Source organism: Callorhinchus milii, unplaced genomic scaffold (genome assembly GCF_018977255.1).
Source record: "Callorhinchus milii isolate IMCB2004 unplaced genomic scaffold, IMCB_Cmil_1.0 Scaffold3, whole genome shotgun sequence".
NCBI classification, from domain to species: domain Eukaryota; kingdom Metazoa; phylum Chordata; class Chondrichthyes; order Chimaeriformes; family Callorhinchidae; genus Callorhinchus; species Callorhinchus milii.
In genome coordinates this window covers 46585224-46657312 of record NW_024704744.1, presented here as the reverse complement: position 1 = coordinate 46657312, position 72089 = coordinate 46585224, and the positions used below count along the sequence as shown (strand labels likewise).

The 72089-nt window shown below is 39.9% G+C and overlaps 1 protein-coding gene across 1 annotated transcript; it reads left to right on the top strand.

The window, feature by feature from the left end:
- Window positions 1-35235: 35235 nt before the first annotated feature.
- tfap2d (transcription factor AP-2 delta (activating enhancer binding protein 2 delta)) lies at window positions 35236-66015 on the top strand. Its single transcript, XM_007892971.1, has 8 exons — window positions 35236-35274; window positions 35639-36136; window positions 39127-39187; window positions 50514-50679; window positions 60313-60431; window positions 61119-61260; window positions 65083-65196; window positions 65796-66015. Exons 1-8 carry the CDS (start codon window positions 35236-35238, stop codon window positions 66013-66015), a joined length of 1359 nt encoding a protein of 452 aa, XP_007891162.1.
- Window positions 66016-72089: the final 6074 nt, after the last annotated feature.

The window sequence follows — 72089 nt, the reverse complement described above, 5'->3', positions numbered from 1 at the left end:
GTTACCAAGGAGAAGCATACAGGTCTGAAGTAGAAGGAGACCAAGGAGAGCGAGCAGGACTAGTGTGGAAAAAATATTTCGATAAAAGTTTATTTTCTGGCTCCTAAAGGGTTTCTGGATAAATGCACTTCAAGGGGTGTTGTTATACCTTACCACCCAGGAAGTTCCCAGATTTAATCCTCAATATCCCGTGTTCACTGATCTCAACCAGGGCGCACTATAATTACCCAATGTTGAGGAATAGAAAAATCAGTTAGAATACCTACACCTAAACATTATCCTGCTGGAAAAAATATATACTCTTCATGGTTGTCAGCTTTGGCTGTAGGGTATCATTTCCCCATTTGCAATTAAAATGGTACCACTCAAAATCTAGCTTCACAGATGAAGACAGACCATATGAGTGAAGTGTCACAGGATTGGCGATGTCCATATATGTGTAATCCTGAATGTGTCACCAACTTCAAGAGGTGAAGAGAAAATAGGCAACAAAAATTGCAACCTCCAAGAGGGGGGATTGAATATAAGTAATCGCAGTATTCAGATTGAGGCACCAGAATCAATATAGATCAGGAAAGAACATGCCACTGAAAACTGCTGTGACCATTAAATTGCTTGGCATTGCATTACAGCAGTACATAATCTTAATAATTCAAAAAGGATACACATGAAAGATTCATGTGGAGGAAGTAATTTACCATTTTGCAACTGGTACCAGGCAGGGTATCCTCCACAGGAATATATTAATATTATTATGCCCCTGAGGAGAAAAGAACGTAAAATTAGACTGAACATTCGAGAACCAGCTACAGTTCCAACCAGGAGGCTGAGCAGCCACCACGCCAAGGCTCACTTTACATTTGAACTAACGCAGAAAGTTTAACTTGATGGAGGAAATCAAGGCACTGGAGACATAAACAGAGTGACCATATTTTAGCTTAACAGTGGGATACATATTGCAGCTGAACAATATATTTCCATTTGTGCAAATAAATCTGAAAGGAGCTATCTCAACAACAATCTGAGGTGTGATAAATTAGCAATATTTCAACAACAACAACAAAAAGATTACATTTTTATAGTGCCTTTCACGTCAGGAGGACGTCCCAAGGTGCTGTACAGTGTACAGCATTTCAGACCTGAGCTGGGGTCAGGGGGGAGAAGGGAGGGAAGGGGAAGGAGGGTGGCCAATGGCATGGTCGAAGAGGAGGGTCTTGAGGTGGGATTTGAAGGAGGCTAAGGAGGGAGCGAGGTGGAGTGACTGGGGGATGGAATTCCAGAGGTTGGGGGCTGAGTGGCTGAAAGCTCACCCACCAATGGTGGGGCGGGTGGGTCGGGGGAAGTGGAGCACGCCGGAGCCGGCTGAGCGGAGGGAACGGGCGGGTTGGTAGGGGGTTAGGAGGTCACAGAGGTAGGGTGGGGTGAAGCCATGGAGGGCTTTGTATGTGAGGACCAGGATCTTGAACTGGATCCTTTGCAGGATAGGGAGCCAATGGAGTCAGGTGAGAGTGGGGGAGATGGGGTCACGGAGTTTGGTGCGGGAGAGGACACCGGCTGCAGTGTTCTAGATTATCTGCAGCCTGTGGAGGGAGGGGTTGGGAAGGCCAACAAGCAGGGTATTTGCATAGTTGAGCCTAGAGGTGATGAACAACAACAACAACAAGATTCCATTTATAGAGCGCCTTTCACGTCGGGAGGACGTCCCAAGGCGCTGTACAGTTGGGTCAGGACCCGAGCAAGGGGGAAATGGTCAGAGTGAGGGGAGGGAAGGGAGGGAGTGAGGAGGGGGTAGAGAGTTGAGAGGGGAGCTGAAGGCACGGTCAAAGAGAAAGGTCTTGAGACCGGCCTTGAAGGAGGAAAGGGAGGAGGCAAGGCGAAGGCACTGGGGAATAGAGTTCCAGAGCCTTGGGGCTGAGAGGCTGAAGGCCTGGCCACCAATGGTAGGGCGGTTGAACAAGAGTTTCAGCGGCCTGAGGGCTGAGATAGTGGTGGGGTCGGGCGATGTTACGGTGGTGAGGGAAGGCAGAGCGGGTCATGGCTTGGATGTGGGGAAGAAAAGACAGTTGAGGGTCGATCAAGACACCAGGTTCCTGACTGGCTTGTTGAGTTGAAGTGTGCAACCATGGAGGTTGATGCTGCCAGATCCTGAGGTGCTGAGGCGCTGGCGCGAGCCAATCAGGAGGGCCTCAGTCTTGTTCGCATTCAACTGCAGGAAATTTCCCCTCATCCAGGACTTGGTGTCTGACAGGCAGTCTGTCAGGACAGCAGTGGTCCTGGAGTTGAAGGTGGAAGCAGAAAGATAGAGTTGTGTGTCATCCGCATACATGTGAAAGTTGACCCCATGTCTGCGGATGATGTCACCAAGGGGGAGCATGTAGATATTAAAGAGGAGAGGGCCAAGGACAGAGCCCTGGGGGACGCCAGACGTGACAGTGCGGGGGCTGGAGGAGAAACCGTCGGAGGCAATAAAGTGGAGACGGTGAGAGAGATAGAAATTGAACCAGGCAAGGGCAGGTCCGCGAAGATTAAGTAATGCGGAGAGGCGGTGTATGAGGATGGAGTGGTCGACAGTGTCGAAGGCGGCAGAGAGGTTGAGGAGGACAAGAACGCAGCGGGAGCCCTGATCACAGATGTTCAGAATGTCATTAGTGACTTTGACCAGGGCTGTTTCCATGCTGTGGGCAGCGTGGAAGCCAGATTGGAAGGGTTCAAAGAGGAAATGGTGAGAAAGACAGGAGCGGAGCTGGGACGCGACGACTCATTCCAGGACCTTTGAGAGGACTGGGAGGTTAGAGATAGGGCGGTAGCTGGAGAGATGGGATGGGTCCAGGGAAGATTTTTTCAAGATGGGGTTGGTAATAGTTGTTTTTAGGGGGGGATGGGAACTGAACCAGTGGACAAGGAGAGGTGGACGAGGGGACAGGAGAGGGGCCAGAAAGTGGAGCTGGGAGATAAGGAGAGAGGTGGGGATGGGATCGAGGGAGCAGGTGGTGGGTTTGAGTTTGCGGACAGTTGTGGTGAGGGAGGAGGGAGAGATAGGATCGAAATATAGGGGGGGATGGGTGGGGGGTGGGTCATGAGGGAGAGGTGATGTGGTGGTGGCTGTGTACGGGGCAGAGGTGGTTGAACGTATCTCCTCGATTTTGGATTCAGAATGCATTTGACATGATAAGTATCACACTGAACACCTTGTGATTCCCTAACTTCACTCTAAAGTTTGCACAAGAAAAAATGATCTGTGTAAATGTATTGAAAGGACTGGCTTTGATTCCCAGGCAGGGCAAAACTTATTCTGTTTACCTAGCAGTAAGTAGGACGATTGTTGTTGGTCAATTGGCAGATCGCTTTTCTGGAGGTAATAATCCCTTCAAAAAAAACAGTCACCTCAATCTGCAACTGTTTGATACACTGCTGTGCACAATTGGCTGACATATTTCTCCCACAAAATACATAGTCAATCCACCTCACAGTATATTCTCTGAAGCGCTTTGAGACATAATAAGGCTCTATATCAAATGCAAGGATTATTATTATTATTACAGTTAATATTCTTCACAGAAAACTCTGTAAAGACTTTGAGACACTTTGACATAATGGGTACTATATCAACAACAACAACAAAATTACATTTATAGAGTGAATTTCATGTCGGGAGGATGTCCCAAAGCACTGAACAGTCAGGTGTCAGGGCCCGAGCATGGGTGAGGGGTGGTGTAGGGGTGAGGGAAGGCAGAGAGGTGGGAGGGCGACCAAAGGCACGATCGAAGAGAAGGGTCTTGACACCGGCCTTGAAGGAGGCAAGGGAGGAAGCGAGGTGAAGAGACGGTGGGATGGAGTTCCAGAGTGTGGGGCAGTGAGGCTGAAAGCCCGGCCACTGATGGTAGGGTGGGTCAGGTGGGAGACATGCAGCAGGCCGGAGCCCGCTGAACGGAGGGAGCGGGCAGGTTAGTATGGAATTTGTATGGATGGCCTTGAAAGTGAGGACAAGGGTCTTGAACTCGATCCTCTGGGGATTGGGAGCCAGTGGAGTCGGGCAAGGGTGGGAGTGATGGGGTCACGGAGCCTGCTGCGCGAGAGTACACAAGCTGCAGAGTTTGGGATAATCTGCATCTTGTGAAGGGAAGAATTGGGAAGGCCAATGAGGAGAGATTTTCCATAATCGTGCCTTGATGTGACGAATGCGTGGGTGAGGGTTTCGGCAGCCTGAGGGGGTGAGGCAGTGGCGGAGTCTGGCAATGTTGCGGAAGTGGTGGTAGGCAGTGCCGGTCATGGCGCGGATGTGGGGAGAAATGCAAGGATTATTATTACATTATCATTTACCAACCATAGTATACAATGTTGCAATCATTTGTGTTTATTGACATTTTGCCTTCAAAGTATATAGTCTATTCACTTTACAGTATAATCTGATAAGCGTTTTGAGACATCTCAAAGACGTGATAAGGCGCTATATCAAAACGCAAGGATTATTATACCTGAATATAATTGAGAAGTTCATTGAGGTAATAAAATAGTAATAATAATAATAATAATAATCCTTGCATTTGATATAGCGCTTTTCACGTCAGGAGGATGTCCCAAAGCGCTTCACAGAACACACTGTAAAGTGAATTGACTGTATATTTGTGGGCGAACGCGGCAGCCAATTGCACACAGCAATGTCCCACAACCAGTCATAGATTGGAAATGACCAATTTATTATTGGTTTTGGTTTTGGAGGGATTATTATTAGGTGTGTAGAGTAATGAAATTTGCCCAAGGTTTTACCCTGCCAGAATTGAACCCAGGTCTCTCACTTGCAAAGCGAGCACTCTAACCACTGAGCTACAGTACTCCACAAATAGCTTTAAATAAGGGTAATTTTCCTCCCAAGCTCCAAGATAAACGGTTTTAATACTTGTTCTCCTTCCTACTGTGTTAAAGTCAAAAAGGCAAAAATTTATTGCATTCTTTCTTAATATAAGTCAATCATTCACAGGATCTCAAGATTATAAATCTTTGCTTCCAGCCCCTCTTGCCCCTCCCCATAAACTTTCCATTTCTCCTGCAATCTATTTCCTTTGAAAACCCAAGTTTGATGTCACCAATCAGCCACTTTTTAATAATAATAATAATCCTTGCATTTGATGTAGCAGCTTATCACATCTTCGAGATGTCTCAAAACGCTTCACAGAATATACTGTACAGTGAATTGACTGTATATTTTGGGGCGAAACACGTCAGCCACTTGTGCACTTCAGTGTCCCACAAACAATCATGGATTGAAATGACCAATTTTTTTTTTTTTGAAGGAATTATTACCCCCAGAAAAGCAATCTACTGTTCAACTGGCAACTGAGTTCCTACTTATTGCTAGGTAAACACTGGAGTAAGGAAATTTGCCCAACATTTTGCACTGCCGAGAATCGAACCCAGGTCTCTACCTTGCGAGGCGAGTGCTCTAACCACTGAGCTACAGGACTCCAATGTAATGACATAAAGTACATTTCCCGCAATGAAATCCGCTCATCCCATACCAACTCACAAGAGCTTGAGTTTGAACTTGGAATTGTCTTCCTGAAAATCAACACTTCAAGATGGGAGAGGACACATTTGGATGGGAAAACTTGAATTCTGCACAAATTTCAAATATAATTTAAGTTTTAAATTAAATTTGAATTAAATTAAAACTGCTGCTGGCTAAAGTGAGAGGCAGAGCTCCCCCTACCTCCACACTCTCCTGACACCATTTTCAAAGGCAATTTCCATTATACCAGTTATGCAACAGTTGACTTCCAAATCATTGATTTGGTGGCTTTTGACAGCCAGTTAGCAGGATATAGGTTTTTTAACTACTCAAAGTAGTTGATAGGTCACTAAAAAGCAGTCAAAAGCAAGATAGAGATCCAATACTGCAGCTCTGGCTTCAAAGATTTCACTATTGAGAATAGAATTAATTAAGGCGTTCGCCTCTGGCTCATGTAAGTCCATGAAATGAGCTACATGTTGTATGTACTGCTAAATTGGCCCTAATATGATGGTAATGGTAAAAAGCATTTGGATAGGGATTGCAATGCTACTTTATAATGTGCACCCTGCATCAAAGTTGCTGAGGTATTGGTAATGATACAAGGCCTATGGTATAATATAAATAGAAGTTGAGGTAACATGACTCATTTTGGAGTTTTATTTCTGGCAACATCTGGAGGAGTTGTTTTCAGGAGCAGTGTGATTTGGACTCATGCAAATCAATAATTTGGCCTGTACTTTTTACAACTAGCTTTTTAATGATTTGTTTTAAAAAAACGTCTCCCCGTTTATTGTTCTGTATGTAGATGTATTTGGGATTTTTTTCTGCCCTTATTCAAAGTGATGTAGACCGGGAAGTATAAATCGGACTTGGAGCTCCACATTGCTCTACTGCCAAGAGCGAAGTGGCATTGCTCCAGCAGTATAAAACAGCATTAGATATTGGAGACATATGGGCAGAATTTTCGTCCCATTCTAATTAAATTATGCTTAATGAAATGTGACTTCTTTCCTGAGTGTTACATTTTTCAAATTTCCATCAGTTTAAAGACTTATTTAAAAGGATATTCCAGTACTCTCCTAATTGTTCCATTTTTGTTTAGGTTTATTTCTCTAGATTTTTTAGGATAACATGAGAAATTACATTTTGAAGATTTCTCCTTAGGAACTTATATTTATTTATTTATTATAAGATAGAGCCTAATAATTTAGAATTATAAGAAACTTATATAGAATGTTTAAATTAAAACTCTGTAAATTTCATTCAAAAAATCTACCCAAAAGATAGAACTACATAAGAATTTCTTAATCTGGTAGATTTTATTTATTTAATTTGTACAAAACTGTTTCAATTTAACAAATATAATGGTGAAACTTGCAGTATTTCACAATGCATTCAATGTAATTTATTAAATGTTGCATATTTCACTCATATATTGATTTAATAATACAGTATTGTTAATTTTCATATACAGTTGCTTTCACCTTTAATAATAATAATGCTTTATGTTATTGGATGAAAGTTAGTTAGGCAAATATTTGATACTTTATGCTTCATTCTCAAAACAACAGTCACTATACTTCATATCAAAATCCTTTAAGCGCTTTGAGACATCTTGACGATATGAAAAGCACTATATCAAAATCAAGGATTATTATTATCATAGTACTGCAATAGAATTGAGGGTTATAAAGATAATTCTAGCAACTCAATGCCATGTAAAGCAAAATGAGTCACTGGGATCATAGAAATATTATGCCAAGAAAGACAATTGGTGAAGAATGAATAATATGGGATATATATTTAGAGGGATGTTTTGATGTTTGCTTACTTTACCTTTGACAGTTAGAAAAATAATTGTGGAACATTTCCACATTAGTGGATCAGATAGAGTCCATAAAATGCATTACATATGATCTGTGGAAGAACCCAACTTGATGAGTCAAATGAACTTTTCTTGTTCCATCCAGGCTCTCTTGTATTCCAATTTAAGATGGTTCTTTCTACATAATTAAAATCATCAAGGAGCTAATTCCCTTCTTATTGAATATTGTATAGCCTCTAGAGCAACAGATAAAAGAAGAAAATTAATTATTCTGAAAATTCAGACAAGCACATAAAAGATAAAACTCCTGACTGTAGCCTTTTTTAAATTATTTAATAAAAATGATATTTATTTATATTATTCAAACATTGTCAAAATTTTATTGTTGGTGTGTTCCAAAAAGAAAGCATACTGAAGAGGAAAAATCTTTGAACATGATGGATCCTAAAAATCTACTAAAATAACATCGGAAGTGAAACCTATAGCTAGCTGTATGATGTTCTTTGCTGTTTGATTCTAGTTCTATATTTGACAGTTTTGTTGGAAACACAGCTGACAACCTTATCATATCTTCTTAAACCAGCCTGACACCTATACATGCAACAGTGCTAGTCAACAATAATGCTGAGTTATTACTGTTGGTGCTGTACGGTTCTTCATTCAGGCAAAATTGAGTTCTTGAGCATCCATTCTTTTGAAAGAGAATGAAGAGAGATGTATGAAAATGAAGATTATAATAATAATAATAATAGGGAACAAGCATAGAAGTTAAATGAGATTAGGTGATCATGCAGAGAAAAGCAAGATATATCTTAATTAGAATTTTGATGGGCTAAATAGACTGTTTCTCTGTCTGTTGCATCATATGATTCAATTCTTATAAACCCATGTGATGCTCTGCTCACCAGCAACCCAACCTGGAGATATTTTTGAATGTTAGCCAACAAACTTGTGGAACCATGGCTTTTTACTCCCATTAATAAAATAAAATAATTACTAATGTACCCCCCAAAAAACTGGTTAAACTACACATTGAAAGTTCTCCTCCATGTAAAGTTTGTACTACAGAGCTTGAGTTGATGGAATGCAATTTTTACATTAAATTGATATAAACTCACAGTACAGCTAAGGAAATGAAAATAAATACCACGAGGCGATGTACTATCAATGATATAGTGAATGATATTGAGAGGGACAGACTTGATGTATCTGTTCTGGGCTTTTTCATTAGAATTGCAGTAGTTCTGTTCGCAGATGATAGTAGGGTGCACTCATTATTCTATTCTCTCTTCAATGATAGCAAAGTCCCAATACGAGTTAAGCTTGTGGCATATAAAACTTGCATCCAATCAATTCTCCTTCATGGGTCAAAGCTCAAGGGCAGGCAATGGAAAGCATACCTTTGGCCTATTTGCAAAGTTCACAACCACGCAGGGGTGGAGTTATAGTAAAGTGGAGAACTGGCTGCAGGGAGGGAGAAACTCCAGCCGACACTGACTTGATGAGCAGAATCTTGAATCGAGCATGTTTCTTTGCCAAAGCCCCTCACTTGAGCACCCGCTCTGCAACATTACACCTCTTGAACATCAAGGTGGCTGCCATATCACAAGCTGTCCTGTATGTGTACTTCCACCACACAGAAGGCAAATACAACAACAACAACAAGGTTTCATGCACAGAGCGCCTTTCACGTCGGTAGGACGTCCCAAGGCACTGGACAGTTGGGTCGGGACCCGAGCAGGGGGGGAAATGGTCAGGGTGAGGGAAGGGAAGGGAGGGAGCGCGGAGGGGTAGAGAGTCGAGAGGGGAGCTGAAAGCGCTGTCGAAGAGAAAGGTCTTGAGACCAGCCTTGAAGGAGGAAAGGGAGGAAGCAAGGCGAAGGCACTGGGGAATGGAGTTCCAGAGCCTAAGGGCTGAGAGGCTGAAGGCCCGGCCACCGATGGTAGGATGGTTGGGGCGGGGTGTGTGGAGCAGACCGGAGCCAGAGGAACGGAGGGTACGGGCAGGTAAGTAGGGGGATAGTAGGTCAGAGAGGTAGGAGGAAGCAAGGCCGTGAATGGCCTTGTAGGTGAGGATGAGGATCTTGAATTCGATCCTCTGGAGAATGGGGAGACAGTGGAGGCGAGCGAGGGTGGGAGTGATGTGGTTGCGAAGCCCTGTGCGGGACAGTACATGAGCTGCAGAGTTCTGAATGACCTTCAGCTTATGGAGGGAGGTGCCGGGAAGGCTGACGAGGAGAGAGTTGAGTTCCCATAGTCCAGCCTTGAGGTGGTAAAGGCGTGGACCAGTGTTTCAGCAGCGTGAGGGGTGAGGTAGTGCCGTAGTCTGGCGATATTCCGGAGGTGGTGGAAGGCAATGCCAGTTGTGGCATGGATATGAGGAAGAAAGACAAATAGACAATGAAGAAACACTGAGGCTTGCTGGAAGGTGTTACCTGGAGTCTGAGTTCAGGAACATCCATGACTTGATATTCATCTTTGTATGCAGAGAGGTAAGCAGCTGCTCTCTACTTACAGTCATTAAATGCATCAGCCTGACTTAGTTGATAGCACCTCTAACTTCTGAGTCAGAAGGTTCTGGATCCAAGCCTTCAGGTTAGGATCTTGAGCTCATAGTCTAGGTAGACACTTCCGGTCAGTACTGGAGAAGCACTGCATTGTCAGAGATGCATCCTTCACATGAGGCACTAAATCAAGGTGCATTCTACTTGATCATGTGAACAGTAAAGACTCTATGGCATTAAATTAAAAGTGGTATCCTGTTCCCACTGGTATCCTGGCTGACAATCTCTAAGTTAAAAAAANGGCCATTCACTTTTGACTCTCTGTGGGACATTGCTTTGCACAAATTGACGGTGGTTTACAGTAAAATTCTGTGAAGCATTTTGAGATGCAATAAGGCACTATATCAAATGAAAGGATTATTATTATTATGAGTAGGATGTTTGTGCAGACTGTGGGCAGGACAATAGTGGCAAGACTCTCATACATTTAATAATAATAATCCTTGCATTTGATATAGCGTTTTATCATGTCTTCAAGACGTCTCAAAGCGTTTCACAGAATATACTGTAAAGTGAATTGACTGTATTTTTATGGGCGAAATGAGGCAGCCAATTGCGCACAGCAGTGTCCCACAAACAGTCGTGGATTGCAATGACCAATTTATTATTGTTTTTTTTTCTTGAGGGATTATTATCAGGGATGTGGAGTAAGGAAACTTGCCCAAGGTTTCATCTTGCCGGGAATGAAACCCAGGTCTCTCACTTGTAAAGCGTGTGCTCTGACCACTGAGCTACAGGACTCCACATACCATGAAGTGAATTGCTGGTATATTTTGTGGGCGAAACACAGCAGCCAACTGTGCACAGCAGTGTCTCACAATGGATTGAGTGACCAATTTTGTTTTAAAAGGAATTATCACCCCTGGAAAAGCCATCAACTCACAACCGCGCTCCTATTTACTGCTAGGTAAACAGAGGCGTGTGGAGTAAGGAAACTTGCCCAACATTTCATCCTGCCTGGGAATCAAGCCCAGGACTCTCACTTGCTCTAACCACTGAGCTACAGGACTCCATTTAGTGATAAATTGTTCTGTTCAGCAATAGACTTGCCAGGAATTTGTGGTACCGACTATCAAGTGGGAGGGGGTCAGACCATCACTAGATAGATATTGAATAACTAATTAGTAATTAATGTACTTGGAGGTAAGCTGACTTGGCAACAGAATATCAGAATCGATTCTATCCTCTGATTGCTGGGGTCCTCCGAGCTGAACAAACAATATTTTCAGTGGCAAGCTGTGCAGTTTTAGCTGGTGAAACACCACAGTACCCCCAATGTACAGTCTGGGGAACCCAATCCTTGGCTCTAGCCAATGTGTGCCTAATACATACTGTAATTAGGTAAGCAAGGTCTGCTCTTCCATTGAGAAAGTGCTCACTCTGTTCCAGTCAAAGGGAAATCTTGGAATATGCAGCATGCACACGTGTAGACCTCTGACTGATATGTATATTCTTAATTGTGACCATGGATTCCACATTTGTCAGGCACCCCGCTTACAAAACCACAGAAATAGAAAACACTAAGCTCAGTATCACATTCTCAATGAAGAATATCTAATTTACAATATGAAACAGATGCTGTTTTGAAGATCATAGATAACAGGCAACCTGCGTAACAAGTATCACCTGGAGAGAAATGGTCGGAGTTATGTTTTTTTAATGCATGATTACAGTTTTGTTATTAGCTTTGTTTAGTGTACTATAATAGGGGGAAACATGGAAGTAAATACACTTTAATGTTCTGCCAATACACTTTCTCAAATGTCACCTCAAATTGCTTATCAATACCAGTACATTACAGGATAAGTGTGCTGAGTGCCATTCACGTTGGGCTTATTCACCCTTGTTCACCCTTATACCCTTGTTCTATTCAAAGCTCTTGGGTCAATCACCCTCATACCCCTATCTTTCCTGCCCTTCCTAATGCTAATCCTAATGCTAAACCCCAACTCGTGTCCAAATCCCTGACTGTCCAGCATCTTGGGACATCCTTCCGGCATGAAAGGGGCTTTTCAAATGTAATTTGTTGTTGTTGTTCAACCTGAGAATTTTGAACAAACTATTTCTAATAGAGTATTAGGAACAAACAACCGTCTTTTTAACAATTAAAAAAGAAATAACACCCAGTTTCGGAATTATGCACAAAACACCGAAATCCTAGATTTTTTTAGGCTTTGACACCAGCGGGAAGTCCTGCTCTCTGCGGCTTCGCTGCCAGCAATATAGACACAGGGTAACCAGCAACTCGTTATTTTATTATCGGGAGATTCAAGAGGGCCTGGGATTAGGTTGAGGCTGATTAGCTGCTGTGTGTGTATACAAACTTCAAATTTCTAGGTATAAACCTATGCCACCCTATACAAAAAGGGCATTAGCCCAATCAAGGATGTATTTTGAGCTACAACATTCACCAATATATATTTCAGGTTTACACCCTTGAATGAATGGCGCCCTTTCTTTTGAGCATTATTTGAGAAACATGGTGTCATCAGTTTTGGTGTCCTCGACTAAACATCCCCTGCTACTGTAGGCAGCCTTGAGCTCACTTACTACATATTTATAAGAAGTAGGGAAATGTGGCTCAATTGAAGTTTGTGCTTTTTCCATTGCTGTTAATTTTATATTCATTGGAATACAAAGAGAAAGTGGAAACATTATTTCATTAAGATAGTGTTTCAGTTATACTATAAGACACATTTTAAACTGTAACTGCAATTGTATAAATTTATCATTTTTATTTTACTCTTTGGGTTTGTTTACACAAAACAGTCACCATACTTGAGAGCAATGATTTGTCAAGTGATCTGAGATATTCAGAAGTTGTAGGGTTTATATCAAATACATGGATCGTTTTATTTTAAAACTTTACTTAGAAAACATGTCTAAAAACTACTGAATCTTTGCCTTAACTGTGTGGAAGTAATTAATCCTGAGTAGCTAGAATGACAGGTGACAAAACATGTGTTTTCTCAATAAGTGTCCTTGCATCTGACCAATAATGCACATTACCACAACATACATTTAAGTCTTTATTGCCACCTGCATTATTGCTCGAAATAGAATTCTTGGGGAACAGTTTATTTTCAGTCTCTTTTGAGTCATTCCCACTTAAATTCAGAGTTGGATAAATGACTAACAGAAACATGCAGATAAAATGTATGCGACCCTTTGAAGATTGTACACTACCCAATAAATAAAAATGACCCCAAGTATTTCCCATTTCTTTCCGTGTATTTCTTATGTGTAATGTGTTCAGTCCTAGCGTTTGGGACCATTGAATTAATAATCAGCCCAGCATCATTGCAGATCTCATTTATTTTTATTTTGCAATGTCTGAAAAATGTTCAGCAAAAAGTTAGAACAAAGCGGAAACGTAGAGGTCTCAGTTGAAAACATATATAACAATGCAGATTCTTTTCCTATTATACATTGTAAATTTACAACACAAAATCCGCACTGACCACTCCTGCCCATCGGATGCACATTATTTAATCAACAACAACAACAACAAATTGCATTTAAATGATGCTTAGAAATGACCCCTGTTCCCACAATTAAACGATGTCATCAGTCAGGCAATTTCCATGTGTTATTTCGGGTTTGATGCTGCAAAACACCACTTGGTGTTGACTGCAGAGTTGGTGTTCACAGTGTCCCAGACTGGTCAGCACACTGCGTCCTCACTGTCAACAGTTCACAGCTCTCAGATAAATGCAGGACCTCTGTGGAGCAGATCCTCTCCTGGAAAGTTACTGACGTCCAGGAGATTTTTTTTTTTTTTTAAATTGTGTTTTTTTTTGGTTTTTTTGCAAGAAAAATAAAGCATATGCAGTTTCCGTTACAGTCCGTCTGTGGCAGAGCGATGGGACAGCTTGAGCTCTGTAATTAACACGGCAGCGCTTGGTTGTGGCTGTGTGTTGGATCACATCTGCCACGTGGATTTGGCTGCGCAGTGAGTGAATGAACGAACGGCTGTCAGCGATCCAGCATCAGCCAACAGCAGCCCTGCCCTGCCCTGCCCTGCCCCTGCCCCTGCCCCAGCACTGCCCAGCCCTGCCCTGCCCCTGCCCTGCCCTGCCCCTGCCCCAGCACTGCCCAGCCCTGCCCCAGCCCTGCCCCAGCCAGCCCTGCCCCAGCCAGCCCTGCCCCAGCCAGCCCTGCCCCAGCCAGCACTGCCCCAGCCAGCACTGCCCCAGCTCGCCCTCCCCAAGCCCTGCCCCAGCCAGCCCTGCCCCAGCCAGCACTGCCCCAGCCCTGCCCCAGCCAGCCCTGCCCCAGCCAGCCCTGCCCCAGCCAGCACTGCCCCAGCCCTGCCCCAGCCCTGCCCCAGCCAGCACTGCCCCAGCCCTGCCCCAGCCAGCACTGCCCCAGCCAGCACTGCCCCAGCCCTGCCCCAGCCAGCCCTGCCCCAGCCAGCACTGCCCCAGCCCTGCCCCAGCCAGCACTGCCCCAGCCCTGCCCCAGCCAGCATTGCCCCAGCACCCACACTGCCAGGCATCGATTTGGTAATTACTGCGGACGCCCGGCAGTTAAACGAAGGGAACCACACTACCTACCGCTGGATCGTTTTCAGCCCACGGGATCCTGCAGCAATTGTTTAATAGAGCGTGCCAACCGAGTCCTCGTTTACTCCGAAGAACTGTGAATTATTATTAGAAGCGTTAGGAGTGCAGCAGTAAGAAGAAGTGCGAATGCAAATCGATGAAAACTGTTGCAGTTGCTGAAGTGTGTGTTCTTGGCCGCTGCTGTGTGGTGTCTCGATTTTGGTTAGCAATCTTCAGTGCTATACTGCAATGTGCAATATCTTCATCACGTGCAGAGGATTGAGAACAATATTCACCCATTTGTGTTTCAATCGTGGCTTATTTTTTCAAAAAAAAATCTTGAAATTAGTTTGGAAGTTCTTTACTTCTAACTTACACATTGAAAGTAATGTGCACGTATTCTCTCATTCGATTGAAAGGTAGAGCATGCATAGACATCTTCAACTTAGTAGAAGATTATATACAACTGGGTTCGTATAGATTGTAGCGAATAGATATAGTTATGAAAATTATTGTTACAAATATTCAGTCACAATGGGAGGAGTGCGTAGTTTAATTATATTTAGCTGCTTGTCTCTTTGCTGCTGGTTCTAAAATAATTTAAAATGTAGCTTGCAACTATGGACTGTAATTACATCAAAAACTACAATATTTAGATAAACACGTAAGAATTTGGCATCTATGTAGCACAGAATTTTTAATTAATTAAATTACATCATAATAGTTCACGATTCAAAATAACATTTTTAAATGGGCAAATAATATATATCTGCCTTAATCTATTTTAGCCTTAGCTGAATGTCAGAAAGCATATAAAGATTTGTCAAATTGGCAAAAAGTATATATTTCAGCCTTCCACACTGTAGTGTAATCCTGTCTGCAACTAATTACACACAATATGCCATTAGGAAAGTGAGATTAAAAGGTCATATACAGTTAATATGTATTTGACAGACTCTAGTTTGCATCATTAAATGCTTGTCACTGAGTGAATGGACCAGGAAGTAGAATGAAGTTCTAATAAATGTGTTTCTTTTTATGTGGCTTTTCGTTGCTAGTCCTCAAGAAAACTGTTCCGTATTGGCATTGTGTTACTGTAAAAGAGTTAAAAGTAGAGATCACATATCTTAAACAGGTTCCAAATGTAAACGATAGGATCGTAAAATCACTAAAGTGGTTTAAGGCTTTAACGATTCTTCACAATAAAGCAACACTGTCATACGTGTCTATTTTTTATTTGTTTCATTTTAGAAATTAAATGGAATTAAATACCGCAAATGAAAGCATTGACGATGTCTTTTTTTTGCACTAAAGGCAAAAGTGATGATGTTCACCCTCATAATACTGAGTCATTACACTTTACAGTAAATCCTGTGAGTCGTTTTGAAACATCCTCCTGGAGTGAAATGCTCTATACCAAATGCAAGGATTATTTTATGCTGTTGCAATGACACAATTGAATAATATTTCCATGAAAATAGACTTAAATATTACAACAATGCAAAATTAACCTTAATTTTAATTGGTTCCCTGACCAGGCTTTTACATTAAAAAAAGTACTTCAACAAGTTAGGCATAATAATATTTCTCATGAATTAAGTTCAGCTTTTCAATTGTAGCAAGTTCCCATCATCAACAAGTGCTGAACTTTCAACCATACAAACATGTTCTGAGAAAGGCAAAAGTGAGGGCAACAGAAGGATTAGTCTTCAGGTTATTATGTGGATACTCAGGCTCTAGTGGCATTCAGTGCAGCTTTAATGATGAAAATAAGTGAGGTTCTGTGTTGCTTATAATCCATCACTGCATTCCCTGTTCACATATAGGAAAATGTGGTCCTGTGAAGATGAGATAGAATGCAAGCAAAATGCAAATAATAAACAATAAAGATTGTCGTAAGTTTATATTGATATAGAATTAAGCAGAATGATTAGCAGTCTTAGGTAATTAACTGTAGCTGGTGCAAAATAATTTCAATGTTTCAAATGTAAAATGACCTTTGCAGTCCACTGGGGAATCCTTGAGATTAATGATAACGCAAAGGCATGTTTCTTAACACAGCATTGTCAAAACGTAACTATCAGTGATTAGAGCACTCGCCTCGTAAGCAATAGACCTGGGTCCGATTCCTGACAGAGCAAAATGTTGGGCAAGTTTCCTTATTCCATATGCCTCTGTTTACCTAGTAGTAAGTAGGTACCCAGTTGTAAGTTGATTGGCGGATCACCTTTCCAGGGGTAATAATTCCTTCAAAAAATAAATAATAATAAATTGGTCACTTCAATCCAAGATTGTTTGTGGTTCACTGTTGTGCACAATTGGCTGTCACATTTTGCCCACAAAATGTAGTCAATTCACTTTAAAGTCTATTCTGTGAAGCGATTTGAAATGTATTGAAGACACAATAAGGTGCTATATCAAATGCGAAAATTATTATATTATTATTCCATCATTATTTTCAGCAAAAAATTAATGAACAATTCAGTACAAAATGGTATGACATGCTGTTTAAACCAGGATTTAGGAAACTTTCATGTGGTAATGGTGATAAAGATACTAATGAGGTATAGAACGCACATTCACAGGAGTGTAGATTTTTGTTATTGCACTGACTTTGATGATCCCAGGCTATATCTCACATTTATACAGTAAATAGAGGATACACACCAAATAAATCATGAATAGTGCAGCACTGTATAATCCATCATGGGTGGAGGCCAAGTGATTTTAAACAGTTAGATTGAAGAAATATTGCTCCAACTATATAGAGCATTGGTCAGATCTGACCTGTGTTCAGTTTTTGGCACCAATGTTATGAAGGATATATTAGTCTTGGAGGACGTCTATCAGCAATTCACCAAAAAGATATCTATGAAGAGGACGAGCTATGATGAAAAGCTGGGTAGATTTGGGTTATATTATTCAAAGATGAGGAAGTTAAGATATTGAGGTGTTTAAAATAATAAAGGGATGATTCAAAACATAATTTCAAAATTAGTGCTACAATGTTTGCAAGTGAGATCCGAAAATATTTATTTACACAGAGATTGGAGTGTAATGGCCCAAGAAGACTATAGAGGCAGAATTAATTGGGATATTTAAAGGGAAATATATACTTGTGAAGTAGCTATTAAAGAATATGGGGAAAAGGTAAGGAATTAAGATTAAACAATGCAAAATTACATTTGTATAGAGCCTTTCACGTTGGGAGGATGTCCCAAAGCACTAGGAAATTTGCCAGGATCCAATTAATTGGTGGAATAGATTTGGTGGGCTGAAAAGAGTCCTCCTGTTCATTTGATCCGATTGCAAGTTTGTTGTCTTTAATTTATCATTGTCTGAAAGTATAGTTTATTTATAGCACACATAATGATTTCTTCCATTGTAAAACAAACAAAAATCCCAGAGATTTAAACATCAATAGCAACAGGAGAAATATTGTAATATTAATGTCATGCATCTTTCATCAAATTAGAAATGTCAAATCTACTCTTAGCTCACAAATAGTAGTTACCAAAAACATGATTGAAAACAACAACAGAGTGACGGATGCTCAAAGTACTATATGAGAAGAAAGTATCTAAAAGTTTCTTTTGTTTCCAAAGGTTACAACCGGAACAAGAACGCTTATATAACACCATTTATCGAAATAGATTCTCAAAGCAAAACAGGTAAGAGTGGGTGGAAACTGAGGAAGAATTGCAGAAGTTTAAAGAAGGTTGAAGGAACAGTCAAAGATAAAGGTGTTATATCTTTTTGAAAGAGTCAAATAAGGTGCACTTTAATAGGTTATTTCCATTTGTTGGTGAGTTTACAATGAGGGAGCATAAATAAAAGTGATCCAGTTGCAGATTTAAAAGGAAGTTTTGGAGGAATATATTTATGACAAGGGCAGGGAGAATGTGGAACTCACTATCGAAAGCTGTGGTTGAAGCAATCAACAACAACAACAACTTGCATTTATATAGCGCCCTTCACTCGGGGTAGCGTCCCAGAGCACTTGTCAGAGGCGGAGTCTGACCCCCGAGTCAGGGGAAATGGAAGGGGAGGTGAATGTAAGCGAGATCAAAAATGAAGGTCTTTAGGCGGGATTTGAAACTGGGGAGGGAGGGGCAAGGTGACGAGATTGAGGGAGAGAGTTCCAGAGTTACGGGGCATAGTGGCTAAAGGTATGGCCACCGATGGTGGAGCAGAGGGGATGAGGGATGAACAGAAGGCCGGAGCCAGCAGTGTGGAGGCAGCAGGTGGTGGAGTGGGGGTTAAACAGGCCAGATAGGTAGAGCGGTGCGAGGGCGTGAAGGAATTCAAAAACACGTGAGACGATCTTGAAATTCATCTGTTCATTAATTGGGAGCCAGTGGAGCCTGGGAAGGACTGGTGTGATGGGGATACGGAATTTTGTACAGATGAGTATCCAGTTGGAGTTCTGAATTGGTTCTATTTTGTGTGTGGTGTAGCTGGGGAGACCAGCGAGGAGGGCATTGGAATAGTCCAACTGGGAAGTGATGAAGGCGTGGACAAGGGTTTTGGAAGGTATGTGACTGACGTGGAACAAAGCGGTCCTAGTCAGGGAATCATCAATGTATTTAAAAGCAAACTTGATACATACCTGAGGGAAAAGGAAATAGAGGGGCTAGGTGAATGGATTATAGGATGCTTGGAGGTTAATGTGGAGTATAAACACTGATTTGGACTAGTTACTTTGTCAATTTAAGAATATTAATAAGATAATAAAATTAATCCTTGCATTTAATACACATCTTATCACATAGTCAAGACATCTTCACATTATGTTACTGTCGTGATTGTGTATTTATGTACAAACATGCCAGCCAATTTTTGTACAGCAATGCCCTATCCCCAACCATGAAGTGAATGATTGTTGACGGGGGACTGTTAGCCAGGATACCAGGAGAAGTACCTTCTCTTCTTGAGTTATCCCATGAGATCTTTAACATCCACCTTAACACCTCATTCAAAATATGGCATCTCTGACAATCCAGCACTTCTCCAGTAATGCACTGGAGCATCAATCTACTTTATGAGTTCAAAGTATCAACTAGGGCTTTAAATTTACAATCTTCTGACTCAGAACTGATGGTGTTACCAACTGATTGAAGCTTACATTTTCATTTCTGTGGAACAGAGCTGATAAGGGCCACAAGCAGAAGACTCCCCACCTGACTCATTATCCATAGAAAAGGGAGACTCCTTTTCAATTCACAAGATATTTCCAGGATGAGGTTTCCTGGATCAGCAAGAACCTCACTGATCAAGGGAACCACATCTTGGAAAACATCTTGTAGATTAATAATGTGAATATTGAAGTTAGATTCTAAAGTCAGCACAGCAGTAAGAAGCAAGTTCAGTGAAAAAATAATAATAATAATTTCAAGATCCTCATCCTCACCTACAAGGCCATTCACGGCCTTGCTCACTCCTACCTCTCCAACCTACTATCCCCCTACCTACCTGCCCGTACACTCCGTTCCTCCGGTTCCGGTCTGCTCCACGTCCCCCGCCCCAATCGCCCTACCATTGGTGGTCGGGCCTTCAGCCTCTCAGCCCCGAGGCTCTGGAACTCTATCCCCAGTGCCTTCGCCGCCTCCTCCCTCTCCTCCTTCAAGGCCGGTCTCAAAACCTTTCTCTTTGACCGAGCCTTCAGCTCCCCTCTCGACTCTCTTCCCCCTTCTCGCTCCCTCCCATCCCTCCCCTCACCCTGACCATTTCCCCCCTCCTCGCTCCCTCCCCTCCCCTGACCATTTCCCCCCTGCTCGGGTCATGACCCAACTGTGCAGCGCCTTGGGACGTCCTCCTGACATGAAAGGCGCTTTATAAATGGAATCTTGTTGTTGTTGTTGTTGTTGTTTTAGATGTCTACGATGATACAATGATGTGAGAAGGCGTTATATCAAATGTACGGATTATTATTATTACTATTAGTGACCACTGTCACAAGACAGACTGAATGATGATAAAACAATGCTTCAAAAGTACTAAGGAGTGAAAGAATATTTCAATATTTTTGCAAATGAAACACACAGTCAATACACTTCACATTATGACCAGTAAAGCACTTTAGAAAGTTCTCCCAACAGGAAATGTGCTTTACCAAATATAGGTATTTTTATTATTATTATTATTACTAAAAGAACTAAAACACCAACCTGATTCGAAACCTCTCATATCCTTTGCTGAAAGAGACCATGTCAAAAATATGTAAGGTAATAAGTAGCATAATAATGATAATACTTGCATTTGATATAGCGCCTTATCCCGTCTTCGAGATGTCTCAAAACGCTTCACAGAATATACTGTAAAGTGAATTGACTAAATTTTGTGGGCAAAATGCAGCAGCCAATTGTGCACAGCAGTGTCCCACAAATTGTTGTGGATTGAAGTGACCAATTTATTATTTTTTTTGAAGGAATTATTCCCTCCCAAAATGTGATCCATCGATTAACTAACAACTGGGTTCCTACTTACTACTAGGTGAACAGGCGTGTGAAGTAAGGAAATTTGCCCAACATTTCGCTCTCCCGAGAATCGAACCCAGGTTTCTCGCTTGGTGGTAATAAACAAGGGAAGCAAGATGCTAGGTTATGTTGCCAAACCTGTTGAGATATGATTCCCACAAGAGATGGCTCACAGGCAACCTGAAATATATATATATATATATAGAAGATTCTAAAAGTGATTGGGAAAGTATTTGCAGAACAATACTTTCAGATATGCCAAATGAGGTAGCAGGACAAGAGATTACAAGTTTAGGTTTGCAAAAGGCAATTTCAACAAAAATTACAACAATAAATTACATTTATGCAGCGCCTTTCACGTCGGTAGAACATCCCAATGCGTTGGACGGTCAGGGACTTGGACACGAGCAGGGGATTGGGATTGGGTGGAGGGCAGGGAGGGTAGGGGTAGGAGGGAGGCCAAAGGTGCAATCAAAGAGGAGTGTCTTGAAGAGCCAGTGGAGCTGGGCGAAGGTAGGGGTGATAAGGTCAGGTTATGTAGTCTGGTGCGGGAGATGACACAAGCTGCAGAGTTCTAGATGATCTGCAGTTTGTGGAGGGAAGAAATGGGAAGGCCGACAAGCAGGGAGTTGGCGTAGTTGAGCCTTGATGTTATAAATGCATGGATGAGGATTTTGCCTGCCAGAGAAGAGAAGCTGTAGCAGCGACAGACAATGTTGCAGAGGTGGGGAAAGGCAGAGTGGGTCATGGCATGGACGTGGGGTAGAAAGGACAGTTGAGGGTCAAATAAGATGCCAAGGTTCAGTGCTGTCTCAGAGAGGTAGAGTGTGGATTCATGGATGGTGATGCTGTGAGTGCCTATGGTGTGGAGGCGCTGATGGGAGCCAATCAGGAGGGCCTACTCTTGGTGACTTTCAACTGGAGAAAGTTAGCTCCTCTCATCCAGGACTTGATATCTGACGGTCATTCTGTCAGGACAGCAGTGGTCCTGGAGTCGAGGGTGAAGGCAGAGAGAGAGTTCAATGTCATCAGCAAACATGTGGTTGTTGAATTCATGTCTGCGGATTATGTCACCAAGAGAAAGCATGTACATGTTGAAGAGGAGAGGACAAAGGACAGAGCCCTGAGGAATGGTGCACAATACAGTATGGGAGCTAGTGGAGAAGTCATTTTTGGAGACAAAGTAGAGATGGTGTAAAGGTAGGATCTGAACTATTCAAGAACAGAACCATTAAGGTTGAGGTGAGATGAGAGACAATGGAAGAGGATAGAGTAGTCAACGGTGTCAAAGGCAGCAGAGAGGAGGTCCAGATTTCTGTGAGGGAGAGGATATCAACAGTGGTGAGGGTTTTGTTCAAGAGAGAGAGGACATTTTGTATGGCAATATGGAGGGGAGAGTTGGCAGAGAAATGTGCGAGATGGAAATGAGGAGGGAGGATTGACAGGGAGGGTGGGAATGTGGATGAGGGAGAAGAGGTTTGCCCCCGGGGTCTGGGGCTGGTGGGTCTTGCGGTGATAATGGTGGTGGGGCAGTCAGGGGGGCTGCTGCTGGACAGCCAATGGTGAATACCACCATAAGCCCAGTGGAGGATTCCCAGGATGGAGCAGAGGGAGGCTGTGGGATAGTCAAGTGGGAATAGGAGGCAAGGAAGAACGAGGGAGAGGAGGACAAGTGGGATGTCCTCCCAACGTGAAAGGCGCTCTATAAATGTAATTTTATTGTTGTTGTTGTTGAGTAATGCAGGGTAGAGGACAGGGATGGTGGCATTTTAGGGGAGAGAAGCTCAGGTCGGGGGCGGCAGCCAAAACGCCGCACGCCAAGACTAGAGTCAAAGCGATCAGCCTGCAGGCATGGAGACAGCACATAGTTAGGAGAGGGGGCGGGGCACTCATTGCACAACCTGGAAAATAAAACAGAGAAATTTACAGGGAGAAGAGAGGAAGGGAATGGGATATTAGTAATAGAAATAATACTATGCTAAACTGATTCGAGTACTTCAAAACGTGCGAACAGAAATGACGTAACAAATTTCAAGACAGATTTCAGAGTTTCTTTACGGAAAGAGTAACAAGCGACTGGATTGGGTTACCAGAAAGGATGGTTGAGAATCAACTTGATACTATAATGGGAAGATGGTATAGTGGACATTCTGGAAGGATGGGCCAAAAAGGCTTCTTCATCTGAAGCTCTCTTCAGATCTTGTAACTTTGTTTCTTATTTTAGCTAATATATCACATAAAAATAAGAGAATCATGAACTATACTGGAACTAGATAAAAAGAATCTGGTCAGGGACTTACAATAGTGTAAAGGAAACAACAACAACAAAATTACATTTGCATAGTGCCTTTCGCATCGGGAAGAAATCGCAAGGCGCTGGATAATCAGTGTTTTGAACCCACGCTGGGGGTCATGAATGGGGAGAGTATAGTCCAAGGGAGAAATGGAGGTTGACCGAAGGCACAGTCAAGACTAATTGTACCATGTTGCCTGTGGTGATCAGTGTTACTCTCTTAAAGCTTAGTTGAGATCATCAACTTCCTCCATGGAGAATCATAAACAAGAACCTGGGTCCCAACAGTGACCTGCACAGTAAGATTTATTTTTCATTTGAGATATTATTTCCGTCTCTCTTTCATATAATACACTCTTCCCAAGTTTCTTCACTGGGTGCTGCAGGCATTCTGAAGTTTGTCCTTTTGCAACAGTGCATCATATGTAGCACATGATTTTGTAGGCTATATACAGTTGAACTAAGCATTACAATGCTACTTAATTATATTTTTGCCCACAAAATATAGTCAATTCACTCTACAGTATATTCTGTGAAGAGGTTTGACACATCTTGAAGACATGTTAAGGGGCTGTATCAAATGCAAGGATTAGTATTGTTATTATTTGATATTCACCCAAGTGTGTTTTATGATTTCATACAGACCAGGAAAGTGTCAGTTTCGCTTCATGACATGTGTCAAGTTTACAGGGCACTCTAGTTTTGTGTGAAACTGATTATTCAAAGGGAACTGCAATTATTGCTTGACACTATCATAAAACTATTAACCATCTCTTGGAAGTTGCTGTATTAAAATCCCAGTTGTTTATATGAAGAACCATTACAATTTGCCTGGAAAATAATAAGTACCATTAGCAAGGTACTGGTGCACTAAGGCTTTCGTGGAAAAATAATGCTTCAAAATGTCTTTGTATGTTTGGAAATTCCCATTCCTGTTGTTAAAACAACTTAATTTATTAATAATAATAATCCTTGCATTTGATATAGTGCCTAATCACGTCTTTGAAATGTCTCAAAGTACTTTACAGAATATACTGTAAAGTGAATTGACTATATTTTTGGGCAAAACGCATTAGTCACGTGTCCCGCAAACAGTCGTGGATTGAGTGACTAATTTTTTTTAGCAATTAAATGGCTTTGACAGCTGATTCACGAAAGAAGCAGGAAATCTATCATGGCTATCACTAACCAAAGTGGCTTAAGCCCTCTCCCATATTTTCATTGCGTGCACAGAAACATTAAATTCCAGTTTGAGCTTCCCAATTGTTTAGAATACTTGCTGCTGCCCTTTTTGAATCCAATTTCATGTGTATAAGATTCCCCAACAATTAAAAAAGTAGCTGTGACGATAAGGGATTAAACAATTGAAACAACTCGAGGTGTCAAAGTAGCAGCTGGTCTGCATATATCTGGCTTTTTTGATATTATTCCTTTTTAAACTTAGTTTGTGGAAACCCCCCAGACAGGTAAGTGACAAATGTATTGCTTCACTATTTCTTAAACCTAAAAGGTGCTGTAATGAGAAGATGCTGCGGCTGGTATTCTGAAACGATGAAATCAAATGGACCAAAGAGTTTTTTTCATCCAAGCCTCTCTTCCAAAAATTATAAATGGAGCTGAATTACTAGGTTTATTTGGTTACAATGATAAAGCAACTATAAATGGGAGAATTCATATTATGCCTGAACTCTGAAAATGAAGCTCAAGTGGTTTATGACTGTCAATTCAACCTCAAGAACATATTATTACTTCAAAATCACTCCAGGGTACTTGTTATTTTTCATAATATATGCTATTAATTTAATGAGGTAGTTTTATTCAGCTTGCAATACATTTTTACACTGACAGCAGCTGTCAGTGTGAATGCTGACTGCCAAGACTCTTCTTACCTTTGATGCATGCTAATGTTTACACTGAAGGAGTAATGAATGTGACTTGATGATTGCAAGAATGTTAGGACAGGGTTTAACACTGGTTACAAGTTATTTCTGCTGTTGTATATTAGAAGAGAATAATAATCTCAACGGTGTAAAACTTCTATAAGACAAAGCATTATTTCTCAGTAAAACTTTCTCTTCTCATGAGTAGACCTCATTATAACCATATTGGTATGTATTATAAAGTAGCAAGCTGCCTCCTGCTTATTGCTTCATGATGTAGTGGTAACTCATAAGCCATTAAAAACAATAAGGGTGACTTCAGCAACAGTACTGGTAGGTGCAAACTCGGTTGTTAAAATCTCTGACAATGACACAATGACAAAGCTCTGAAAAGTGAACAATATCAAATTGTACATCAGGTGATATTACAAAAAAGCTACTGCCATGGGGACGTGTAATGAGGAAAAAGCATCTTGTGATTGTGTAAATGCACAAGGCACACAATTTGTACTGGCTATCGTGAGCAAGCTAGATTTCACATCACCTGTTACATATTCCTGGTTTGGTTACCTATGGATTTGAATCTACCCATGTCAGTGTACATATACAGTATAGCTCTACATATAAATAACTATATAAGCAGTTGGGTTTATATTTGATATGCTGCAGAACACATCATCAATTTGTTTGTGTTAGAGTACAGTTCATGGGTGATGGTTACTTTCCTGTACTTTGGCAAAAAATCATTAGTCATGATTTTGGTAGCTTATTTGGCCATCGCAGCCTACATTCCATCTATACATTATATGCACTGCAAGAAGGGGAAACTAGATAGGAATCAGCAGTGAAATCTCTGGCCATTTTCCCTTCCCTAACCAAGGGGACTGGATCCAATTGTAGTACTCCAACTTTTACCAGCTATCTCAGATAGGGGAAATGGGTACTTCATTTGGGGGGAAATTCCACCTGGGTCACAGGTGGGTAACTGGAGTTGAGGTACAGATCAGCCATGATCTAATAGAATGGTGGAACAGGCTAAAGGTGCAATATGGCCTTGTCCTGTTCCTATGTTCCCTATGTCTAGATTTATTCTATTAATGTAGCATTGCAGATGGTCCAGAATTTGGCCAATTGCTCAAATTCTATATTGAATTGAAGTTTTCTGTAGTTCATAAATACTGTCACAGAAAAGCAACTGGATTTCAGAATTTGCCAAATTCTGTTTGCTCTGAAATTCTACATAAAGTAAAATCTACATCCAGATGCAATTTGTCCATAACCTCTAACCCTTGAGGTAACTATTTGCTGGGTTAAATAATATTATTTTGCTACTGTGTAATACAAGCGTAATCCTCTTTTTTCTGTTGCCACAAAGTTAAATTAAACTTTTGGAATAATGAAATAAAATACTAAATTAATAATTATATTATATTCAGTTTAAACTTCCAATATTTCAGTAATCTTGCTATGGGCATCCATTTGTCAAATCGTCTCTAGAGATAGCTATCATATGTGTGGATCACTTTGAAAGTGGTAAATTTTGATTTAAAAAGGGGTTCAACACAGTGGAAAAGACAACAGCGTAAGAACACTGCGGTACTTGCAATGTGACTGTAAAGGTAAAATATTAATCTATGCCTCTCAAAACATATTCTCGAAATAAAGGCTGGAAGCAGGAGACGAAACCATTGGGAAAAGAGTGGCAAATACATTCGTAATACAACGTTACGCAGAGTCATACATTTGATTTGATTTGAATGTGAAACTACAAATGACTTACTTATTGGACCTAATTTGAATCATAATCGCTCCTGTGATATGAATAAATGGAAATAAACACTATGATGTTCCGGTCTTCAGTGAACGATCACAAAGACATTGAGCAGTTGCCAAGTTATTTAACACGTGCACATGACGGATGAACACCCGAACCAGTTAATCATACGGATAATGTCGGATCTCTTGTCTATTGCAAGGTGAAAGGAGCCACCACACTTTGCCTAATCCTCACTGGTCTGAACATGAATCTTATATACCAATCTCTACTCACGGAAGTAACACGGCTTGTAGAAATACAGTAATAGTACACATCTTTGGTGTTATATCTCTATTAGGTTTTGTATCTTACTCGGTTTATTGTCTGCAGTAAAGTTTCCTGTCTAATTGGATCGAAGGTTACTGGAGCCATTCTCTTTTAAACGTATTTTAAATAGTGTATATGCTTGTCCCCTCTGTAGCACAAACGTACTCACGCAAGGATGTTTACAATCACTAAATGTGAACATTTGGAAACTGCACGAACATTCAAATACTATTTTGAATCATCCAAATGTTGCTACAACTGATATATATATTCATATCTATTAATCTGTCTAGCTGTATTAATACCATCTAATCCGTACCAATCAATTTATCTTTGTACGTACATATGTATCCACATATGTCCTTACCCATTAGATCCATTCTCCCTTTGTATAGTATTTATCTATCCATTCATCTGACTATCTATCTATCTATCTATCTATCTATCTATCTATCTATCTATCTATCTATCTATCTATCTATCTATCTATCTATCTATCTATCTATCTATCTATCTATCTATCTATCTGTCTATCTGTCTGTCTGTCTGTCTGTCTGTCTGTCTGTCTGTCTGTCTGTCTGTCTGTCTGTCTATCTGTCTCTGTCTCTCTGTCTGTCCCTTTCTTCATCTATCTTTGTGTCTGTATATCTGCCTTTGCATGTCAGACCACAATTTACCAATCTCTATTTGTCTGTCCATTTCTCCTTTCTGCTGTCTGTAGACCTGACTCCATCCATCTGTCGGACTGACTGTCTTTCTGACTAGCCTGTCCATACATATCTATTTTGATCGTTTTTTCAACGATATATATTCAAACACGAATGTACACATTTCACCTCTTTATCTATATCTGTATGGGGGACGAGATTCGGAACTGTGGAAGAAATCAGAAAATTGCTCTATGCCTATTTGGACTCGTATTGCTACCAAATTCACAACCTTCGATGCAAGAACATTACTTTTTGAGATATTCTTTCAAAAATGTTCCTCCGTTTTATTTTGTATAATGAACAAGAAGTTCGACTGGGAAGTCACTGCAGTAGTTTTGAAACATGCTCTTAACTGTACTTTAACATATTTGCCTCAAAGTGATGTGGTTATGCACAATTAATGTGCTGTAGTGTTGGTGAATAAATAATGCACGTCAGGCCTGCTGGTGGCAACATAGTCCCTGGCGTGAATTACTTACAATTAATTTAACTTGGGCACATAAAGACAAATCTTGACTGGGTGAGGAATGCTCTAAAAACCCGACAAACAACCTTCAAACCCCCCGATTTCTACAGAATATAATAATAATAATAATAATAATAGAGCGTAGTTACTACGTAGAGACTTTGGAATTAATTAAGGAATAACAAGTGCTTTGGGACGCTACTCTGCGAGGCGCGCTATATAAATTCAAGTTGTTGTAATGAGCGAATGATGACCTAAAATATATGGAGTTCAGCAAATTGCTTTAACTCCAGATTGCCTGGTCCGAAAACATTGTGCCACAACTTTTGTAGTATTGCTATAGTCCCACCGATAACATAAAATGATTGTAACGTTGTCTGTGGGGCTATAATAGTGAAGTAAAGAATTCACTCCCTCCCTCTCTTATATGTGCAATCCTGGTATAAACAGCTCCACAACAGTAGCCTGACGCACCCTGAATGTTGCCAGTTCTGGTTTGGCTCTTTTTATCCCGGGTAATATTCAAGCGAGCAATGGTTCCTGATATATTCTGTTAAGTAAACAGTGTTGTTCTAACAGTTTGTATTTAGCAGGAATATAACAGGATTTTGTTTTCCGTGCATTGCTGGACACGACAGGTATTAAGGTCACTCCAGAAAAATAGTGTTGAAGCGTAACCTAAACCTATAACTTCTGCGACAATCTGTATTTGGAACTTTTGTTGTTGAACTGAGTTTTTAATGACCACTGATTTAAAGATTTATTTGAAAAGTTCCCCTTTCTTTTTCTTCTTTTTACACGTTTCCATGACAAGTACACCACGAGGTCGCAATTTCGAGAATGCAGTTTCTATAGTTGTATCGTAAAGAAAGAAGTCGAAAGGTGCGCAAATTATTTACAATGCCAAAATTATTTGAAGATGAAATTAAATCTATTTGATGACTTATATCCCACTTTGCACCCATGTAGATGCGAAGCATTTGGGTTGTTAATATCAGCCTGGCAGAGGGCGCACCATTCTAACTAAAATAAACTCCTGTAAATGCAATACAGAACCTACTTTCTGGATCTTGGATTGACATTGCTCTTCCAGAGCGATGTTGCTAAACTTTAAATAACCACAGACCCAATGTTATCATTTTCATGGCAATCGATGAATGTTAATTCCGCTAACTGACCTTAATATTTGAAGTGATTTATGCGTGGCATAACCTCTTTGGATCTGACTAGGTTTTTTAAAAATTACGTCTTAACTGTTTAACCTAATTTAACCTACACATAACAGGATAGCTAACACAATAATGTATGAACTGGTAACCATTTCGAATCCAGTCGTGACTTTCTTTTTATGTATTACACAAACTTATTAGGACCCTCTAATAATCATTGGACATTGATCGTATGACTATTACATTCTGTCGTAAAGATTCAGTCAATGAGTCCCGAATATTGCCAGGAATACTTGTCAATTGTACCTTATGGTAATCTGTACATTGTACCTCAAATCACCCAACGAGCGTGAACAAAGATTAAATCAAAATTCAGGGCAATTTCTCCCTTTAGGGTACAGTGTTGTGTTTTATATTAGATATCGATAAAATGATGACATGATTCCATAAACAAAAACAACAACAACAACACAACAACAAAATTACATTTATAGAGCGCCTTTTACGTCGGGAGGACGTCCTGATTTGCGTATTCCTGTTTAGGAATACTTGAGCATAGCCGTGGTCAATGTAACATTTTATTAAACATTATACAACTAAATAATCAATTTGTAGACGGTTAAGTGAATGTGAAAATCCTCCTCCCTCAAGAAATGCTGCTGTTATTACTAAATTGTCTTAACTTGCGCCCCTGTAACCAAAAGCCTGCAACGAAAAGACTCGGATATTATTAAACTGCCCAGACCTGAACAGCCAGAGCCACATAAAAGCTGTAACTCTTTCTCTGAAGTTTTATGTGGTGTATTACCGTCCACAGCAATGGACCACAATAATATATATAAACCACACAGAACACCTGTAACTCTCCGAATTTTAGTATAGTTTGGTATTGTAAAAAATGATGTAAAACGACCTGAGAATAAAAATAAAATGTAGTTTTTGAAGCGAAAATGAACGTAGAAGAAAATGCGCGTCAGTCTAGAATAACTTTATGCTCTTTGTAATCTTGAATTGTGCATTCCAAATCAATTTAGCAAAAAAAAAGGGTTCAACTCAATTAAAGGATTTTTTGGCAAATGTCAATCTGGGCATTCCAAAACTTTTAAACTAAATCTATGGGTTACTGGAAGAACCGTACACATTCATATTTGCACCGTGCACATTTATGTTTTAATATGTACCTTTAGAGAGGCCAATGTGAAGATCACAACAATTACTTGAAATTGACTGACATCTGTCTTACCAAAAAAAAANCTGTACGAAATCAAAATAGTGATTTGGGAATGATCATGGAAAAGCACATCTCGACTTCCTGTGCGAGTTTTGCCGATGTTACAAATATACTGTCAATAAGTGGATTTTCCAGATTATTTACATTTAAAAGAGCAAAGGTCAGTTGGAATCCTATCTCCTCACAAAAAAACCCACATAATTTATTCTTGCATTCATACCAATTGACCTGTTATACTGGCATGTGATGTTTGTCTATGTCCTTCTTCCCAACTTGTTTCATGTATCGGGGTCTCTCATATAGCTTGCTGTCATTTCCAACATTGTGAAGTATATTGCATTCAACGTATTAAATACATGTATTTGCATATGCGTGCACACGTTTTGACACGGTTGGTACCGTTAATATAATAAAATCTGCATTAAAGAAGAGCCTAATGATAAATTGATGTGCCTGGCTCCGTGATGACTGCCTACTGTAAAAAAATAATGATTATTGTCCCAGCTGTGACCGTGGCAACAGTCACTTCTTTTTTGACAAGTGCTTGTGTTATATGGACAGGCTGTGGAGGTTTTCTTTTGAACGATTTTGCAGTTCAGCATGTGTAGATCAACAAAGGCCATACACAGCCCATAATTATGTGAGTTTAGAATTATTACACGGCATTTATGTGCCAGTCTTAATCCCCATACAAAGGCAACATAACTGAGACTATTCACACAGTAACTGCTACACGTCTGGAGCTATTCATTGTACACAAAGAACTATATATTTCAGTTCATCTATTAGTTCAAGGGGAAATGGACAAAAATAACAACAGATGGAACATAATATTGGAGTAGTACTGTGCATATGGCAGAACTAATCGGTCTGTATCAGTTGATGTAGAGGATGTGCGTTTCATTCGGTTTAAACAGACACTCTGCCCGCCAAATTTAAAACGTCTTCTGTCGTTGGTGCAACAGACAGTAATGGTCATTAGATGTGATGCTGTACGATGCACTGCTCTCTTCAGAAAATTTGCCGCTTAGTAATAGACGCAAATTAAGCTCCCCTCTGAGCCCAGCCGAAAGTATAATTAAGAGTTGAGAATCTTAAATTGGTAAATATGCTCATTATGCAAAAAAAAACGTGCATCTGCGCTTCTCATTCACAGAACCTACCTTCAGATTCAACTAAGCAACAGTTATTAGAAACTCGCGTTCATTTGGCTTCATTGTGTAATACACAAACTCTAAATTGTTAATTGCATTATGCATCTCGTGTGAAATCTAAATGGAATATAGCATATTGTTCAGCAATAAGCCACACACCAAAGAAACGGTTCAAACCTTCCCAATTAACAGTTATGTCAAGTTCTACTTATGCAATAGGAAAGGCAAAGTGAAAGCCTAAATGGAAATATATAACTGACTTCAAACAAATGCCGCATAATATAATTGAACAAAGTTTACTACTCCACTTATATCTCCTTGGAACTAGTTAGAGATGGGACGAGATAATTCGTCCACAAAATCCATAATGACTACACTTTACAGTATATCTTGTGAAGCGCTTTGGAACATCTTCCTGGTGTGAAAGGTGTTATATCAAATGTAATGATTATTATTGTTATTACGTGGGGAATTTTAAAAAATAAAAATATTTGCAGATATTCTCGAGTTTACACGGGAATAGTTGCCATTATAGGGTTTCAATGTTAAAGTGTCTATTTTAGAAGATGCCTTTGGCAGACAACTTTACACCCAAGTAATGGAATAATACACGTCGAAGTAATTAATTGCAAAGTTTATACATTTCTTTTGAAAATGCGTGTGAGGCAGTCAAAGTCTGAAAAGTAGAACTGGATCCTAATAAACATAAATCCAAATAGCCAAGAAGCTTCATAAAACTTCTCCACAATATGTCAAATGGAAGATGTGCTTTGAAATTTTAAGATAACCTAATTATACAACTTTTATTATAATACTCAAATGGCATACATGGATGTCTGTGTCAGTCACATTGGTTAAACTTCTATAGTTATTTCTTTTTTGTTCATCTTATTTTAAAAGTTATGAAAGTTGTTTTCATACATGTATTGTTTACCATTGATCTACCTGGATTTGAATACATCAAATTGATAAGATATTGGCAGGTATTTGGATAAGGGGCATTATGAGCATTATTATGACTGGAGGGAGTATGGAAAGTATGAACAATAATTTTGTGAATATTATATTTTAATAAAATGGAAGATAAATATCAATGAAGAATACAACGTGCCATATTAGAAGCAAAGGGTTTATTATCAGGCGATATACATCAATAAAACTTGCAAATATACCTAAAGGACAACGTATGTTTTGAGATAATAGTAGCCTATGCATAATATGATAGGAATGTATTGTTAATAATGCTCATTTTCATGTAATAAACTTTGCATTGTGTTTTGATTTAGTTGTTTTCTTATCCAAGAAACGGCGATTATTAATACCTTCTACACAGCTAATGAAATGTTGAAGGAAAGAAACCTGACCTTTCTGCACGCCTGGGCAGTTCGACTTCACACAATGGAGGCAAATACTAGTCGTGTGCCTTTGTCGAATTGTACAAAGAGAAAGGGGCCAGGGTGACAGGTCTGGTTAGCCTGCATGAGCAGAGACGAATAGGGTGGCAGACCTCCACACCAAAAACTTATTTTTTGTTATTCCACATAGTTCAATGTTAAATCGCCTGCTGCTGGTTAAAAAGGCAGTATCCAGTTTGTTAGCCTTGCACTGGCTCTATTTAATAACTATCAAGAAACTGGATGTGCACAGCAGCCTTTGAATATGCCCTCGCCTCCTTACAGAGTTCCTATTATTTTCCAGCACCATCTACCAGAAGCTATTTGATCTGATGATATAAAGAAATTATTTGTTTTATGTTTAGGTAATGGTGAAACTAAAAAATATATCGGTGGTCAATATAAATGTTTTTCTCAAAAAAAGTTGAAATTTTAATAAAAGGATAAAATTAATCATCTCTTATGACAAACCACAATCGTTGCACAATTAAAGATTACGTCTGAAGAGTAACTGTACAATAATAAATGTACTTCCGATCAACTATTTCGTGAACTATTTTAGTAGAAAACATGGTGAAAATACGCGTCTCCCAATAGAGTTCGAGTCATTGAAGCCACATATTATTATGTTAACGAGGTTATTTAATAAGCGCGTCATTACTGGTGGGACTACGAGCCCAGTAAATTATTCTTCTGCCACATAGTAATATTTTCATTTGACTTTAACATCATTTGATAATTTCAAATTGAAGAAAGTCGCCTTCGAGGTGGCCAACGCCTTCTTTAATGAGCATATTACAGTGACTTATTAAGGCAACACAGTTCCTTCCAGCTATCAAAGACGACGATTTAAAAATAATTATCAATAACATATCTCGCTAAAAAATGAGAATAATTAAATAGGCGGATATTTTTTCCATTTAAACGATGAAAATAAAGAAACGTTGCAGTCACATGCTAATAAATACAGGACACAACCTCTGTCAGGCTGAACAAAAGTCCTTAGTAACAAATTGCTTCACTATCTGTGTGTTAGAAAATGGAGAACTCCGCAAAGTTGGATTGTAAAATCGTGTAGTGCCTCATCCTCTTTTGCAAACGACTGATTTTGTATAAAAAAGGGAAAGCGTTTTGTATTTTTTTACATTAATATATGTATATTCATTAGTTCTGTTCGATTTATAGTTTCTAATATGACCTGTCAGGTGAATTCTTAAAAAAAAACAAATAGAAGGCTCACAGGTGATATAACGTCGTGATTGAGAGAGTTCCAGGCAGTCTCGAAAATCTGTCTTATTTTACCACGTCTCTGACAGAAACCAGCAATCCGTCCTTTTTTTTCTAAAAGAAAACAGTGGTCCAAATATTCCAGATATCATGTGCAGCGAAATGAAGATTTAGTAGTCTCAGTTCTATCTTTGGTTAAAAACCATTACTTACTGTGTGCAGGTATCTCATGGATCCAACAAATGTGTAGCTCCTTCCCTGATGTCTTCCAAAATTGAAATGAAGGCTTACCAGATTAGTAAAATAAGTCCATCGTTACCAGAGAGAAAACAGGAAAAAGCATGAAAAACTCCCCAATACAATTAGCAACTTAAAGTCAGCTAGAGCTGTGATGAGGAGAAGATACAATATTTATTCCGCGTCTCTTGGGATGAAGCGCTTCTGTCTATTGTCTTCCCAGTTCAATGCTGGTGCTTAATTTTCAAAACTTATATATTACCAAGGGACCTACGCCATCAGTTAAGAAAAAAACCTCGACAAGTACAAAATGTGATACAGGGAGCTGCTTTTGTGCAGAGGAAACATTATTTCGTCCAGAATAGATTCGTCCGGATTCTTCCGGGGTGTATAGAGAGAATTTATATTTTGGGGGGAAAAAAATCCAGTGCGTTTCCCCCCCTGCTCACATTACAACCTCTTTTTGGATCGAAAATGTCAGCAACGTTCCCGGGTCTCGTCCACGATCCCGAGGTATTTTTTTTTAATTATGATTATCTTTGTATAGCTGTTACGGTCAATTAAAACTTACTTTTCATCTCTTTAAGAGCGCGGTACATTCGTTGTGACATTTATGTCGAGAATGGCAGTGGTTACTGACATTGGCAACAGTTGCCATAATGGAAACGTGGCCAAATTTAGATAAATCGTCATGTATTGTTAGAAGGGATTTGTGTGTTTTGCATTGGTGATGGATAGATTTAAAGACGTTTGCGGTTTCATTTTCTAGGTGGCTTATAACTGTCTGAGAGGAGGAGAGGATTGATTATACTTTTGTACCTGCGAGCTGTAAGAAATGACAAACCAGATTTGTTTTCTTTTCTTTTCCTTTTCTTAGATACGTCATGATGGATCAAACAGCTATCGTCTGATGCAGCTGGGATGTCTGGAATCAGTGGCAAATTCTACAGTCGCCTATTCATCCTCATCCCCTTTAACCTACCCCACGAATGGAACCGATTTCGCCTCACCTTATTTTTCCGCAAATCACCAGTACACCCCCCTCCACCACCAGTCATTCCACTATGAGTTCCAGCATAGCCACCCTGCAGTCAACCCAGATGCTTATTCCTTGAATTCCCTCCACCACTCCCAACAATACTACCAACAGATCCACCATGGAGAACCTTCAGACTTTATCAACCTTCACAATGCCCGGGCGCTCAAGTCCTCTTGCCTGGATGAGCAGAGGAGGGAGCTGGGCTGTTTGGATGCCTATCGCCGGCATGACCTAGCCCTTATGGGCCATGGTTCCCAATATGGGATGCATCCAGACCAGAGACTTCTACCAGGTCCTAGTCTAGGGCTACCACCTCCAGGACCAGACGAAATGCAGGTAAATACGATTACTGATAATAACCTAGAAATAACTAGCCTCACGATGCACCAAACTCTGACCTTAACAATTCAAACGGTGGCCACGTCGGCGAACGTGGACGTGGGCTTTTCTTTGCATTTAATGTGGCAGCAACATTTCTCAGCCGCCTAGACATACAATTCCAAGTCAATTAAACAGCTTCCCGTAGCAATGAAAAGACACGAGTGATCCTCACCTGCCCACGCTGGTGCAGGGAAGGAAGAGTGCAAACAAAGGTTACGGAAATCAAACTGAAGTAACTCTCAGATGCAACAACAAAGAGCGGATTTGCCATCACACACATTGCAAGCGCGAGGCCAGATTATATTACTTTTGATAGATTTTTCTGTCTAATTGTCAGAGGCTTTTTTTTCCCCCAAACAAATGAGGTTTGCTACTTTAAACGCCGTTGTCTCTCATCACCGAGCGCACACAGCATTGAGCTGCTATGGTTTATCGGAAAATGAAACATTTTGCCAACTGGCATTTAATTGCAGACAGCGCAAAAAGAATTAAATAAATAAAACAGCCAACATTACTGGAGTGTCGTTATCTTCCGGTTGTTGGCATATTTTATTATCAGATGTTTAGATTTTTTCCAAAACAAACCGTGAACTTGAAGTAGACTTGTCCTCTCTCCGGTTGCAGATTCGTTCAAAAGATATTTTGTGTCCTCCTTTCACTCCTAAATCTCGAAAGTTACTGCACGAGGTTGGCGTTGCAAACGTGAAATTAATAGTTTCGAGACGAGAATATTTCGTTTAACTAAAGGTTGAAGGTCAGCTCAAGCAACAAAAACGAAGCGTGTGTCCATCTCAATTCGGAATATTCAAATGGCAAGAGGCAGATTGCACGAAACATTTATGATTGGAAATATAATGACAGGAGGATAAATCTTTCCATTGCATTCCTTGAATCGAAACTGTTTTCAACCATTCACTACCAATGCTGAATTGCTCATTTCTAAAACAAAATTATCATTGCATTTGACATTTTAAATAGTCATGCAGTTCAGTTCTCTCCTTGTTTTTTTAAAAAAGCTTCAAACTAACAAGGTTAGATTATACTCACATCATATTCAGTATACGCTCTATTTCTTTTCTTCGTGGTCGTTTCGCTTAATTTTAACAAAATAGTTAGCTGCTCAGTAAAAATAGGACTTCGGAAAACACTGACTGGCATCACACCCGCTATAGAGCTTTATGAATTTTTCTTCGAGCGACAGATTATTTTCAGAGGAGACGGAGTCATTAACAATAAACCTTATCTCTTGGATCAGTAGTGAACTGAAGGCGATTAATGTACGTAAAAAGTCTCTCTCTCTCTCTCTGTCTCTCTCGCTTTACTCAACTTAGGAAATTAAATTAAATTAAATTAAATAGCCTAACTATCCTAAAGCAATCTGTGACTTGATTTCAGAGAAAGCGAGAGAAGCGAAAAGTTTTGGCATTGGGTCTTCGAAATCTTAATGTAATGCAACACATTCTGGTCCACTTAAACCTCTTTAAGCTCTTCTTTTTTTCCTCAGCACGTCTGCTGCTGATTTTTATACTTGTACATTTTTGGGATCTTTTCCTTTACACAAAAGCGTGGTGTGTTTTTTTTTAAAAGGGCGGATTAGGGAATTTGCAAGAGAGAAACAATAAGAAAATCCGGTGTGCTGGTGCACCGTAGTTTATCCAATTTTCGACTTTCTGTCACTCATCTATTTACTTATGCAACGTCATCTGACCAGACGAGTTATTTGCTTTTTTATTTTTTTAAAAAAATCAAGCTGTTCGTAAAAAAAGGACCCAATAAAGCATTCAATAAATATGAAATCAAATGATATTAACTGAATCACTTTAATGTTCTTGTGTACAGATATATATATGCAACTTTCATTTTGATCTTGTATTTTGAAATGCTCTTCGTGTTGGATCAGTGAAATGCGTTTTTTTTCCAGTGAATATGAACCCAAGTCAAGCAGACTTGGTGCTGCTTAAACAACTGAACAGATGCAAACGGTCTTTAGGCAGTAGATACATCTTTCAGACCCCTAAAAAGATTTGCTATGGCAAACAAAAGGAACTGTCACACCTTTTCCCCGTCACGAGTTTAATTTATGCCTGATCTAGGAGTTTTTTATATTGATTTTATAATCACTTTAACCCCAGAACATAAGAGAAAGGACTGCGAGTTTCTAAAGGTTTACAAGAGCGCATCAATAGGGTGCAAAAGGAGAAAAAAAAGCGAGAAAGGCAAATTCGAGCGGTCTTTAGTATGCACCACCTCTCTCCGAATTCGTTTGAAACTTCTCCATGGATTAACAAGCCAAAGAGCTTCTTTTTGTGTGCTGAGAAAAGGGAAACTCGTGCGTAAACAAAATAAATATTTATCTCAATACAAACTGCAATAGAAATAATTCGAGGCGTAAATCAGTCGTGTTGAAATCACGTTAGACTTCCATGGATAAGTAAAATTATCTGTGAGTTAGCTGTTAAAGCACTCTCCTTTATTCTTGGTGATATATATGCATGTGTGTGTGTGAGAGGGTGGGAGGGGGGGGGTATTTTAACAAATCGAAATAGTTCATCTTAGGTTAAAAGCTCGACATATGTACTGTATATACTCTGCCACAACGGCAACCTGTGAAGAAATAAAATTTGACATGTAGGGCAACCACGGTGGTAGATGGTGTGATTCCAGGAAAACAGTGATGTGGTTAATAACGCGAACATTTTAAAACCATGTTAAATGTTCGAATTTAGGTCACGTTTATTAAACTTATGCATTGTGTGTGTGAGTGTGTGTGTTACAGACTAATTCAGCATGGTCCAGTAAAGGTTCATTTTTTAGTGTTGAAAATATTGAAGCAATACAGATGAAATTTCTATGTCATTATCGAATGGTAAAACCAGTGGTATAATTAATAGAAAAATCACTGATGTTACAACTTGCTTAACCCGTATTTCTGTGTTGATTCACAGAACTCAGTGGAGGCACAATGTGGATTAGTTCTGAACGGGCAAGGCGGAGTGATCCGGAGAGGTAGGTCCCTTCTCCTCGTATTTATTTGACGTGTGACCATAACATATATTTGATAGCAATGAACGTGTCTGCCTGGGCACACAATTTATCGGCTTCTCTCATCTTCCAATCTTAATTGTTGCTGGGCATTGACAACCTGTGAGCCCAGTAAGCGAGGGAACAGGTTATTCAGCAATAAGTGTGCACACACATAACAACGTATTGTTCGCAATGCACTCCATGGTTGCCAGTGTCCTACATGGTGGTAGTGGGATTTGTTTAAGATATTGTATGCAGTGTATGAATAGCAAAGGATAGTAACGATGGAACAAACAGCACCTGTGTTAATAACTGGTATTCAAAGGTACTGAATAAGCGAATAACAAATGAGGTTAACCATTTGAGAAATTCATCTTTTCTGTCAGAGCACAGAGTGACTCAACTGATATTCAAAATGATGTAATCTCACTGTTATCATTGCCGTGCTATCCAGCACATCGCACCTTCAAGAAATCACTGGATTTTATGTGTTTCTATGTGTGCTCACACACCACTGTAAAAGTAGAAACAGTGATCTGTAAAACGGTTTGTGTGATATCCGGTTTGGAAATGCACCCACACAACACATCGCTCACTGGTTTTTCAATGTAGATCATGTATTGGTCTAATTATCTCTGTCAGAGAAAGATTCAGCGTTCATATATATCATGTGAATTTGTATTGTGTATAATTGACAAAAAGAAACGGAGGTTGGCATAAATTATGGTCACTCAACACCCACCCAACCCATAGTAATGATGGCAGACCACACTGCTCTATCCTGTAAAGGAACCAGTCTGTCTATTGTTACTTTACTTTCAACGCTCTCCAGCCATTAAGGGTTGCAACTCCTGAATTTCGCGCCTCTTAACAACTATGTCCTGTAAAAATGATTTTTTTAAAAAAAAAACTACATGTGAATGGAAATGCTGTATTATTTTAATGCAAGAAATAAGAAACAATTTCAAAATCGAATGTTTTATGATTTGCGGTATGTATCATATAATATTACACAAAACTGTATCCGTGTTCCTGTGTGGTAAATACAGGGTAACCAAAAAGTCGTGATAATCTAATAATAATCTATTATCTAAAACAAAACAAAAATATCATAATTTCTTCAATACTTATTAGACAATGTAATAGTATCACGACTTTGTTGTCACCCCGTAGAAGCTTTGCAAGCCTGAATCTGTATTTGAATCTGTATTTGTTCAAGAAGTCAATAAATGATTCCTACATATTCCAAAAGAAACAGTAATGCTTAACAATTATTAGGTATTGTTTAACAAGTATGAAGCTTGGCTTCAGATCATTAGGATAATTAATATTTCTTAAGCAGCGTCTGAACTTAATTTAGTATTTAGCATAAAAGTTGTCAGTCCAATCTTGGTCAGAAAAGTCAGCATCTTCGCCTAAGCATTTCTACCTTTTAAAATTATTTTGTTATCCTCAAATTGGCTTCCCTCTTTTTAAAATCTGCTCATTGCCGTCACTGTAACTATATGTGCAAATTGATGCAGAGAACAATATAACGACGACAGGTTTACGTGATCTATATTATAACAACACGTGAAATGATGGAAAATGGAAATGACGAAAGGCAACATTTGTTTTTAACGTCATTTAACATTTTTATCGCATTGCATACAAAATAGTTCATTTAAAATAGTTCAACAGGGCTGCTGCGTATTTTTAGGTATCTCGAGTTTCTACCTAACGTTGAAGAAACGTTCAACGTTAGTGTTTTCTGATTTTTTTTTTTGGTATTGGAGTGATCTTGTTGACATGCTATTTGAACTGCAATCATTCCTGGGTTGTTATCCCCATTAGTCAGTCGGATTCCAAAGAAATACAGTTAGGAGCAAGTAGCTGTCCGTTGATGTAGCGATGGTGCCCAGATGGTGCTGAAGAACAGCTCCATTCGCTAATCCGCGTTAACCTACTGCACACTTTGCTCACAAAAAACAAAACACAGCATAATATCCCCTGGTGATATAACGCCCCTCTGCATAAGAAACAGTACTTTCTTTACAATGCTTTTGAATAAGCTAAAATTATGTTAGCTTTCGAGCCCAAATTCCAGTTTTGTTTAGAGTTCCCAGGAAAAAAATATGAATTGCATTTTAAAATCAATTCCAGACACCATTTTAACTGCGAGGACATCCCGTGACTTCTCCCAATGTAAGTTACACTGGGGAGCTCAATAACCAACACACAGTCAACAGTTTAATAATTTAGTTATCAGTATTTTAATTGGTATTAAAACTATTGATAAATAAGTGTGTTTTTTTAAACCATTTTTGGATATTGGATATCAATGTGCAACAATAAACAAGCTACGTTTCCTTGATTATTTCGTTTTCTTAAAATAATGCTAAGTGCTATTTCAATTATTTAATTGGGATAATATACTTTGTGTTGCCTTCCAGGTCGGAGACTTGTCCTTAATTGTACGAATTAGACTTTTTGTGTAAAGAATACCTAGGAAATCATCTGTTTCCGGGTCTGTGTCTTGCTCAGGATGTCATGCGTTTCCTAAGACGTGTTACAGTTCAGTTGAATCCATAAATTACCCCCAATCTTGTTGTATTTGGTTTGTTGCTTTGCTGGGGTGCGATTTTGAGAAAACATTGTTGCACTTCTTCCAAATCTATATATTTAAAGTAAAGACTTGATGTTGTTGTGGTATTGGATTGATAGTAAAATCCCTCTGCTATCACTTTCAGTTAATGGTGTGCAGTGTTTAGCCCGAAGCTCCTCTCTCCCAACCATCAGAACCAATAATCTTTACATTACATCGTGCCCCTGTATCGATAGCTTCTCTTGCCTGGGGCATTTGCTTTGATATGTTAATATTTTTGAGTACCAAATTCAGCAGAGATCATATTAATGTTGTTCATGCGGACTAGCGCTTCGCTTAGATGAATATTCAGATCTCCTATTTTCAAAAGAAAATAGGAGATCTGAATAGGAGATCCTATTTACTGAAGTCGTCTCCTTTCTGATCACCCTTGGTATGCACAATTCATTTTATACTTTCTAAACCTTAAGTAACCAGTCTTAAATTGCAATGCTTCATTAAGAAAGGTGCTTTAAACATACAGAAGAAGATAACAGATGCAATACTGAAGATATATATGTCTAAGGTTATAACATAATGGATATTAGGTGGTCTGTACACCAATAGCTTTACTGGAAGGGGAAGAAAGTGACATTTAGTCCATGCCGAGTTGTTTTCTTTTTTTAAAAAAATTTGAAGGCAAATTTGTAAGAAATCACTTGATTCGCCGTGTGATCATTCAGTCTTCCTGCCCCAGGCAAATTCAGAAGCTTAAACACTACTGTAGCCCCTGGGCCATGCAAAAAGGGCCAGACTGCCGGCAATAGCACTTTTCAATTGCTCTTGGCAACATAAAATACAAACTACTTTGAATCAAAACATTTTTGGAATTAATATGAGTTGAACCCCGCTTGCTGTAGTAGACTTTAAGAGAGTCTGGTTTGTTAAATCGCTTAGAAGTGACTGACATTCCAAAGATGGCGTGTTGCATCTACTCGTACAACAATGTCAAATCAAATCTAATTTCAAACTGGTTTTTGCAACACGTGTTAAACACAAAACAATATTTTCTTTCATTGTATTCTGCTCCTTTCTCCTTTAAAGATGTTACGCTCTTATCTGATTTGCAAAGGACATTTCTCATTTGTTTTTATCAATAAAACCATTGCAAATATTTCCCCGTGTTCATTTCCCATTTCTAACATCCAATATTTATCCAATATATTATCCAATATATTTTTATTTATCCAGCAATATTTATGGTTGTTGAGAACAATAGTTTAGGGTAGCACAACGTAATGTGCTTTTCGTTTAGTTGAAACTGCTTTATATGAGCTTTTAATGTTAAACTGTAATGTCAAATAATATTCTACAAATCAGCCGCACCTAATGAATAAAAGTCCACCTTCTCTCCAGGTGTCGCTTGATGTTATCAGCCTAATCAGGGTTTAATAATTACTGTGTATCTCATAAGTGACATGTAAACAATAAAGTCAGAGACGATTGATGGATTGAAGCTATTTACCAGTACATGTGGACCCAAATATCGCCCCACTGTTGCCATTAAATTCTGACAATTCAAGAGTACAATTTGGAAAATTTGTGCTTATGATAAATGATGGTTAATGTAAGTCACAGAAGCTTATTTTTTGATCATTCATTGACATTTGTATAAGGCGTGTACTATCCAAAGTTGTCCGTAAATGTATCTAGGAATCAAATTGATTCTTGTGTGTCTAAATGCAACAAGGTAGCACCTTGCTTTATCCATGGAAGGACCATTGCTTCCATGGATAAAGTCAGTTCAGGTTCACAAAAGCAGGGTACGACTTTTCAGTGAATGTATGTTTGTTGGGAAGGACTGTCAACAATGCGGAAATATTTATGTTTGGGCACCAGTGGAAAATTTCAGATTCATTCCAGTTCAGGGCTTTTACTCTTGGAATAAGCAAAAAAAAAAAATTTTAACTGAGTGTGCAAAGTAAATCATATAATTTGACAAATTACAAGGAACTTATATTACATTCTAGAAATTTCTTAATGTAATAATAATCCTTGCATTTGATATAGAGCCTTATCCTATCTTTGCGATGTCTCAAAGCGCTTCACAGAATATACACTAAGTGAATTGACTGTATAATTTGTGGGCAACACCTGGCAGCCAATTGCACACAGCAGTGTCCCACAAACACTCCTGGATTGAGTGACCAAATTATTATTACTATTTTTTGAAGAGATTATGACCCCCAACCGACTAACAACCGGATTCCAACTTACTGCTAGGTAAACAGAGGCATAAGGAAACTTGTCTAACATTTTGTCTTGCCCAAGAATCAAACCCAGGTCTTCTCGATTGTGAGGTGAGTGCTCTAACCAATATGCTACAGGACTCCACATAATATAAATCTAATATCAATTTTACCAGTTTAGAATTGAACTTTAGAGAGATAATACAGATACAAAGGAATTTATTAAGAATGTAAAACGCACCATAGTGCGACCTTGTTTAATCACAATTTTACTTTTTTTTTTACCCAGGATCCATTTCACTTCAAAACTGAAATCCAGTTTTTATTATTGTGAGAGAATACATTCTTTCCCATAGTAAGTGAACTACATTTTAGATAATACAAAAAGGAATCTCTAAAATAAGTTATATTAATATGCTCCAGCAGTTCTAAGATGCTTTGAACACTACTTTATGATATAATAATCTGGTATTTACCAATGTTCTAAACCAGTGAATTGGAATCTTTTTTTTCTCTACAATAAAACAGTTTACTTGATATACTAGCTTTTTTTTTATTTTGCTATTTTCTTTACAACAAAATATATTACTGCACTTTATTGTAATTTGAACAACTTATCTCATTTAATCAATGCACTGTTATAGGTGTGCTTCCCAAGGCATTTCCAATAATAATGATAATAATAATCCTTGCATTTCATTTAGTGTTTTTCACATCTTCTAGACGTCTCAAAGCGCTTCACAGAATAGACTGTAAAGTGAATTGACTGCATATTTGTGGGTGAAACGTGGCAGCCAATTGCACACAGCAGTGTCCCACAGACAGTAGTGGATTGAAATGACCAAATTATTATTGTTTTTTTGAAGGATTATTATCAGGCGTGTGGAGTGAGGAAACTTGCCCAAGGTTTCACCCTGCCGGGGATCGAATCCAGGTCTCTCACTTGCAAAGTGAGTGCTCTAACCACTGAGCTACAGGACTCCACTTTAGAATACTTTAGAACAACTGTTTTATAGGAAATTAGGATGGAAAATGCCAATTTATTGGCATGAGTTTTACACAACATTCCAACTTGTGTAGTTACAGCCATTTCAACCTGAGCAGTAGTGGGAGCCTCCGTGGTTATTAAATAAATAACTGCTGGAGTTATTGCTTTGGGTGGATTAGTCACTTAGTTTTTCAAAAGAAGGTAAGGTAGTAAGACACAATCAGTATTGCATTATGCGCTGCCCTAGAGCTAGGTGGTGGAGTATGTTAGCACATCTCTGGGGGCTAGATTCATATCTAACAAAGACTGATAGAATGAAAGCCTCCTCATGCAGTGAGGTATTCCTACCTGATATGTTTGGATAGTCTTAATCCAACACTCATTGGACCATTTATAAAGTAGCTAAATGTCTGTGTTTGATTTGTACTACATCTGACTGCTGGAAAAATATACCATTTCTAAGCACTAACATTTCTCTTCTGGCTGAGCACAGAAATCTGACAAATAAATCTTTTTGCATTACAGATTTGCACCTATGATTTCCTATAATGTGAATTTTAACAACTGACACTGATGTGGAGAATACTGCACAGAGATAAAAGTCATAGGAAAGAAGGAACAACAACAACTTGCATTTACATAGAGTCCTTCACATTGGATAGTGGAGTAGCATCTCAAAGTGTTGCAAAGAAAGGAAAGATATTTTCGTTGGTCAATTTCATGCACTTTTGTGCAGCTGGTGATAGAGTAGCATTGTCACAGGTGGTGATTGAGCAACACTGAGTGAGGAGTGGCATAATTCTCAGTGGATTGTAGCATCATACTAGCTGGAGAGTGAAGGTGCTCTCAGATGATTATAGAAGCAATGATGCCAGAGCAGTGACAAGACTCTGACGTAATTATAGAGAAGTGAAGAAGTGCTCCTTTAGTTGTACAGAGCCTTGGTCAGATCCCATCTAGAGTACTGTATTCAGTTTTGGGCAACACACCTCAGGAAAGATTTATTGATCTTGGAAGGGGTAGATTGCAGATTCACCAGAATGATACCATGTATGTGGACAGGTTGCATAAAATTGGTTTATATTCCCTGGAGTTCAGAAGGTTGAGCAGTAATCTGATCGAGTTGTTTAAAATGATAAAGGGACTCCATAAGGTAGATAAAGAGAAATTAGTTCCACTGGTGAGAGAATCCACAACAAGGGGGCATAATATAAAAATTAGATCACAGCCAACTATGAGTGAAATCAGAAAGCATTTTTGTTTACACAAAGGATTGTGGAAATCTGGAATTCTCTCCCCCAAAAGACTGTGAATGCTGAGTGAATTAGAATTTTCACTTCTGAGATCAATTGATATTTGTTAGGTAAGGGTTGGTTCAATTCTGACATTCTGTTGCCAAGTATGTCACATGGGAGCTAGTTCATCTCGAGGGAGACTCTGCTTTACACCCCCCCCCCCCCCCCCCCCCCCACCTCCCCATGGAGCATAAATTGTTCAGAAGCGACTGACATTCCAAAGATAGTGTGTTGCATCTACGTGTACAATATTGTCAGATCAAATATTATTCTAAACTCATTTAGCTTATAATCTAACAACACTTTTTAAACATAAACCTCCATTTTATTAAGATAGCCACTTTGTCAATTGAAATCTAACAAGCACTGGTTTGAGCTCTAATTAAGTGGATGGCAAGTACCACAAACTCCCTGTGAGCTTCCTGTTGGGCAACATAGCTCAGAGTGAAGTGCATGAGAACATTGCCACCGTCTTCCTGTCCGCAGCTTGGAAATATCCCTTCCCAGTGAGTGATGGTTCCACCAATTGGAAGTCTGGAGCTTGAGCAGTATCTGCTTACCTCTCTGCAAATCAATCAAATTGGATTCTATGTCCTGGATATACAAACGCGTGTTCACAAACTCACGTAATGCCTCCCACCAGCTGATACTCCAAGACTCAATTTCCTCATCAGCTATCTTATGACATCTGCCTTCAGTGAGGTGGGAAGAGTGCTACAGGACAGCCTGTGATGTTTCAGCCACCTTGCTGTTCTCAACCTACAAGTCCAATGCCACATACCAAGCTTACTCAGCCCCAGCTGTTTAATTTTGGTACTTATGTGTTGTGGGGCTTTGGCAAATAGACGTGCCCGCTGCGAAGCTGACTCCATCTCCAATGTGCTCACTGACAGATTCATCTGGAACCTTCCCTCCTTACAGCCACTTCCCATATTTACCAGAAATCCACCTCGCTGCTTGAACCTGGCTTTGCAAATGGGTTGGAGGAAGTCCAATCTCTGCATCCCCAGATGCTCAGTATCATTAAGGAGAACGGTTTGCACACAGGTTTTGTATGCCACTTCACTGCTGTTTGTGGAAGATTGCTGTACACAAATTGAGTGTCATATTCACCCATAGAATACATAGTCACTCCACTTTACAATGTATCCTGTGAAGAGCTTTGAAACATCCTCCTGATGAAGCACTATATCAAATGTAAGGTTGATGAACAGTGTGTATGTGTGTTTGTGTCTGTGGTGTATGTATTAACATTTGCATTCCTCCTAAATTTATAAATAATAGTTTAAATTGTGTCAAACAAAAAATTAACAGGTTGGCATTTAGATCTATGCCCAATATATTTCTAATTAACTAAATTATGCAAATCAGAACCAAAATGTCACAAATTAGAATAATGGAAAAAATGAAAAATGTGTAAGTGTATTTGGAAATTAATAAAATCCTATAGGGACAGATGCAAGGATTATTATTATTAGGTAAGTAATTAATTGTTATTATTAATCATAATAGCCCAACTAATGATGGTTCAAATCCTATCTCACACATGGGCTCCACCTTGGGACGTCCTCCTGACGTGAAAGGCGCTTTATAAATGGAATCTTGTTGTTGTTGTTGTTGTTGTCTTACAAATAGCTTCTCTTCCAGCCACCACTCAGTCTCGTGTGGTGTTCCTCAGGGCTCTGTCCACAGTCCTCCCCTCTTCAACGTGTACACACTTCCTCTTGGTGACATCATCCGCAGACACGGGGTCAACTTCTACATGTACGTGGATGACACCCAACTCTATCTCTCTGCCTCCACCTTCGACCCCAGGACCACTAATGTCCTGACAGATTGTCTGTCAGACATCAATTCCTGAATGAGAGCCAACTTTCTACAGTTGAACGTCAGCAAGACCGAGGCTCTCCTGATTGGCTCGAGTCAGTGCCACCTCACCTCAGGCACTGGTAGCATCAGCATCCACAAATACAAACTCCATCTCACCAAGCCAGTCAGGAACCTAGCTAGGTGTCTTGTTCAACCCTCGACTGTCCTTTCTCCCCTACATCTGTGTCATGACCCACTCTGCCTTCCCCCATCTCCGCAACATTGACCAACTTTGGCACTGCCTCACCCCTCAGTTCACCGATACCCTCATACATGCCTTTATTACAACCAGGCTCAACTAGGCCAATGCCCTGCTTGTTGGCCTTCCCACCTCTTCCCTCCACAAGCTGCAAATCATCTAGAACACTGCAGCTCATGTCCTCTCCCACATCAGGCTCCATGACCCCATCACACCCACCCTCGCCTTGCTACACTGGCTTCCTATCCCTCAGAGGATCGAGTTCAAAATTCTTATCTTCACCTTCAAAGCCCTCCATGGCCTTATCCCTCCTATCTCTCTGACCTGCTAACAACCTGCCCACTCCCTCCGCTCAGCAGGATTCAACCTGCTCCATGTCCCCCACCCAGCCCGCCCCACCATCGGCGGTCAGGCCTTTAGCCTTTCTGCCCCCACCCCCAGAACTCCATTCCACATTCCTTTCGCCTTGCTCCCACCCTTGCCTCCTTCAATGCATGCCTCAAGACCCTACTCTTCAACCGTGACTTCGACCATCATTCTACCCCCCCCCATCCCCTGCTCAGGTCTTAATTGTCAGCGCCTTGGGACATCCTCCTGATGTGAAAGGCACTATACAAATATAATCTTGCATTGTGTTATTCATTCTGCATCACATGAGCAAAAGACAGTTAAAATTTAACTGAAATAAAATCTCATAGATGCCATTCATGTCATTTTTCTTCTTATTATTTTCAATATAGTCAATTTTTCATAGTTACGTTGTATATGAGAGAGTCTCACTTGTGTTAAAAATGGAGAAAAATCCCTTTAACTAACAGTTTATTGTTTGTACATTATGTAATAAGATACACTTTCATTCATTGCTTTGAGAGCTAACAACACCCAGTGGTGACTGTAGGAATTGTTGCCTGTCTGTTCGAAAACAAAAAACATCACTCTTGGTTTTCATTTTGGAATAAGGTTGTTAGTTGATTGACTGATCGCTTTCTAGGGGTACTAATCCCTCCAAAAAAATAAACAATTGTCACTCATTCCACGGTTGTTTGTGGAACACTGCTGTGCGCAGAGGTTGGGTATATGGGGAGAGAGAAAGCTTTTAATCCATAATGACTGTAAGCAAGACATATTTTAATGACTGCATTACAAAACTCCCGATCAGTATTTTACGAAAATATTTCTCTGTAGTTTTAAAGATTTCCCGTGTACTGTCAAAAACTAATCACATTTTCAAATAATATGGAAACATTGTTTGTCAAGCTATGTTGCTAAGTGATAACGACTGTCTATTGTAGTGCATGATTATACAGTTAATTTATGTTTAAATCATCTCCCTTCCAAAACATAAGCACCCATCATGCTGATTTGGGGTGGTTGTTTCTACTGAGAGGATTGACCTGGATGGTGATATAGAGGGATTTGGGGGAGAATTGTCACTGTGCAGACAAAGTAACACCCTAAATTAACAATCAAATCCTTCCACCTCTGGGACATAATTTGAGCAAATTCCTTTCTGAGGTTTTTATACAGGCAGCACATTTTCTGCCACACACACACACACACACAGGCTCCCATGCCAGCCACAGGTATGCGTAGTGAATGGACATTTAGAATGGTTACAGAGTGTTAACCAGCACGACCATCAGCAATATATCATTACAATCTACCAGCATGGAAATGTACCAAGTATCTGGTGTTGGCCAGCAGTGGTGTGGGGTGGCATGGGGGAGTTGCTGCCACTTTAAAAGGGCTGTATCTCACTACATTTGATAGTAAAGGTTCTGCATGAGTCTCATCAGTGTTGTTTCATGATGGCAGATGTTAACAGCTGACTGAGCAACAATAGCGTAATGGTTCACTATTATCATGTAGGTGATTGATATCATTAGCAGCTTCAGAGTTTAAAGAAATAAAAGCAAATGCTAGTGTCTGGTAAAAGCTACCAGCATGAATAATGAGTGGATTGACAATAAGAATTCTACCTTTTCAACTTCCTATGTAGAATTTGCTATTTTTTTAATCTGATGTCAATGAGCTAAAATGCTTTAAGGTAACTTTTTTTATTATTTGTTTCTAAGTGTCGTCTCTTTTAGAAACAATTGAAATGAACTGATTCATGTTTTGTAACCTATTTATGTTAATTTTCAGGGAGCACATGTGTTGTAAATCCAACAGACCTGTTCTGTTCTGTTCCTGGTCGTCTATCGTTACTCAGCTCCACATCAAAGTATAAAGTGACAATTGCTGAAGTAAAAAGGCGTCTGTCACCACCAGAATGTCTCAATGCTTCTCTTTTAGGAGGAATTTTACGAAGGTAAATTTTAGCTACAACAATAGTGAGCGTAAAATCGACAATAAAAAGTTATAGTGAGTTGACAGTCTGAATGTACTTCTGTGGTCATGTACTTCCTTACACGAGTTAAATGGTTAAAAAAACAAGGACAGCATTGCCTTCTTGAATACTGAGAAATTAATTAACATATTGCCCTTTGCTTTCTGCATTTTTAATCCTGTTCCAATGAATAGTATGACAGTATTTTTGACATCTGTCTATAAAGGAACTTGAAATGGCTTTGATGTTGTAAACCTAGGTCTTGGTGGCTGATTACCTTTCCAAGGAAGGATTTATTTAAATATCATGAATTGTAGGCTTTGCACTGTTCCAAACTAATGATGTATACAGTAGTTGACTGGCTACCTGAAAGGGCTTAAGATTTTCAAGTAAAATGGGGTCACAGGGTCTTAAACAGGAAGGCGTGATCCAGGCGGTGACCAACAGCAACAACAAATTACACTTGTATAGTGCCCTTCACGTTGTAAAGATGTCCCAGGGCACTGGACAATCAGGGGTTTTGGACCCGAGCTGGGAGTTGGGGTCAGAAGGGGAGGAGGGCAGTGGGGGTGGAAGGGTGGCTGAAAGCATGGTCGAAGATGAATGTCTTCAGACAGGACTTGAAGGAGGCAAGAGAGGGGGTACGATGGACAGATTGTGGGATAGAGTTCCAGAGTGTGGGGCAAGGTTACCAAGGAAGGGTTTGCTACTTTCTGGATTCATTTCAGAAATAGATTAATACCTATAATGGAATGAATGGTAGGATGGGTTTTCTGGAAGGATGAAATCAAATGGGCTGAAGGGCATTTCTTCATATGAGCTAATCTTGAAAATGTTAATTTCCCTAACATTGAAAATGTCTCATTTTGAATAGCGTACGGACACTATTAGAAAAGAAAAATGCATTGTGGTGGGTTATGTGTCTTATGGCTGGCTGATATTTTAGATCCCCCTTTATCTCTTTGTGGCATTGCAATATCCTGTTTACTATGGCTGTCAATGTCTACTGTTCACTTTATGCTGGAATGAGCAGTAGTGGCCCAGAAATAATGAGTTAATCAGAATTGAGCAATAAAGAAACCATCTAAATTGGTTGTACAGGTAGATTTCAATTGGATATGGAAATATATCAGTCCTGAATATATCAGGAAATATATCAGTCCTATATCAGTAATATTCACCAGAATGTTACCAGGCCTAAGAGGGTTATGTTATGAGGAAAGGCTGGGTAAACTTGGATTGTATTCCCTTGATTTTAGAAGGTTGAGGGGTGATTTGATTGAGGTATTTAAGATTATAAAGGGATTTGATAGGATAAATACAGAGGAGCTATTTCCTCTGGTGGGGGAATCCAAAATAAGAAGGCATAGTCTTAAAACCAGGCCATTTAAGAGTGACATCAAGTAGCATTTTTTCACTCAAAGGGTGGTAAAAATCTGGAATTCTTTCCCCCAAAAAGCCGTGGATATTGGATCCATCCATATCTTCAAGAGTGAGGTTGATAGTTTTTGGTTGGTCAGAGTAATAAGGGATTTGGGGAGAAAGCAGGAAATTGGAATTGAAAGGATTTGTTGAGGTATAGATCAGCCATGATCTAATTAAATGGCGGAACAGGCTCGAAGGGCTAAACAGCCTCCTCCTGTTCCTATTTCTTAATGTGAATTAATGAATCACAATATTAACAACAACTTGCATTTATATAGTGCTCCTCATGGAGGGTAGTGTCCCAGTGAGTTTACTTTGTAACTAATCACACCAATACACTCATCACTTGGTTGTGATTATTGGATTACTTTACATAAAGATTATTTCAGTTAGGGCATGTTCAGAAGACCAACACACATCCCCCAAAAATATATTACTATTGAATTGTGTGTTTAGAGGGTGACGTGTTTTACAGAGGATTTAATATATTGTTCCTTTTGCTAATGAGGATACAATATATCAGTGTTTGAAAAATCGGCGTGGGGTTTAGACCTGCTACACAATTATCATCTTAATCTTTATACTAAAGATATAGGCTCTGAAAAAAAAATACAGGATTTATTAGTTTCCTTTTCCTTATGCCCCTTATAGTGGGCATTGTTGCCTCCATGTAATCTCCTTTTTGCACGAAGTCAAGTCAAATAGGTTTGTCAGTTCCTGCAGTTTGGCTGGAGATGGTATTTGTGAAGCAGCAGCCTCAGTCTTTTTTGTGTAAACTAGAAACTTGTTCCATTCAGCTATGCTACCAATCAATGCTCCCTTTAACAGGTGGCCTTTAATAGGTATACCCTGAGCCAGGTTTGCATTTAATGGGCCAATTGTGCAGCATTTTGTTAATGAGATTTCTCAATTACAAAATTGAATTGGGGTCATCTTCCAATAATAGGCAGCGTCTTATATTGATGTAAGGAACCCTGTTCTGAAACTAGATTGAGTTGGAGCATTCTCATGAGTAAATATGATGCACCTAGATTTCATAATTAATAAAAATATCATTAAGAAATATCACAATTGACTACTAATATGTATATTCAAATATATTCAATTTAATTATTTGAAGAAAAAATATAAAATGCGTCAGTAAAATAAGAAAGGGATTCTAAATTGTCAACATTTTCTTTTAAGCCCAAGTTTCTCTTCATAGGCTGTCACTTTCTCATCAAACCTCCCCAGTTGGCAGGCAGGTGAACCAGAAGATCATAAGAGAGATTCGGATGAAGAAAGCCCTTTGGCCCATTTGATCTCATTGTTCCAGAATATTCACCCTCCCATCATAGCATCAAGCTGTTTGATGAGTCCAGCATCTTAAACTCAACAACCTGCTGTGTTGAGAGAAAGTCCATGTTAGGTTTTATGGCAGGAATGCACTTGTGAGCACCCATTGTTACAAGTACCTTCACTGTTGTGTCTTAATTCCACTGTCTGGAAATCCCTTAGCAATTTCCCCTTACCAACTTTCAGTCTTGGAGGGAAGAATATTCCTTGAGCCTTTTTTAAAAGTTATTATATCCTAAGTTTAAAAAGGTTTTCACAAGAAAACACCACAACAATCATCCAAAGTAACCAATCACCAAGAAATGATATGAGACATAAAAAGGCTAGATTATTGAATGGTAATTTTGTTTATGAAACTGCACTTTCTACAGGGCAAGTACAACAACTCCACAATAGACTTCTCATTCCTTACCATTCACCGATTAAGTCTCCTTCCTAATGTTCCACAAACAGTGCTATCACCATTAACTCCCAAGGGAAATAAAGTGGTGATGTTTGTGATATTTCATAATGTGTTCCTTTTATTAATTAACACAAGAAGTTTCTTATTACCTCCAGAATAACTTACCACTTTCACTTCTGGCTGATCATTTTCACAAGTTACAAACCATCATGTTAATTGTGGATGTGACTCTCAGTCTGTCTATTAATTATCTAATCTGCCTTTTTAAAGGACAAATACAAGACACGTTTTTGTTCCTCCTTGAGATCAAATGATAAAAAAATCAACATGTAATTGCCAGCGGCTGATTTTTAACTGAGAGAATCAAATAGCTTCCTATTCTGAATTCAGTAATCTAACTGATCCAGCTGGTTTAGGCCTTAGGTATGAGTTTAACATGTCCTCAACAGCTTATTTGTAGTTAAGAATAAGTCAATCAAGAACAATTTACTTTCAACTACAAAGGTGTCAATGTTTCTTATCAAATCTCAAAGGGAGCTCATTCCAGAGACTAGAAATACATCACACCAATTCAACGGAACAATGCGCTGAAAATAGATGTAGTTAGATTGAAGTCCTGAATCCATGTTACATATTTCTGGATTTGTTCATTAAGTAAACCTTATTGAAAAATGGTGCAACTTTCATTTCAAAGTCTCTTGAAAGGAAGCAAAATTGGAGCAATATAAAATCCTTCAAATACTATCCTTTATTAGCATATTTTGTTGAAACAAAAACCCTGCTTATATCTAAGAGGAATTATCATATTTGTAAATTGTATAGATATTTATAATTATGCAGGGTAGGCTAATAAACCAAAAGTTTGAATGTGGTGAGTACTTGCACAATTGAAAGCAAATGGGAATAAACTTTCTCAATGGCCTGGTGGGCAAAATCAGTGCCCAGTGCAGCACAAATTTATACAAATAAGTAGGTTAAATACTTGTTTTATTTTGAGTTTGTTGACCTGAGTTGGGACAAGAGTTAGAGCTTTTCAATTGGTTTCAGTGCCTCTGTGTATGGAGGCAGAACAGGGTTCTTCCTCGATTGTCAATCAGAGTTTGCTTCGCCTAACATAGGCTTTCTGTGCATCACCTGACACTTCCGCACCACCATCAGTGGCCAAGCCTTCTGCAACCATGCCCCCCAACTTTCTGGAAATCCCTACCTCAATCTCTCCACTTTTCCCCATATTTATCTATCTTCAAATCCTACTTGAGGACCTACCTCTTTGACCATGCCTGTGGTCACCTCCCCCCTCCCTTGCTCAGACTCCAATCCTGCCTCTATATGCTGCTCCGAGACACTACCCAGCTTGAAGGATGCCATACAATGCAAGTTGCAGTTGCTTCCAGAAGATCCACAAGTACATGTGGAGTCCTGTAGCTCAGTGGTTAGAGCACTCACTTTGCAAGCGAGAGACCTGAGTTCAATTCCAGGCAGGGCGAAACCTTGGGCAAGTTTCCTTACTCCACACGCCTAATAATAATCCCTCCAAAACTAAAAACAATAATAAATTGGTCATTTTCAATCTACGACTGTTTGTGGGACATTGCTGTGCGCAATTGGCTGCCGCGTTCGCCCACAAATATACAGTCACTTCAGTTTACAGTGTGTTCTGTGAAGCACTTTGGGACATCCTCCTGACGTGAAAAGCGCTATATCAAATGCAAGGATTATTATTATTACATGTAGAATAAACACAGGATCTCAGCAGTGATTTTCCCCAAGGTCGAATCATCTTCCAAAAGTATTGTGGAGTCTCATACATCATAGAATTATACAGCACAGAAGGAGGCCATTCAGCCCATCGTGTCTGTGCTGGCTCTTTGAACTCTTTTCAAAAGAGCTATTTAATTCAATCCCACTCCCCCGCTTTCTCCCTGTAGCCCTGCAAACTTGTCCTCCCCAAATAATTATCTATTTCTCTCTTCAAAGTTGTTATCAAGTTGGCTTCCACCACCCTTTTAGGCATTGCATTCCAGATCTGATCAACTTGCCGTGTGAATAACTTACTGACTTTTGTATTCTATGCCCCTATTTATAAAGCCTAATATCCCGTAACCTTTTTTAGCAACTTTATCTATCTGGCCTGCCACCTTCAAAAATTTACTTATATGTACCCCAAGTCTCTCTGTTCCTTCACTCTCTTTAAGATTTTACCATCTAACGTATATTGCCTCTCCTCATTCTGACTCCCCAAATGCATCACTTCACATTTCTCCACATTAAACTTCATCTGCCACGTGTCTGCCCATTTTGCCAGTCTGTCTATGTCCGTTTGCTGTCTGCTACTATCCTCCTCACTGTTTATTACTTTTCCTAGCTTAGTATCATCCACAAACTTGGAAATTGTTGTCCCTATACCCAAGTCCAGGTCGTTTATGTAGATCAAAAACAGCAGCGGTCACAATACTGACCCATAGGGGACACCAATGCGCACTTCCCTCCAGCCAGAAAAACAACCGTTCACCACCACTCTGCTTTCTGTCTCTCAGCCAGTTCTGTATCCATGCTGCCACTGTCCCTTTAATACCATGGGCTTCTATTTTGCTTACAAATCTCTTATGTGGCACTTTATCAAACTCCTTTAGAAAATCCATATATACTACATCAACTGTATTACCATCAACCACCCTCTCCGTAACTTCATCAAAAAACTCTATCAGTTTTGTTACACATGATTTGCCTTTAACAAATCCGTGTTGGCTGTCCTGTACTAACCCATATTTTACTAAAGGAAAATTTATTTTGTCCTGGATTATAGTCTCCACAAATTTCCCCACTACTGACGTTAGGCTGGCTAGTTCCCGGGTTTAGCCTTCTGCCCCTTTTTGTAGAGGGGAGTAACATTTGCAACCCTCCAGTCCTCTGGCACCACCCTGATGTCCAAGGAGAATTGAAAGATTGTGGCCAGAGCCTCTGTTATTTCCACCCTTACTTCCCTCAGTAACCAAGGATGCATCCCATCTGAACCTGCTGACTTATCTACCTTGAGCACCAATAACCTTTTTAGTACCTCCTCTTGCTTTATTCTTATCTTATCCAATTTCGCTACCCTCTCCTCTGATACTGTAGCATTGGCTGCATCCTTTTCATTTGTGAAGACAGATGCAAAGTACTCAATCAGTATGTCAGCCATGCCCTCTGCCTCCACAAGAAGATTTCCTCTTTAGTCCCTAATTGGACCCACCTTACCTTTGACTAACCTTTTATTATATGTTCATAAAATACCTTAGGGTTCCCTTTTATGTTAACCGCTAATCTTTTCTCATACAATCTCTGTGCCCCTCTTATTTCCTTTTTCAGTTCTCCGTACTTTCTATATTTTGGACCTGACATTTTTAATAAGCCTCCTTTTTCTGCTTTATTTGAATCCCAATTTCCTTATTCATCCAGGGAGGTTTGGATGCCCTGCCTTTCCCCTTCGTGGGAATGTATTTGTTCCATCCCAGAACTAGATCCTCCTTGAAGGCTTCCCATTGCTTATTAGCTGTTTTAGCTGCCAATCTTTCTTTCCAGTCCACCTTGGCTAGGTCCCTGTTTAACTCATTGAAATTAGCCGTCTTCCTGTTGAGTATCTTTACCTTTGATTGCTCCTTGTCCCTTTCCATAAGCACTCTAAACCTAATGATGTTGTGATCACTGTTGGTACAGATGCTCACCTACTGAAACCTGTACCACTGATGACACTGTTATTCATCTCTCCCAGCTCTCTATGTAAATTGTTTGTCCTCTCCAATGCTACATCCTAATTCCTTTCCCCCCTTGAAAGTAGTTTAAACCCTTCCCCACAGCACTAGTTAACCTCCGTGTGAGGACATTGGTCCCAGCCCTGTTCAGGTATAACCCATCCACCTGCCCCAGAACTGGTCCCAATGATTCAGGAATCTGAAGCCCCCTTTTCTGCACCATTTCTCAAGCCATGCACTCATGTGTTTGATCCTGCTGTTTTGATATTCACTTGCACGAGGCACTGGAGTAATCCAGAGATCACCACCTTTGAGGTCCTACTTTTTAGCTTTTTCTCCAGCCTCTGATACTCTCCCTGTAAGATCTCAGCTCTTTTTTTCCTTTTGTCATGGATCCCAACATGGACCACGACTTCTGGATGTTCCCCTTCCCCCTGTAGAACGTTCTGCACCCGTTCCATGATGTCTTCAACCCTGGCACCAGGAAGGCAACGTACCATGCGAGAGTCATGTCTTTGGTTGCAGAAATGCTTTTAACAAATCCGTGTTGGCTGTCCTTCCCTGTGTCCCCCTATGCATCCATTTGCTTTTGACTCTCCTCCCCAGAGGTGTCATCACCCTGACCAGTATTCAATACAGAGAACTAGTTTGTGAGTGCCACATTCTCATGGAATTTCTGCACTACCCATCCCCTCTTCCTACCATGCCGGGTGATCATCCATTCACTCTCCTTCTAAACCCTCTGTGGCTAATGGGTGACCACCTTCTGAAACGTTCAATCCATGAACTCTACAGTTTCCCATATGCTATGCACTGACACCAGCCTCTCCTCAAGCTCAGAACCTCAGCTCAAGCTTGAGCAGCCCGAGGCACTTCTAACACACGTGTCTGTCCAGCACACATCCTGGAATTCCCACATGGCACACATTGTGCATGCAACAGGTCTCAGCTTCCCTGCTATATTCCCAGCCATGTTTTATATTATTTTAATACAGCATATATATGTTATAATTGTGCACCTCTTTCCCCCTCTGCACTGAATTCCCACTCTCACCAAATTCCTTAACAGAATTCTCACTCTGTTCCACCTCACTCAGTTCTCTTTCACATTGCTCATGAGCAAGTTCTTGGATGAAATATTTCTCATGTGCAACTGTACTGGAATAGAATGGGACAAAATAAGCCAAACCCTTACAAGGGAATGGAGGGGAGAAAAAAATGTGGGAAGAAAGTAAATAGGATTAAAACAATCCCATGTATTTGATAATATTCGTATTATGTAATATATAAAGTGAGTTACAGTATTTGTTTCACATTTTCTTTTTCCAATGGCAAATAGTTTGCACATTTGCTTGTTATCCGCTTTGCCTTTTGCTGCCCCTTTTCCAACTCCTTTTAAATATAACTTACTTACCTGAAAGTATAATTTACTTTGTACACAGTATCATACCACATGCTGTTGCCCACCAGCAATCTGTACAGCTGCAGCAGTGAGGCCACGTGGCTTTATGTGAACTGATGTGCAAATGTATCACAGAGGGAACAAAGAGCATTTCTTAAGCAATCCAATATTTTATGGATCAGGCAACAGCAGTGAAAGAAACGTCTAATAAAAAAGCATGTTCAGTAAAAAGCAAGGAATCAATTACGAAATATAACAAAAAAGTCTTGTTTTTAGTGCCCATATATACTGTATATATACTGTATGTGTGTATATATATCTATACTGTATATATCTATATATGCACAATATTGTTTAATTATATTGTGTATCATAAAAATCTTACTAAGTGAATATATTTCAGTCTAATTGATTTCAATTCATCACTTGTTTGAATCGATAAGCATTGCATTATGCAAACCAGAGTATATAGATATCATAAGGTCAAAATACTCCTCCTAGAATACCAGTTATATAAGATGACATGGCACATAAACAGGCCATTTGGACCAAGAATTCCATGCTGAAAATATTTGATATTATGATATTTTTTAGTTGATAGTTTCCATGTCAGATTCTCTTACCTTTGAGTCTAATGATTACTATTTTTTCTGATGTTTAACCAATGCATAAGCCCTTTTATCATCAAAGCATTCCAACATTGATGGATTGCTAAGGCCCTTAACTACAAACAACAACTTGCATTTATATAGTGCCCTCCATGCTGGGTGGCGTCTCAGATCGCTTAAGTAGTTACCAGTTGAAGTGACAATATAACATGGATCAAAGAAACTAGTAGAGGCCTGAAATGTTATCTAGCCTGTAAGATTATTTTGTCTTAAAATATAAGTTTGCACTGAATTGCAGAAATGTTTTAAAATTCATCTTAACTTGGAAGCCAGTTGAAAACCAGCTTCCAAATCAAGAAAAAAAATGAAGACATTTTCTACAATTCTATGTGATTTTAAATGTTAGATAAGATGGTTATAGGCTAAACTAGGTTGAATGTCTCAGGTAGCTTCTTGAAAAATCAAGTCAATATTTGAATTGATTTGAGTTGAAAGTATTTGTACATGTCCGATTTGTTCACTTCACTCAATAACGTTCGGCCCACAAAATACACAGTAGCCAAATCATTTTGCAGTATATCCTGCAAAGCACATCTGAATGATGTGATAAGGTATTATATCAAATGCAAGGATTATTATTATCTATTATAATGTTGTTTGGTGGTTTTCATTGTGAATCACGTTAACAATGAACAATGCTTATATTTGCAGAGCAAAATCTAAGAATGGTGGTCGATGTTTAAGAGAGAAACTGGACAGGTTGGGATTAAATTTACCAGCTGGCAGAAGGAAAGCAGCAAACGTTACCCTTCTAACTTCACTGGTTGAAGGTAAGGACAACATACAGGCAGGGGCAGCAACAGCATGGTATTGGTGTTTAATTGTTCTTTACATTTTGAAGGGGTTATGAAATCAAATTATAGGTTAAAGCTTAAAATATTCAGAATCAAACTTCTTGAACCACAGGAGACATCCATGGAGTCTATTTTATGCAGATTGCTAAATATATTGATATCTTCACTGAGCCTTTACAATGAAAAAAACTTTTTTTGTTGCAAACAGTGTAAGATAGAATGATACAGCACCAAAATAGACCATTCAGGCCACCTAGTCCATGAAGATATTTATACTGTACAGGAGTCTTCACCCTTCCTAATTTCCTCTTGTATGCTACTCTATTCCTTAAGATTATTCCCCAAATGATTGCCATTATTTCATCACCACCCCTCCCAAATTAATTTGTTTTGCTAACACAAGTACAATGGGAGCTGAAGTGTTGGTGAGTCAACAATATTTTGATATTGATATTACAGTCAGTCATGAAAGCTCTGTTTGAACATCAGTCCCAGCTTTTATGTGAACTCAGGCCTCAAGTTGGGTTCACGTATTTATCACTCAAGATCCAATGACAGTGTTTTATTGAATCTACAGTATTTTTAAAACCATGAAATAGTTACACAATACTCTGAATACATTCGTTCTCTGAGTTAAGGTTAAATTTCTTTTCCCCCTACAAGGTGAGGCCCTCCATTTGGCCCGGGACTTTGGTTATACCTGTGAGACAGAGTTTCCTGCCAAAGCAGTGGGTGAACATTTGGCCCGACAACATCTGGAGCCCAAAGAACAGACACCAAGGAAAAAAATGATCCTAGCAACAAAGTAAGAATGGGCTTTCTCTCAATTTTTTGGTGAGATGTTGGTGGTGACTTATAATCGAATATGGATTCACAAGTATTGTTGATTGACATTTTTCCAAGTGGTTGTAGTCTGACTCAGTTAGCACTCTCGTCCTTGAGTCAGACTGTATGTTCAAACGTTACGTTGGGAGTTTTAACCCACAATCTAGGCTGATGCTCCAATGGAGTGTGTTAGGTGAGCGCTGTATTCAGTGGTAGACTGGTTTCCTGAAAGAACTTGGTATTTTCATGGAAGAAGAAGGGTGCCAATTCGTGAGGTGCACCAATGTCAAAAAGCATAAAACAACACGAAAGGCAGGCACCACCTTACCATATCAGTACCATCCGACCCCCAGAACTGCCACAGCCACCTCCAGCCCCCCAGGCTAGGGATGAGAGTGTCTGGTCTGGTGGATGGGGGTGGGTTGCTAACAAAATCACCATCACCTTGGTGTGGACATTGGTTGTCCTCTCCTCTAGGCTCCCCGGCTATCTCACCATGCACCACATCAAGGTGTGGAGAGCATCTGCATAAGGAGGGAAGTAACTGCACCTGAACTGTTTGCCTATAAGTCTGACGTGCGGGTACACAATAGTTGATGACTGTCAGTCGATTCCTGAGCAGCTGACGATGGCACTGCTATTTTCACAGGGGCGCTCGGGCAACAGGAGCACTGAGGAAATATCCCAATTTCCCAAATAGCCAGTCTGATCCTGATTGTATTGTCAGTGTATCTAATTTTCTGATACTAAGCGCAAAAAACCCTCCGACCACTGAGTGCAGTGATTGAAATAATTCAAAATTGTGTTCTAAGTGCAAATTAGGGTCCAAATATATGAGATTCACAAAATAAGTTGTAAATTGTGAATCCTGCAGATACACAGACGTGTTTCCATTTCATCCTCTGGAACTCACTGGAGAATGTCAAACTCAATTTCTCTTCCACTAACAATCTGTAAGCTATTAAATATCAAGGTTGGCATCACCTCACAATTAGTTATTAAATAATAATAATATTAATCATTGCATTTGATATAGTGCTTTTCACGTCTTCTAGATGTCTCAAAACACTTCACAGAATAGACTGTAAAGTGAATTGACTGTATATTTGTGGGTGAAACGGGCAGCCAATTGCGCACAGCAGTGTCCTACAAACAGTCGTGGATGGAAGTAACCAATTCTATTGTTTTTTTGAGGGATTATTATCAGGCGTGTGGAATAAGGAAACTTGCTCAAGGTTTCGCCCTGCCGGGAATCAAACCCACGTCTCTCGCTTGTGAGGCGAGTGCTCTAACTACTGAGCTACAGAACTCGCTTTCTCTCTGGCATTTAACATCCTGCATTATAGGTCTTGGCCCATCGATTAGGTTTTTCAATTAAAAAAGAGTATGCACCCACAATAGAGGCAGGAGATGTATGAATTAATTTTATACTTTTTATTTGTGTAATATAATTCATATAAAGGCTTTCCACTTTTCTATGTATTCTACTTCTATTCCCTTCACCCTATGTTACATTCAGGATGATAATTTTTCATCAAGTATCTTTCTTGCAGATTTTATGCAATAAAATTTATAAATGAAGATTTGCCCGAGTTTGAGGGAATGTCAACATTAAGGGTTCATCAGAAAGCTTCCCTTGAGGTCAGACTCTGTGCTTTCTGAGTTAAATGACTTTCGCATATCAAGTATCATCAGTTTTATTGACATACATAAACCATTCTTAAGAAATAGCCCAGACCAGAACTCTGATGCATCATGCTAATTAAAGATGAAATGAAAATATAAAACATAAAAATCCATTTAAAATGTTTGTTGAGTGCAGCTTCCCGGCGGCTTTATTTGACTGGAGCATATGCAATTTTCCAATAAAATGAATGTAAATACAGTTTCTTGGGCATAGACGTCTGGGGCTGCCTGAGTCTTAAAAATCAATTCATGTGTTCGAGACACAGCTTGTATGTAGGTCTCTGATATGCTGCCATAGCTTAGAATTTGTATATTGATTTTTTTAAAGAATTACATTACTTGCCATCAGATTGGTGTGATTGACAGCTTAGCTGACCGTGCAGGCATTACAGTGCAATTAAAATGACCTGTACAGTAGCGAGCCCAATACTTGTTAAATCTCTGCATCAATGGAAAAGAGTTCCACAGGAAAGAGTGGGTCGAGTGGGTGTCTGAAACATCTTAATAGTCTGAATTATGGGGTGGGTTTTGAAATCTTTTCCTGTTCCTTCCTTTGAACGATGATGTATCCTGAGATGATTTTTTTTTATTGAAAGCCTTCAAGGAACACAGTTGCACTAAAAACCAAAATACAGAAAAAGTTCCAAATATTTTGTTTATTCCAAACAATGAGACATATAATCTCTAGTCCTGGGAACCTCATCAATTCTACTCTATGCTACAAAAATGATTGTGAAATATATAAAGAAAAACTCCAGTCTCTAATTGATTTCTGTTCAACTTTGGATTGGCCAGTTGGACTGCAATGATCTTTTGCAGTATTATGCAATATATTGTATCTTCCTATGTTAGACTACCAACAGCTGGAGCAAAGTAAAAGCAAAAAGAGACTGATTAAAAGATTGCTGTATTTAAAAGGTTGTTAAGATGTGGATTAACTCAGATGATATTGAGGGTGAGAGAATATAACTCTTATTAAAGCTATTAAAATACTATGTCTGTGTTCACTGGGACAGAGAAGTTTAAGAGGAGATCGGATAGAAGCAGTCAAAACGATGATAGGTGAATCCAAACCAATTCACCTATGATTGTTACTGGAAGCATAAAGGGCGAGGTTAAAAAATTGTTTTTAGACGAAAGGTTGTGAGGATGTGAATGAATTTCCATGAGTGTCTGTTGAGGCTGAGACAATTGCAACACTTAAAGGGGAATTGCACAAACATTTAAAAATTGGAGATATCAGGGAATAAAGAGGAAAAGCAGTGATATGGGAATAGATTGTTCATTGAGCGGTCGAAATACAGGTACAATGGTCTCATTTGCTGACATTTCCACGATCCTATTCACAAGCTTCCCTCAAATCAGTTCCAAGCAATTACAAATCCTCTCCCATTGCTCTGACACAATGAAGTGCTCCCTGCTCTATGACTGAGGTGAAGGGAGAGATTTTATTCCTTAATGTTACACATGACAGTACTTCTAAATATTATAGTATTATTTTTAAAGTCTAGGAATTTACTCAATTAATTTTCAGAGGAAAGAGTGCTGTCTCCTCTTTTCTAATGTAAAGAACAGGAATTACCATGCTGGTCAGAAACAACATGAAACACAAGGGCAGATTTGTCATAGTTGACGATGTTACCTGAAATAATTCTGATTGTTATTGTGTAAAATATATTGAATTTGATTTGTATTTAGTTTCAGTCAAATTCACCTTCTGTGATTACTTGGGGACTGTGACTTACAGTGATTCTGTGTGACAGCAATGAAACCAGAGTTGCCATTATGCGCTTGAACAGTATACTCAACCTCTGGCCCGACAGCATAGGTTTTCAGGAGAGGAGTTAAAAAGATTCATCAGAAAATGACAATGTAAATGCCTTCTTGAAGCTAGAAAAAGCACCACGAGATGTGAAGTATATCTCCTTCAATGAACCCTATGTATTCCACTGTGACACACAAGAATTCATTGCAGTTTCTCCTCTTTTTGTCATGTTGAGTTTTTGTAAGTTTTTCATTTCATGTCTTATCTAGGCCAATGTCTGAGCATCCAAATGATATAAAGGAATAAGCTAGGTTTAAAATGTATTAAAACGTGGTACTTCTTGTATTTCAGGCAAATCTGTAAGGAATTTCAGGATTTATTAAGCCAGGACAGATCACCCCTGGGATCCTCTAGACCAACTCCAATTCTAGATCTTGATGTTCAGAGACATCTAACACATTTCAGGTGAATGTCTGAGTCTTAATTAACATGTGGAATACGTAGTTAGCTGGTACCATCATCTTAGCAACATACCTTGGATAACTACATTTCAATGAATAAAGCTGTTTGACTTCCAGATGTTTTCTAACTGAAAGGCACTTGACCAGTGAAATAATTCTTCATGTCATGAAACAGTTATGGTTTGAGGATACCTTCATTGGAATTAGAGGCCTGAAATCCCACCTAGATTTGGGCTCTGAGACTATCTTGTCTTAAGTTTCAAGATCAGACAGCTTGAATTTGGAAGCCAGTCCTTTTAAGAACTGCAGAAAATTAGCTTCCAAATCAAGACCAAATTTTAAAACTGTCTTCAATGCAGTGAAAACTAAAATTTTAGGGTAAAGTGATTTTACAGCTGAAGCCAAAAATAGAATTTCAGGTTCCCACATATCAAAAATGAAATATTTCTAATAATGTTCTTTGGTATGCTCTTTCTGGCATCCTCCTGACGTAAAAGACACTAAATAAATGTAAATTGTATTGTACTGTTATAGTGAGGTTGTGGTTAACAAGCATATGTCAGCATGAATTTTAATATTAATCTGTTTTTAAATCCAATGCAGCCTGATCACCCATGGATTTGGTACTCCTGCTATCTGCGCTGCTCTCAGCACATTCCAAACTGTCCTCAGTGAAATGCTGAACTACCTGGATAAGCACACAGTCACTAAAAATGGAGGCTTACCTGAGACTGGCCAGGGCAATGGCAACACAGACAAAGCATCAATGCGCAAGAGCTCGGAAATGCTGCAAAAAGATGGCAAAACTGAGAAAACTGAATGAACTAAAGGACTGAACTTTAAAGCCACCAGAGCTTTCTGGCTGATGGTGTCTGCTTTTCAAAGAAAGTGTTTTTTTCTTGTAGGAAGACTGAGGAGAGTGAAACGTAAGCTCAATAAGGGAAACTTTGAATCACTATTTTTTACAAAGCTGAAACATTTGTGCACATTTGTGCTGTCTATATAGTGTTTATGGTGGTACACTTCACAACTTAATCACTGGATTCAAAGTGCAGTATCCCCTTTCAGATCAAGTAATATTCATACATTGTACCACACAGCAGCTCATCATTCCGTTATCATAAACTGACTGCTCCATTCTTTGAAATACAGTGACCACGACCACTCTGGAACATTCAAGAGTCTCCAGACTTCATGATGGTATCTCCTACTTCTCGACAAGTTCTCAGGAGGTCTTAAGCCCCTACTGTTTTGTGCTTGAATTCTGCTGATTGTTGATCAGTGTGACCAGTGTCAGAATTCTTTGTGTGTCACAGTGTTTCTGAAAGTTTGAAATCACTGGGTTAAGCATTGCAAATTGTAACAATCGCGGTATCAGTATTTGGAGCTCATCTTTAGATGCCTATGGTTAAGTTCATCAAACTGGAAGAAGATAGTGACCTATTCAGAGAAAGGATCAACACAGACTGTAAGGGTAGGGGAAAGAAAACCAGTCATTCTGGATGTCTGAAGTGTCAGCTTAGCTAGTATTTGCCTCTGAATCAGAAGGTTATGGGTTCAAGTCCCGAGTTGGAGATTTGGAGCTCATAGGCTGGCCTGACACTTCAGTGTAGTACTAGGGGATTACAGATGGACGAAATGTCATTTATCACTTTGACCAAGGCTGTTTCTATGCTTGGGGCAGAACGGAAACCCAGAATTTGTTAACGCACCTGGCTCAAATCAAACTTAACAATCTAGCGAGAGATCTGGTTGGACCTTATCAAATCTTACCGCTCCACCCTCACCTCCACTAAATCATCCTTCTACTCCAAGACAATCTTTGAGGCATCCCCAGGTTCCTCTTCTCAATCACCAACAGGCTCTTCCGCCTTGCCTCTCATGCTTTGCCCATCGTCTCCTCCAACTCTAACTGGGAGCAGATGCTGGACTTCCTCGAAACGAAAGGCAAGGGGATCCACTCAGTTGCCTCTGCCCTTCTGACCACTACACCTTCACCATCTCCCCCTCACACCCCGGCCCCTACCCATCCCTCCCTCCACACCTTTGAACCAGTCTTCCCCTTCTCACTCATCACCACCAAAGCCTACATGAAACTGACCACCTGCTCCCTCGACCACATACCTACCCCTTCCCTTACCTCACAACTCCACCTCCTTACGCCCCCCTACTCACAAACATCATAAACCTCTCCCTGTCCACTGGCACCGTTTCCACCTCTCTAAAAACAGCTGTCATCACTCCTATGCTTAAAAAGCCTTCCCTGGACTCATCCTTGCTCTCAAAGTACCACCCTAACTCCAACCTCCCTTTCCTTTCCAAGGTCCTGGAATGAGTCGTTGCTTCCCAGCTTTGCTCCTTCCTCTCCCGCCACACCCTTCCACAAACCGCTCTAATCGGGTTTCTTTGCCACCCACAGCACAGAAACAGCTTTTGTCAAAGTGACAAATGACATTTTGTCCATCTACGACCAAGGCTCCCTCTGCCTCTTCATCCTCCTTGACCTCTCTGCTGCCTTGGATACCATTGACCACTCTATCCTCCACCACTGCCTTTCCTCTCACCGCAAGCTTCGTGGTTCTGTCCTTGAATGGTTCAAAGCCTACCTCTCACACCGTCTCCACTTCATCTTCACAAATGGTTTCTCCTCTAGCTCCCGAACTGTCTCGTGCAGAGTTCCTCAGGAACTTGGTCCTTGGTCCCCTCCTTTTCAATGTCTATAGGCTCCCTCTTGGTGACATCATCCGCAGACATGGGGTCAACTTCACATGTGTTCGGATGAGACCCAACTCTATCTCTCTGCCTCCACCCTCGAATCCAGGACCACTGTTGTCCTGACTGAATGTTAGTCAGCCATCAAGTCCTGGATGAGAGCTATCTTTCTACAGTTGAATGTCAACAAGACCAAAGCCCTCTTGATTGGCTCGTGACAGCGCCTCAGGCACTGACAGCATCACCATCCAAGGATGCACACTCCACCTTACTAAGCCAGTCTGGAAACTTGGCATCTTGTTTGACCCTCAACTATCCTTCCTACCCCACATCCGTGCCATGTCCCGTTTTGCCTTCCCCCACCTCCGCAACATCACCCAGCTCCACCACTGTCTTGCACCGCAGGCCACCGAGACCCTCAAACATGCATTCATAACATCCAGGCTCGACTACGCAAACTTCCTGCTTGTCAGCCTCCCCAACTCCCTCCATAGGCTGCAGATCATCCAGAACTCTGCAGCCCGTGTCCTCTCCCGCACAAGGCTCCGTGACCCTATCACTCCATCCTCGCCCAACTCCACTGGCTTCCCGTCACACAGAGGATACAGTTCAAGATCCTGGTACTCAGCTCGCAAAGTCCTCCATGGCCTTGTTCACCCCTATCTCTGTGACCTTCTAACCCCCTACCAACCTGCCCACTCTCTACACTCAGGGGGCTCCTGCCTGCTTCACGTCCCCCGCCTCGCCTGCCGCACCATAGGTGGGCGGACATTCTGCCACTTGCCCCCACCCTCTGGAACTACATATTACAGTTCCTTCGCCTCGCCCCCTATCTTGCTTCCTTCAAGACCCATCTCAAGACCCTCCTCTTTGACCACCAGTCACCCCCCTTCCCCTTCCTCTGCCCTCCACCCTCCCTGATCCTGACCCCCAGCTCGGGTCCAAAACACTGATTGTCCAGCGCCTTGGGATGTCCTTCCGACGTGAAAGGTGCTGTACAATGTAATTTTGTTGTTGTTATTGTTTGTGCAGGAAGTGGGGAAGAGCAAGGAGCAAAGCTGAGAAGCAACGACTCTTGTAAAGGAAAGGGGGTTTGGAGATGGGGTGATAGTTAGAGAACAGGGTCTCAAGGCCCTTTCTGTCTTTTTGGGTGTATTTAAAGATCATATGACACTATTCAAAAAGATGTCCTAATCAAAAATCCTCCATACAAAAAGGACATTCACTTCACGGTTATTTTTGAGACTTTGCTGTGTACAAATTGACTGCATTATCTCCCAGCAAATACATAAGCATTTTATTCATTAGAAGTTACCTGAGAAGCACTTTTTGACATTAAAGCCACTGTATCAAATACAAGGATTATGATATAGCACCAAGTGTTTCTTAGGAATCCATTCACTTTACGATTGAGTGAGTGACAAGTTGCTAATCTCAGTTTATCAATTTGGTTACATAAATTGTTTGCCATCTCAGAGAGAACTGAAGTTAGCCTTCTTCATCAAATTTCTTATCAGTAAATCTTGAAGGAGTTAGGCTGTGGGAACAAAATGCAGAAACACTGAGAAGGGGAACAATTGAAAATCAAACTGTCGGGGGAAGTAGAAAATAAATTTCACAGGTAGGACTGAAGTACAGTACATACTGTACAACCTTATCAGTTAACTCCAATGGAGCTGCTGCAATTTGAAATCTCTTTCCATTTGTTGGAATTTCTTTCATTAAGAATACAAGAAGCACATATTTATTATTTATAGTACAGTATATTTGCTTGATATAGATAACATGCATCCAGTGAGGTACTAATAAAATGAAAAATGAAGTAAATCATAGGGATCTGTCACACACCGATCACCAAGAGTAGCAATCTTTTAATTATTTATTTGTAGTATGATTTCTTATTAGTGTGCAATAGATCCGAATGTCTCTATTTATTGTTTTCCATGCATATCACTTTAGGGCAAAATCAGCAATTAAACTGAAATCATGTTTCTACAGATGCCAACATAAAAATGACAATGTGGCGCCAGAGAACAACTTGAACTATTTTTTTGTGTACTATAAACCTGTAGTGAATATTCTTTAAAAATGTTCTTTGGCTCTTCGATAAACATGCTACAAGTGTCGGAATGTGCAGGATCATAGATATCCAATTGATTCAAACGTCTGTTGCTAATATCCTCACCCATACCAAACTCCGCATTCTCATCACCCCAGTCCCTGCCAGTCTCCATTGGTTCCCTGTCAGAGAAAAGATTGACTTCAATATCCTCACATAAGCCTACAAATCACTTGATGCCTAAGCACCTTCCTAACTTTTCAACCTGCTCACACCCCATTCTTACACTTGTCCCTTTGCTCTGCCAGATCGGGCCTTCCGTGCATCTCTTGACCTCTCAGCAGCCATGCTTTTAGGAACTATGCTTCAAAGTCTGGAACTCCTTCCTGAATCCCTCTACCTTGCCCCTCTGCCCATCTTGAGATCACACTTGAAGACTCTCCTTTTCGACTGTGCCTACAAACAGGTGGGAGGTCACCTCCGCTTTCTCCCCAGCTCAGCCTCAAACTGTGCAATTGTTCAGAGCATCGAGATGCTACCCGGCATGAAGGGTGCTATATAAATGGAAGTTGCTCTTGTTTCCCATGTGAGACCGGGAATACTTGCACTTTTGAGGCTGATTGTAAGGTGCTTAGGACTTCCTCATTTATAGGTCATCTAGTCAGTTTCAGCTGTTGAGCTGTTCAGCACAGCACATGGTTGCTTCAGAACATTGTCCTTTAATCTTTGAGTTTGAGATTCAATTCCGATTTTCCCCTAATCTCTACCAAAATTAAGTTAATTTTATCTCTGTTTTGCGGCTCAATGCAATATGTGTGTGTGGAGGAATGACAGTGGTAGGGTTTGTTATGTAGTCTCAGAACAGATTAAAAAAAACACAAAATTTGCAGCTGTTGGAAATCTGCAATACAAACAGAAAATACTGCAATTCCAAATCAGAATCTGAAAGAGGGCAAGAGATTAACAATTTGGGGTGTGACCTTTCAGAACAGTATCTTACCTCTCTTTCAGATACTGATGCACCTCATTCCAGCATCTTGTGTACTTTTAAAAATGCCACAGTATTTAAAAGCAGAGTTTTTTAAAAATCCATACTCATTTAATTGTAAAATCCCGAGATAATTTTGTGTTCAACCTAAAAGAAGCATTTAAATTTTCTTAAAATGTTTAAAGGTTCAGAATTAAAGTACCCCTCAAATGGTGCGCTTTTCCTCCTCTCCTCCTAGTCTGGAACCAAGTCTTTTCAAACCCTCAAAGAAACTATTTTTGAATCATCCTGTTGATTTCACAATCCCTGCACTAAATTCTGGTATTCACCAGCATTCACATAACAGGAAAATGCCACTGCTAGCCCTGTCTTACCATCCTTCTATTTTTACTGAAGTTGTAAGACCAGTGATTGACCCATGGCAGGAAGCCTGATAAATCTTTACCTAGCAAGGTCTCATACCTGCACTTGCCAAAATAACCAACTATCATGGAGTGTCTATCATGGAGCCCTGTAACTCAATAGTTAGAGCAATCGCCTCACTAGTGAGATCTGGGTTCGATTCCCGGCAGGGTGAAATCTTGGGCAAGTTTGTTTAGTCCGCAAGCCTCTGTTTACTCTCAAAGACATGATAAGGTGCTCTATCAAATGCAAAGCTTATTATTATTATTATTATTCTCCTTGGGGGTGGACAGAGGTAAGCGGAGTCTCCTTGGTGCTGAGCTGGTTCCAAGGTGGTGTTCCTATCAATGGAGTTGACTTTCTTTGGTGGTCTCTTTAGTCTGGTTCATGAGCCAAGCATGTCAGCAAACCACATATGAACATATTCTAAGTTTGAAAGTTCTTATTCACTATTTAATATTACAGTAGTGAAAGCTGAGCACTATAGTTGTTGAATCATTGACTCTGCTGCATTTTGAGCTAACATTTAATGCCTTGATCTGACACGATTGGATACACCAGCCAAATTTAGGAGTGTCTTTCCACACTATTATTTTCTGCTGGTAGTTTGTGGCATGATGCTGCTGTTTTAGTCCTAAACACCATTGCTTAGTTATCCATTTGTTCAGGTAAATGTGGCTGTGAGTGGGTGAGGGATTGGGGAGGAACAACAACCCCAAATCAGGCCTTTTGGTTC

Excerpts from the sequence above, each read along its gene's own strand:
- tfap2d (XM_007892971.1), top strand. The coding sequence starts at position 35,236 with ATGTCAGCAACGTTCCCGGGTCTCGTCCACGATCCCGAG. Across the intron at positions 50,680-60,312 it reads TTAGGAGGAATTTTACGAAG|AGCAAAATCTAAGAATGGTG; the intron begins GTAAATTTTAGC and ends TTATATTTGCAG. Across the intron at positions 65,197-65,795 it reads AGACATCTAACACATTTCAG|CCTGATCACCCATGGATTTG; the intron begins GTGAATGTCTGA and ends AATCCAATGCAG.